At 36.0% G+C, this 72,089-nt stretch overlaps 1 pseudogene; it reads right to left on the reverse strand.

Annotated features, from left to right (window-relative positions):
* Positions 1-18,787: 18,787 nt before the first annotated feature.
* On the reverse strand, positions 18,788-59,120 carry LOC149142018 (GABA transporter 1-like; annotated as a pseudogene).
* Between the last annotated feature and the right edge of the window lie 12,969 nt (positions 59,121-72,089).

Genomic DNA, 72,089 nt, shown 5'->3' on the forward strand with positions numbered 1-72,089 from the left:
GGTCAATCATATGTTGATATCAATGTGACCTCATTGTGCCATGTGGCACACTCTGAGTGGTGCCATATGTATCTCAAATTTGGCCGAATTGGCCACCCAAAAATACTAACTAGGCATGCCACACCATTACTATTGTATTTCCATGGCATCCTCCACATCATTACTACCATACTTCCATGTCATCCTCCACGTCATTATATGTGCACCATTCAAATTCCACCACCTATTAAGCTACTATTGTTGTGTTGTCCACATCACACTTGGGATCCACATTTCAACATGCTAACATGTCAAGATGTCATTGGTTCCACTTGCTATGTCATTAATCCATGTGACCTGTTAACCTACCATTGTATATTCTATGTCGTCCACCTCATAGAGATGTCTCATGTTCTTATTGGGGGGGTGACCTCCAATAACTATCACGTGAGTTTTCACTCCATCCACCATGTATCAACGATAAACTATCCATAACCGTTGTATCCACCCATAGTTGTGTAGTGGTTAAAGTTGTTAAACAATGCATATGGTCATGCGCCAACAATCATTGATTTCTCATAGAAACTTAGATCCACCCTGGAGTTGCCCGATCTTTAACACATTTTGGGTTTGACCCCTTTTCACCAGTTTTCACTTTCAAACTTGCTTATATTCTCATTCTAAAGGAGTTTGGTCAAGCATAGTATACCATTGGAATGCTCTCAGAGAGGACTATCCAACTAGACCTTCTACATACTCATTTGATTGTCATAACTTCAGAAAGTTCTCAATGATATATAGGGTAGAATACCTCCTTTAACATCAATGAAATTATATTCATTGTCATTAATCAGAACACACTTTTCAATAGTCTTCCCATTTTTCATTGATGGCAATACCACCAGACATTGATGGTGATTTATGGAAATGAATCAAACTCCCCTTATCAATCTATAAGTCCAGAATTTTCTTCCTCTCTCATTAGTCAATTTCTACATTCTCTCCCTCTTTGACATAAATGGAAAACAGATCCATTGAAAATGGTTCCTCATCTAATTACTGCTTACTATTAGGCCAATACTACACAATTGTTCATGTATTTGCTTGTGGATCTACTCTCCTTGTGAATGGGTTCCTGCCTTGTGAGTAATCTCACCTCCTATAATCATTCCATGTCATGTTGCTAGAATAATAAAGTCCCTATAAATAGGTTGGAAGTTAGCCCTACACTCCTTAGCTGAGATTAGTGAGCCATTCATCCCCATGAATGTTGTGGCCAAATGTTCTTGCATGTCCAATTTCTATCGACATTGTTTGTGAGGATTTATCTTCCTATGCCTTGCCTTCCTTTAATCATATTTTCATTTTACAAACTATCACTTCTTCAAGTTTCATCTCATCTCAAACATGTACTTACTTGAAGAATCCTTTACCAACATATTAGACCTGAGCGTTCAAATCTATCTTTTGCTCTTCCTATTTCCTTCTCCGTACCTTGGTGATCTTCCTTGTATAAACTGAGAATAGTTCTTCCTTATATTTTTATAAAATATGTCCCATGTCAATTCTACAGTCACAAGCTATATGTCCAACATTTTTAGATTTGTAGCATTCTATGTTGAACTTGAATAATTGGAAAAATGGTTCATATTGTCTATAGCTATAAATTCTAATTTGATTTCCCATATATATGTTTCTAGAATTCTGATAATGGCTTATATTTATGATATAATTAGTCATGGAATAGATCAAGGAATCCATTTCTTCATGTCCAAATATTGTACATGAGAAACAATGACCAAAAATTATATTTTGATACCTCGCTGAGTGTAGTTGCCTTGATGAAGAATTTCTTCTGAAGTTGTTCCACCTTGGAAGAGATTAATCTCTGAGATGATGCTTGACTCCTATTCCATTGTTTCTTGTAGATCAATTGAGAGGATTAGAATTACCTCCTAATGTAGTAGTATTTTCAAAGTCATTTTAATTTCTTCCCTTGTTTTGGCTAGTTGTATCTTGATTATTCCTTCTTGAGTGTCACTTAAGTAGTTGAAATGAACATGCTTAGGTTGGTCCTTTACTTGACTAGTGTATTAAATTGAATTGTTGTTGGATCTTGTGAATGTATTGGCATATCTCTTTAGTTTTTGTCCATTTGGTGTCTTTGGGTGTGATTCATCTTTGAGTGTGATTCATCTTTGGATGTCTCATGATCTTACTTATAATCGGCATCTGTTTTAATGAGGGGAGATCTCTGCTAACTGAAGATGTGGTATAATGACTTTGAACCTTTAATGAGCTTCATTTTTTTATTAAGTTGATATGAGGTATTTTCTAATTATTTTCTTAAAAGAACAAATTTCGTGTTCCAATTTTTTATAATGTTCTTCCTTTTCTTTTAACTCCTTTCACAAAATAGCCTTTATCCTTTTGGCTTCTTCTAATTTTTAGAAGGATGACAACATCTACATCACAATCTTTAACATTATATTCTTGTAATTGTTGTTCTAGTTGATATGCCTTTTTTCTTAGAGGTTGTAGTTCTTCCAAGGAACTTGTGAATTTTACTTAAATGTCTACTTGTACTTCAATCTCTTCTTTATTATTTTGGTTGCTTATGGCTATGAACATTATATCTCCTCTTTTAACATCATTTATGATTTCATTGCTTTTGCAATCATTATCTTTTTTGGAATACAAGCTTCTTGGACATTTCGTCTTCTTTTATGATCATTAGATTTAAATTTTACTTCATAATCATAATCATTTAATTTTTCATAATGACATTTAGAAGTAGAGTGTCCTACTCTTCCACATTAAAAATATTTAAATGGAAACTTAATTTTGAACATTCCAGTTTCCCTTTGTAAGTTTCTTATAAATTTGTATGCCTCTTCACTTGATTCATGAACAGAGTCTTCTTGAATCTCATGATTGCTTTGAATGTAACTTCTTTGGATTATTTCTTCTCCTTTTTTGTCCTTAGTTCATATGCAGTAAGAGTCCTATGAAGGGTATCCATGTGTAAATTTTGAATGCCAGTTAACCCTTCCATGTATAAAACTTTAGGATTAAACCTTCAGGGAAGAGATCTTAATATTTTATGAACAATATCATATTCAAGTATTAGGGTGTTTACGCAGTGCATTATATTAGATATCATTTTTGGGATTCAAGTTTGTTAAGTAAGTCATTCACGTATGACCATTTCCATGAGAGGTAGTTGTAACTGACTAATTTGTCATGATTTTTGAATAGTTCACTTAGCACTCATTACATCGGGTGATGCTCACAGGGGTGAAGAAGTTCGATTGAAACTAGTGAAATGAATCACATTATGTCAATCATCACGTCCGGGGCTTGCACCCGGTAACCAGGACTTCCCGGGAGGCCACCCATCCCAGATCACCTCTGGCTCAAGCATGCTTAACTGTGGAGTTTTCCCACAATCAAGCCCACTTAGCTTGCTACCCCATTTGCAAAACCTTAGCAAGTATTGTGCCTCATGAATCATTCAAGTATATATCCCTTCACTCTTTTTGAATTTAAGTATTAGGGGGTTTACGCAATGCATTATATTAGATATCATTTTTGGGATTCAACTATGTTAAGTAAGTCATTCACGTATGGCCATTTCCATTTTCATGATCTTTGAGTAGTTCACTTAGCACTCATTGCATCGGGTGATGCTCACAGGGGTGAAGTGCGATTGAAACTAGTGAAATGAATCACACAGCATCAATCATCACTTCCAGGGCTTGCACCTAGTAACCAGGACTTCCTGGGAGGTCACCCATCCCAGATCACCTCTGAGTCAAGAACGCTTAACTGTGGAGTTTTCCCCACAATCAAGCCCACTTAGCTTGCTACCCCATTGGCAAAACCTAAGCAAGTATTGTGCCTCATGAACCATTCAAGTAGAGATCCCTGTGAGCATCACCTGATGCAATGAGTGCTAAGCGAACTATTCAAAAATCATGAGAAATTAGTTAGTTACGACTACCTCTCATGGAAATGGTCATACGTGAATGACTTACTTAACACAGTTGAATCCCAAAAATGATATCTAATATCATATTCCCTGATTGTTTCACAAAGACCTTTGATTTTGTTGAAAATTGCGTCTACTTGAAGGAAATAAGAGGAAATATTTTCATTTACTTTTGTTTTTAAACTTTTGCATTGACCTATATACATTTGTAGCTTGACTTCCTTTATTTTGTCATCCCCTTTATAACAACTTTTAAGTTTGTCCCACAGATCTTTGGCTGACTTTCAATGCACCACTTTGACAAAATACAGTATTTGATAAACTACTTATGATGAAATTTTATTCCATGGCATTAAATGTATAGAGAGATTCACCGACTGTATTAGTGGGAGGATTTGCAAGCACTTGGTAACCATTATCAATCTCCATCCATACATCAATACCTTAATGCATGATGTAGGTTTCCATTCTTATCTTCCATAAAGCATAGTTTGTTCCATCAAAATGAGAAGCCTCACCTAAAGGTTCCCTTAGATTGGCCATGTTCCTTGTGATCAACCTTTTGGTGATAAATTGTTCTTGAAGGAACCTTCTTTGATACAAAATGTTAGAATAATGATTACACTGAGAGGAAGGGGTGATCAATGTAATTACTAATAATCAATTTAAGCAAGTTCATAATATATCATGATTGCAAGCATAATAGTTCATAAATAAAATCAATGAACACCATATATATGTGGAAAACCTTGTGGGAGAAAACCATAAATATTCTTATCTTATTCAACCTTTGATTACATCAATTTGAAAGCACTAACCTGCTGGAGGCACCAACCCCAAAAATTAATTTATAGGTAGCAACTTGTTTGAGATACTAACCCGTAAAATTAATTTACAGGAACTAACTTGTTGGAGGAAACAACCCCCAAAAATATGCAAGCACCAACTTGTTGTAGGCTCCAACATGATTTAGGCTTCAACCTAATGAGGCACTAACCTCCATTATAGGATCCAACCTTTGTTGTAGGATTCAACCTGATTAGGCTTCAACTTGATGAGGCACCAACTTATGGAATCAATTTGGCGGAACCAACCTGTTGCAGAATACAAGTTGATTGAGGCACCCACCTTCTTCACCAAAACATAGTGGGCCACTTTTCACAATATTTCAAACTGGATCCACAAGCTCATAACACACTAAATTCCCCTTACAAATATGATCATATCAATGTAACCTCAACATATTTTTTAATATTTAATAGTAGCATCTTCTTTATTTATCGTTTTGATTTCCAAGACTAAACTTTTTCATAAGCCCCATAATATTTTGACAACAACAAAAGAAATATAGCCTCTTTCTCCCCAAAAATTGTCTTCATGACTTTTCATGTCCCCTTTTTAGATCACAAAAAACTCACACCATTTTCCCCTTTTCAAAAATCAATTTCGGCCTCAAAATGACCCAAAAATAATTATAAAAAATAACAGTTTGAAAATGACCCTAATGGGTCACCAGAATATACCTTTCTAATATGTGTTTAACATATTGTACTCCTCATTATGTGATCAACGTAATGCATGTTTTAGGTTCAGTAGAATGCACTTCATGGTTTGAAATAAATTACAAAACCCAAAAAAATATAATTTGCATGAGTTCAACAATACTCAAACTTGTGACCACCCATGGCACAACTAGACCCAATATTAACTTGGCTGCCATGCTCTTTGTTTATGCCACGTGTCTAAAAATTGTTTCAATATGAATCAATGCACATGCCAAAACGAGGCCACAACTTAAACCAAATGCCAACGATAAGCCATAAACAAAGACAAAGTGTCAGTGATAAGCCACAAATGAAACCAAATGCCAACAATATCAAACCAAGACTTGACTTTGTGACTTCAGAGTTGAAAACCTTTATTCTTAATCATTGTGACATAATGCTTATTATGTCTCCTACTGAATGCATGTCATTTGATTCCATTGCACCCACATGTGTGTGTGTGTGTGTGTGGATTCCACCAAACCATTATTAATTCAAATTGGGGGAAACCTGAATTAAAAATTTGGGTTGACATTCAAACCTCCATATGTCCGAATTTAGTGCTTAGGTAATGACTAGGGTAGCCCCTTGGGTTTTCCCTTTTCCTCCATATGATTATGCCATGTGACCTGGTCCTTAAGGGTCTTTGGTTAGCCATATCCTGACATTAGTATGACATTATTGTGCCACGGGACACTCTTTCAGTGGCACCACATGCCACTCTCTGAGTTGTGCTACATGTTACTCAAATTTGGCCCAATTGGCCACCCAAAAATGTTGAATAGGCATGCCACATGACACCTTGACATACTACCACATCATTACTACCATACAACCACATCATCCTCCACAACATTATATGTACACCATTCACATGCTGCCACCTTTGAATCTGTCATTACTACATCATCCATGTCACACTTGGCATCCACATGTCAACCTGCTTACATGTTAATCTGTCATTGGTTCTACTTTCTACATCATTAATCCACATGACCTGTTAACTTGTTATTGGAGGGTCCATGTCATCCACTTGCAAGCGATTTTTCATGTTCTTATTGCTTGGAGAGGTTCTATGTGGTAGAGGTTGGAAGGCATGATGAGGGGGGGCATGAACTCCGTTAACTATTGCATAGGTTTGCACTATGTTTACCTTGTATCAACCACAAACCATCCATAACCACCTAATTCACCCAAAGTTGTGTAATGGTTTAAGTCATTAAATAATTCACATGTTCACGTGCTAAGAACCATTTATTGCTCATAGAAACCTAGATCGACCTTGCAGTTGTGTCATGGTCAAAGCCATTAAATAGTGCATATGTTCATGTGCCAACAACTATTGATTTCTCATTGAAACTTAGATCCACCCTAGAGTTGCACAATCTTTAACAAATTTGGGGTTTAACCCCTTTTAACCAATGTGCACTTTCAAATTGGCTTATCTTCTCGTTCTAGAGAAGTTTTAGCAAGTGCAGTATATTGTTGGAAATCTCTCAGAGAGGACTATCGAACCAAACCTTCTACATACTCATTTATAGGTCATAACTTCAGAAAATGCTTAATTTCCAGGGCATTATACCTCCTTTGACATCAACGACATGGCATTGGTTGCCATAAATGAAAAAGAGCCCTATCACCATGATAAAATGATCCATAGGGTCACACACGCTCATAACCCATAGTATAATTAACTCCCATAAAACAAGGAAGGCATGGTTAACATTGATCTCCTTGAGTGTTCCTAAATCTCTAGATTTTCTACTTTAACCTATAGACAAGTGAACTATGTTGGTACAATAGTCAACTAGTTCAAATAACCAGTGAAATACCCAATTGATTACTTATTTGACTTCTCTAATTGACCTTTACTTATCAACATATTAGCTTTAGAAGATTCAAGGATGCGATGACTTGTATCAACACCCCCTTGTCATCACAACTCTCCATAGATTCATGGCATCGAATTATCTGTGTATATACACCCCTTGTAAGATCATCTCCAAAAATTCTAAGCATAGCTCAAAAAAATTAGCATATGTCAATGGTTTTGTAAAATACCAATGATTCAATCATCTATTAATAACTCAAATGAAGCTCCACATGCTTCATTATACTATTAGCAATAAGGCTTTTGACTACTTGTATTTCATTTTAGTTGTCACGATACATTATAAGAAGCTCAAATGAAATTATATACTCACCCATTAGGTTTTGAGTCCACACTACCTTTGTGGTAACATTAACTATACCTCTACATTCAGATTCTATTATTGTTAACAAGGAAATTTCCACCATTTTACAAGACCACATTATGGGTCTAGATCCATGATGAAGAACATATCCAAAAGTTAACTTAAGTCAATATAATTAACCTACTGGTTCTGATTCTTATTGCAATGCTATATACCAAGTTGATATGTAACCTTGCTATAGAAAACAATGTTCTTATAGTTTTTTGAAGTGGTTATGTTACTCATCAAATTCTTCTCTGAAGGCTTGAATGTAATGTTGTATAAAACCACAGGGAAAACGAAGTCTAAAGGCATGAAACCAAAGGCACCGATCACTTCGGCGATGTCCTCGAAAAATGGTAGCATTGTTGCAATCACAGTGGCCACGCTTACATATGTTGAGCGTGTTCGGCCGCCAAATTAACATCAATTTTCACTCCATTTTCACCTTTATCCTCATTTTGTCACCTCATTTCATCATATTATCATTACATAACCCTATATTTCCATTACCATATGAGTTTATATTTTCATTTTCCAAAGTTATTAATTTCATGTATTTAGAGTGAATTTATGATTAAAAGTTAGAGAAATAACATGTATTTGCTTATACCTAAAAGTGGCTTGAGTTTGATGACATGTGTAGATCATTTGGAAGTTTCCAAGGCACCCTTATGTGGCCTCCCAAGATCAAATTCGAATTTCAACTCAAGAGGTGGACCATATTCCAAGGAGAAAGATCATGGAGATTTTGATGTGTCATGGGATTTGTATCTAGTATTTAGGGATAAGTTGAGACAAGTATGGGTCTAGTAGATATTTAAGGGATCTACATTTATTGAGTAGATATCCCTAATTCATGTATAAATAAGAAGAGCATCCTTCAAAGGAAAGGAAGGAGGGAGAGAAAACAATTATCAGTTATTCATTAGCATTAGATTTATGTTCATTCAACATGAATAATACCACTTTATCCAAATCATGAGTTATGAGTGTTGTTTGATTCTTAAGGTGTGATAGTTGTTCATGTGTGCTCATTGAGGAATGGAAGGATCCCCATACTGAGATAAGTACACTTTGTTGTAAAGTAATGTTGTGAATATACTAATTTTAATTATGATGTTCATCTTATTTCTTTGTTGTAAATACTTGTAGATAATTTCAGTATGAATTCATGTTGTGGCCATGTTTTGTTGTGTGAAGGTTGATCTCCTTTCAGTAGCTAGTTTTGATGTGAGAAGGACAACCAAGAACTCCTAAGTTAGGATTCTCTTCTCCATGAGCTAGATTAAATTGAAATAAGATTTATTTTCTCATATGCTTTCCTAGATTACATTTATGTGAATATTGATTCCCTTTCAGTATATAGTTTTTATGTGAGAAGGGCAATCAAGTCCTCCTAAGTTAGGAGACTCTTCTCCATGAGCTAAGAATTGAATTGAAAACAATATTTACTTGCTTTCATTTATATGCTTTCTTTCTTGCTTTCTTAGGTGTTTGGTAATGTTATTATAGGAAGATTGTAGAAGGACAATCAGGACTCTTGAACAAGAGACTCTTCTCTATCTTCTAAAGTAAAATAATTCCATTGATCAAACATTTTTTTATGCTTTCATAAAATAGATCTGATAGTTTAGATTTGTAATATGCATTTCCATTCTAAACAAACTTCCTACACCTGTTTCATCTGAGGTCCCATATATTTTGGTTTTCTTCTAAGTTTACGATACCCTGGATTGATAAATTAAATGATAGGGATTTAGCAGACAACTAAATCACCCAACAGAGCGTAGGAACAGTCTTGGTATGAAATTATGGAGAGAAAACCTTCCATTGCTCGCATTTCCGGATTTCCCCTTGTTGTGGGGAAAAATACCTATGCAGGACGATCCTATCCACCTAAGGTGTGACAGTGCCTTAGCAACAAACAGAGACAGCTATTCTAGTATTCTTCCTTTATGAATTAAGAATGAAGAGAGATGGATGGACTAACCGGTGTCTTCCGTTTGTCCCTGGATCTGGTTTCTCTTCTCTTTGAGAGTTCCCAGCTACTTGTCTTCTCGCTCACCCAGTTTCAACAGGTTCCTGCAAGATCACAAGAAGAGAACACTACACAAAGACATAGATTCATATTCATAACTAGTTCAGGATTAGAAATAAACTAAACATACTAATGCAATCATACATCAAAGGCACATCAGCATATAGGAGAAACCAAGATAGCTTTATTGATGAATAACAAGGTTCAGGAAGAGATACAACCCAGAGGGCTCCAATCCAGCATCTCCTTCCCATCAAATGAAATTCCTATCTTCACCTTCCTTCAAAGCATTAATCACCCAATGATTCCAACCTCAAACCAACAACAATTCTTTGCAATAACAAAATTCCAGCCTCCAGATCTCATGGAGGAGAGATCCATATATAGATGTTTGGAGAGAGGATGAGTCAGCTTGAGATCTGACTAGTGTCCTCTCCCTCTGTCAGTTCTTGCTTCCACTTGGAGGTTCTTGCTTCCACTTCGAGATTGAGAACCTCTTACTCATCACTAGTCGAATTCACTGAGGCAAGTGTCATTGAGGAAGATTCTGGAAGCTTCCAGGGTCTTGACACCTTGTTGAATGAACTTGCCATTTGTCAATTCCCGCTCAGCGCACCCTGGTAGGGCTTCTACCTACGTTGCAGTGCAAGTAGCCAGTGCAGACTTTGCATTTCAGCGCAAACAGCTAGTGGAGCCTCTGAATTGATCCTGAATTGACTTGTTTTTGAGCAGTTTCTGGTGGAGAAATTCTGTGAATTGCTGTGGTTTGTTAGCCTTGTTCCTCTAGGGGTAGGAACAACATGTTTAGGGACTTTGGATCCCTTGGATTATGGACATTTCATGCTCAATGCTGTAAGGCACAAAAATGTATATAACAGTTGCCCCCTAAAGTATGAGGCCGTTTATCGGGTGAAATGCTTTATCAGGAGGATCCGAAGTTCATCCATTGCTGGGAGGAGACCTGTAATACAATAAAATACAATACATTATTTTTCATACTGCTTTCATGATCTAGCTGAGGCCGACATTCCCATGCTCAGCTTTGTAAATTCATTTTTCTGTACATAGAACAGACAATCGTCTGATGGTAGACTGATAATTTTGATGAAATTATCATCCTTTGGGTAGGATGATTATCTGCTGCAATGATGTACATGTCAATGTCTTTATCTTTCTTGAATATATATCGCAGCCCGGATGGATGAAACTAGATCCGGGGTCTTCAAACTCGTTCGATCTTCACTCTAAGTACAAGTCGATCCATGTGAGAAATGTTCTGAAGTCGAACATGGAAAGACATCGCTTGATTACCGGTCAATGAGGTAAACCGTTAACAAGCGCGAGAGGAATCACCGATAATGATAATGACCCTCAAGGTACTGCAGTACAATTCACGTGGTGTGAATAAAGGACTTGGCGTCGAACACCACGCAAAATCTTTCGGTCGAAGGTCATTGATGTATACATGTCGCCGGAAGTGAGAAACTTGCCATTGAGGCATGCAAGCTTCAAAGTATTGAAGGGGTTGTTCCTAGATCCACTTCTTGGATAATGAGTTGATGTCGACAAGAAGCGATCCGTCAAAGGAGGGCCTTAATGAATCCCACATCAATGACACGGAACGAAGCTAATGATTTTAATGGAGGTGAAAACGATCTGATGACATATGATTCAGGGTGGCGGTCATGAAAGGATGAAGGATAATGTACGGCAGTGGATGGGACATGGTTGACTTCTCTGAACGACTTCTCTTGAACATATGGTGACACTTATGCGATGGATCGGTAGCATTACCCCAAATATGGATGGTATGGCGAGACCATGGTGATGTGACCAGTGAATGAAACAACCCAACCCGATTGTGGTACGGAGGAAAAGTGTCATGTTCAAGAGCGACTTGCTACCATCAAAGTTTTCTTGAGTTTCTTCCAATTTTTCCCAGTCATTGCTGACCAGTACCTCTTTATTTTTGTCAAGCTTGAGGAGGATAACATATTCTTGTTCTATAACTTGCCCTTCGGGCAAGCCCATCGCTATGTTTTAACGAGCCTAGTGATAGTGAAACTCGTTCTCGTCTAAAGACAAGTTTGTCGCTATTTAATGATTTTAACGAGTCTAGCGACAAAGATAACTCGGTCCTTTTCATTTTTAGAGAGTCTGAAAAGGTACATAAAGTCAACTCCGAAAGTCCTTTTTCGTCATCTAATCCCTTAAGTCCGAAAAAGTATAAAACAATACAGAAGGGATGAGTTTTCGATAGTTTTAACGAGCCGAACAAAACAAGCGATCGATCTTTTTGTGCAATAATCCCTCAGGTCCAAAAAGATTAAAATCTAGAGGAGGGATAGCTCTTCCGGTCGCTTTAACGAGCTGGAAGGCCAAAACTCGGCAATCTTTTCATATTTTACGAGTCAGATGAAAAGAGCTTAAAGAAGACTCGTCTTTTGAGGAACGAGTGATGAAACGGGTTAGCAGCTGATTCCAGGTAAGGCTTGGAATTTTCCAATCACGGCAGTGTCACAAGGATGGCTAAATGAAATCACTCTTCGCAGCTGTTCCTCAAAATGGGTAAACAATCAAATGGAGGTGAATGATCGGCCAATGGAAAAGTGGAGGTGACGGTGCAAACACGACCAAGGCTTTAATGGCTGATAATTTACGTTCGCAGTGGTTATTTACCGGGTAGTTCATTTTTTAACGAGCTTAAATGCGGATTGAAACACTTGCTCGATCTTATGTTTATTTTTTAACGAGCATGAACTATACGATAAAACTGCTTGGATCTTGCGTTTATTTTTTAACGAGCATGAACTGTGTGCTAAAACTGCTCGATCTTATGTTTATTTTTGAACGAGCATGAACTATGTGCTAAAACTGCTCGATATAAGTTTGCATGCCCCCAGCATAATAACGCAAATCGAGGTGCATGCCCCCCAAGCTTCATTGCATTCAACTTGGTGGTTGGAATGAAGGTTTACCTTTGAGATTTGGAAAGGGGATTGTTTTCATTTTTTAATGAGGTTGACACAATAAGAACCGTCCTCAGAGCCCACTGTATTTATAGTATTTCTATTAGGGCGATGATCCACGCTGACAAAATGTTTAGGAATCTTCCGAATCCATTAGATATAGAAGATTTCATATTGTAGGTTTCCACTGTGGCCACTTCCGCCAGATTATTTGCAGGCGGTAGGGCAAAAGTACCCATTAAGGCAGGGTCTTTTAGGAGACCTACTCCAATATTTTGAAGCGAATGATTGATCATTGGAATGCTTCCCGTAACTTGTGAATTGTCGGGGAGGAAAGTTTGTTGGTCGACGACTGTAATTCCTCCCTGAAAGGGAAATGCAATCTTCCTGAAGTAGGTCGACACAACTGCAGCCATGGCATATATCCAGGGCCTTCCCAGTAGGATGTTGTAATCGAGGTTTCCATCAATTACTTCAAGATCAATTCCTATTGTTTTTCCCCCTAGTCCATCAAATGCTTTTAACGTCGTTGACGATCTCGACAAGGGTGGTGAGCCTAAATTCTTCCAGCAACTCATCGACATAATACACGTAGATGCCCCCTCATCAATAATTGTTCGATGAACAGTTTTGTTGAGGGCTTTCACTTGAATAAGGAAAGCTAGTTGAGCTGGTAACTGAGGGTCATATCCTTTATGATCAAAGGCCACAAGATTGGAATCCCTTGGGCCAATCCCACCTATTGCTGATAATAAAGCTTGCTCTTGGGAGAAACAATTTTGCGGTACCTCAAGCGTCGACATAGCGGACGACGATTGGGCCAGGTCCTCTATTATTTTATAATTCTGTGCTATTTTTGCACGAGGATTAAATGTCGACTTGTGTACTACTCCCTTTGGCGACTTTATCATTGGTTCAGGAATGATGGGTGGCACAACTTCGGTCAAAGTTGTTGTCGAACTACTAGGTTGTTCATTAGCCTTGTTATTCGACAGCTGTGGATTCCCGTAATCTTTATTCCTTGTCAAAGCATCATTTTGCTGCTTTGAGATAGACAACATAAGCACTTGGTATCGGGAAGCATTTTGATTAGCAACTAGTTTGGTTCCCGGGTTTGGAAACGGATCAGTCAATACTGCTGAGGTTTTTGAACTCTTAAAGAATATTTTAAGCTCAGCTTTGTATGGACATTCATTCGTCCAATGGTCCTCATCGCATATTTGACACCCGAAAAGGGGTTTCCTTTGCCCAGAAGGGTTTGCAGAATATTTTTCAGGAGATGACTCATCCTGCTTCTTTTTCCTCCCTTTCTTTTTCTTCTTGCCCCCTGGTTGCTTCAGTTTTTTGCCCTTGTCGGTCGACATGGCATTTACTTCCGAGGCAAGAAGTTCGTCTTTTGCATTTTGATCTGAAATCTTACGGGCTTTCTTGGACGTAGCCTTTGTCGATTTCACGTTTGTTGTGTCAATCACGCCATCGCCGGCGTGAGAGTCATTGTTTGATTTAGGAGGAGGAGGAATTGAGAATTCCGGTCTAGGGGCGTCAGGTATTTTGTCGTAGAGCGTGCTAGACTGAGTATAGACCAAGTCTAGATATTGCGCACGAGCGATAACTTGCTCTTCCGTTACGACTCCCCCCTTTGCCACATCTTCCGTTATGGCAGGAAGTAACGACTTGATAAACCATTCAGCTAATAGCTGATCGGGAACGTACGTTTTTACCATCCTACGACGACGTCGCCACTCATGTATATGATCAGATATGTGAGTGGCCGTTGTCTGTTTGAAATTGGTTAGGAGTTCCGTCCCCGTTTCATACCTTATCGGTAATTGAAAATGGGTTAAGAAAGTCGTGGCTAAGGTACTGAAATTGTCGAACGAAGCTCTAGGCAGTTCAATATACCATTTTGCCGCTGGACCCGTTAACGTCCTCTGAAAAAGGCAAAGTCTTATCGAATCATCATTCAGGGTGTTTGATGAACACCACAGATGAAATGTCATCACATGATTCGATGGATCTTCACCCGGATTTCCATTAAATTTAGGAATATCTGACGGAAGTTTATGCGGAATCGCTGGCCACCAAGGGGCATAAGCAATTGGATCATTCGTCAGCCGGTTTAGATCTGGTAATTCTAGAGTTGCTACAAAGGCAACTGTTGATTCAAGTTAGGTGATACCTAGGATAAGATGGAATCGCCTGAGCAATGGGTCTTTGCATACCACCATAATGTATTTGATGCTGGCAACTTTGACAAGGTTGATGGGCATAACCATTATAATATGGTTGTTGATAACCGCTTTGGAAATGCGATTGCCCATTACTTACAAAGACTTGTTGCTCAGGTCCTTGATATGATTGCTGGAATGGGGGTTGTTGAGTTTGAACCAGCTCTGGTTGTTGAACCATTTGCTGTTGACCAATACTGGATGTTTGACCAAGATGAGGAGTCACAGTACTTGTTTGATCCTGAGTCGCTCCAGATAAGGAGGCTCTAACTTGAGGTTGTGATTGAGTCGTTGAGACAAGAGGCTGTTGTATCGCAACCTGAGAAACTTGGGGTTGACATACAACAGGTAGCGCTTGTACTTGCGACGCAATCACCATACTAGGTATAGTGGGAACATTCGACACAGGGTGGACTGGTTGCATTGAATATGCAACCCTTGGTTGCTAAGGCAGTATTGGTACCCAACCGCTGGATGTAATTCCAGTTTGACCTAAACTTTGTTGTAAACTCCCATATGGTTGTTCTCCGGGAGGGAACAATGAAAAGGCATACTACCCTCCATATGGTGGCAATCCAGTACTTAAAGGGTAGATTGGCCTTTGAATACACATTGGATCAATTTGTTGAGTTTCAACATAAGAAATACCAGATGATAATCCGGATGAAGAAATAGGAACTAACCATGTCGTCGAAGCAGTCCCTGGTGGAACCCTAGCTTGTTGTTGATAACTTGCCGGGACAGATGGTATACCATCGAACATCGTTGGAGTAGCAGTAGGAGGCTGTGCCACTGCTGTGTCGGATGACACAGTCCTAGATGTCGACGGTTGTTCAGACATATCTAGTCTATCCAAAAGATTTCTTAGCGATTCTACAAGAACTTGTGATGAAGGGAGACTAACTTCGAAGATCAACGAGGAAAAGGTGATGATTATTCCGTTTAAAATAAATTTTAACGATGCTTGGACACAACTTGCTTTTTCAATTTTAAAGAGTCGAGAAAAAGCAAAAGATGACTCTAGTCTCCTTCGATGTTTTAACGAGCCCGAAGTGACAAATGCTCGGATGGACCTTTTCCGTTATAGAGTCTGAAAAAGGCCAAAAGGAACTGCTCTGGAGTTCTAGGTAGAGGGTGTGCCAAACTTTTCGCAAAACCGCAGAATACTTTTTAAGGTACGGGTGGTCGATCTTCCTGAATGCTGTGTTCAGTGCATTGCGATCAATAGGGCGGCCGACACGACTTCCTAAGGATAAAGGTTTTATGCCTATAGGGGTCTCCCAATATATACTCGACGGTACGTGGGAGCACAATCCGTACTGGTGCTATCGTCCCTCAGGAGGAATCACCCACCATCAATGAGATCGACAGTCACCAGGCTTTACGACGCCGGAACACGTCTCTAGCCTAGACCTCTATGTTGTGCGTTAAGTTACAAAGCGTTGTTAAGTTCATTCAATTTATTTTAGGTTGATCTTTTTAGAAGTTTTCCTTTTGAGGTTCACCACGAGACGTATGATACAATTCCTAAATGCAGTCTAAAGATGATAAGCAAGATTTTATATCTTTTCAACCATGAAAATCCTAGCTACAAAGGGAAAAGAAAGACACCATCTTTTCTCAAAGAGCAATCAACACACTCTAATGCACTTTCCCTAAATCAAACATGCAAACTATCAAGATGCAAATGCACAATGCAGGTGTTTGTTTTCCGCTTTCTTAATATTGATGCCTAAAAAGAAAGCTTTTTGTACAACTTTGAATTTGCTTTTAAATGACAAATACAAACAAGTTTACTTTTTCGAGATCAGAAAGGGTAGAAGAGATTACAACACTTAACGATTTTCGAAATGAACACTTGTTTCGACACTTAAAAGAGACAAACTCAAACCAAAAGCAAAAATGAATGTATAACCAACTGCAAACAGCCAATGAACTCTCTCCTAAGATCACAATCAACAGATCTGAATCAAGGGCTACGGATGACTATTTCACTCTTGCAAAGGAAAACTGTAAATGACGCCACAAACACATAAAAACACTCACAATCTTTTTGTACAAAAGGAGGCAGAATTTAAGCAGAGAAAAGGAGTTATCAGACAGGTACCTATGCTGGTTACAGGCTGCAAAAAACAGAGATCAAAACAAGGCAAAACAGAGCAGAGAACCCCAGCTGCACAAGGCCCAACTGGATCAACGCACCCTCAACACAGAGGTTTTGACATTTAGCGCAGGTAGCCTTCACGGGACCTGCGTTGAAATGCAGAACCTCTTCACAGGGTCTGCGCTGAAGGAGAAATGAGAGTTTCTCACTGGGTTCTGGGTCACAGTTTGCTGATTAATCTACGGTTTCAGGCCAAATAAAAGCAACAAGCAAGGTACAATCAAAGGGATGCTTTGAGGGAGGGCTAAGATCTATCACAAAGGATCATCAAATCATTTGTGAGTCCATTGTTCAGATCATAGACAAATCCAGTGATTGGATCAAAGTAGCAGCTGTCTACTTTGCATCTGAGAATAGCAGATGCAGTTCGATTGCTGCTCTTGAGTCTATGAAACAAACAATGATAGAGACACAAATAAAATGACTAAACAGCTCTTCCCAGTGGAGTCGCCAATTTGTTGTGGGGAAAAATACCTATGCAGGACGATCCTATCCACCTAAGGTGTGACAGTGCCTTAGCAACAAACAGAGACAGCTATTCTAGTATTCTTCCTTTATGAATTAAGAATGAAGAGATATGGATGGACTAACTGGTGTCTTCCGTTTTTCCCTGGATCCGGTTTCTCTTCTCTTTGAGAGTTCCCAGCTACTTGCCTTCTCGCTCACCCAGTTTCAACAGGTTCCTGCAAGATCACAAGAAGAGAAAACTACACAAAGACACAGATTCATATTCATAACTAGTTCAGGATTAGAAATAAACTAAACATACTAATGCAAGCATACATCAAAGACACATCAGCATATAGGAGAAACCAAGATAGCTTTATTGATGAATAACAAGGTTCAGGAAGAGATACAACCCAGAGGGCTCCAATCCAGCATCTCCTTCCTAGCAAATGAAATTCCTATCTTCACCTTCCTTCAAAGCATTAAGCACCCAATGATTCCAACCTCAAACCAACAACAATTCTTTGCAATAACAAAATTCCAGCCTCCAAATCTCATGGAGGAGAGATCCATATATAGATGTTTGTAGAGAGGATGAGTCAGCTTGAGATCTGACTAGTGTCCTCTCCCTCTGTCAGTTCTTGCTTCCACTTGGAGATTGAGAACCTCTTACTCATCACTAGTCGAATTCACTGAGGCAAGTGTCATTGAGGAAGATTCTGGAAGCTTCCAGGGTCTTGACACCTTGTTGAATGAACTTTCCATTTGTCAATTCCCGCTCAGCGCACCCTGGTAGTGCTTCTACCTGCGTTGCAGTGCAGGTAGCCAGTGCAGACTTTGCATTTCAGCGCAGACAGCTAGTGGAGCCTCTGAATTGATCCTGAATTGACTTGTTTTTGAGCAGTTTCTGGTGGAGAACTTCTGTGAATTGCTGTGGTTTGTTAGCCTTGTTCCTCTAGGGGTAGGAACAACATGTTTAGGGACTTTGGATCCCTTGGATTATGGACATTTCATGCTCAATGCTGTAAGGCACAAAAATGTCTATAACACCCCTCCAAAACCTCAAAAAACGGTTGTGAATATACCTAAAACACGGCTTCCCTTTACTATCAAAATGCCAAATATGGATGAACATATCCTTTTTCTGTCATTGAATTATGATTGAACATGTAGAGTAATGGATATAATGTTTATATACCAAGGCGAATGCGAATAATTGGAGTACACAAATGTTGGTTGTGAAGAAAGGGCTCTCCAGCCGGAGCAAAGCCGTTGAATATGTTTCGTGCTGCCTGGTTGCCGAATGCCCAGTAGCCCGATAATGCCACCGAGAAAAATGTCGATATAACCACTGTGTAGCATGTGCACAAGCCTTTGAACATTTTGCCAGAAACAAGAGGGGCTAGTGTTGTGTGCATAACATTATATGCCTATGGAATCAGTGCTAAGCATTGATAGTTATATACATAAAACAAGGTATCCCGTTACATAAACTGATTTCTAACATCATTTCTTAGGTTCTTGTGCAACCAAGGAGATGCATGTAATGCTTCGTTGTACCATGTATGAGAAAATGATACTGTAATGAGTCTGAGAGTGTGGAGAATCTTGAGTTGAGGATGACAGAACCCTGAGCTTATAATCAGCTCCATGCCCATTAAAAACATGGAATCTGCAATAAACATAAACATACCCGGAAGACTAAACAAGTATGTCAATTATATTTTATGGCTGTTCCGTTAAGCATGCCAGCAGGCTTAAACAAGTATGCAGTTATATTAAGGCTTTGTTAAAATAAAGGTCCTTTACCCTAACATTCAGAGTGATGAATGGATATAGCCCCAAAGTTTAGTTTAATTGATCCCATTTTTATTGGTAAAGCAATTTTTCTATTAAGATTTTATGGGTTTAATTCTTTTTATGCTTAAGTTTTGTAGTTATGTTATGGGTTTAATTCTTTTTACGCTTAAGTTGTAGTTGAACTAGTCCGAAGTGATCACTTCAGGTGAATTTACCTCGTACAAATATTCAATAACCATAATTGTTACTGATCTCTATAAAAGTAATGGTTACCTATGTTTGAGTTCTGTGAACCACAAAAAGAAATTAAAAGAGATAAAGGATAAAACTGAAATGTGAGCTCTATATTATTTGTAATTATTTATTATATTTATAATAAAGTGCAGAAATTTTCCATTGGTGGAGGAAAAAAATATTTTATCTAATATAGATTTGAGATGAATATTTTCACTCCACCCACACATTGTTACAAAGTCTTCCAAATTAAGCTGAACATACAATTTAGGAAAGGCAAATTCAGCTTGTTTTCCTGTCAACTAAACCTTTGATGTGTAGTCTGCTGATAGGGAAAAGGTTAGAAAATCAACATACGATTCAAAAAGGCAGATGCAACCTTCTTTCCAGAGGACTAGATGAATTGATATGCAATCTTCTCATAGGAAGAAAATGGAAATTTAATTAGAAATATTGTTTAAGTTCAAAGAAGTAAGACTTTGGGGTGCCTCGAACTGGAATGTGGAATTTGATCTAATTAAAAGTTGGATATTTGTTTTGAACATTTTCTCAATTTATAGGTAAACATTAATTACAAAACATTATAGGTTACTGGCATAGAATAGAAGGTGATAGGCTGTATTGTTAAGTCATTCTATGGTGTGAAGGTTACCAAGGGTAACAAATTTTGGGTGATTTTCTAAGTCTTTAAATATGCGTTTCTCAAGCCATAAGCCTGAAAAGCTTCGTGCTTAACCATTGTGCTACAATCCTCATGTATGTCGTAGTCTGAATGCATGCCATTCCATTTCACCACACACGCACATGCGTACACACACACATATCTATGTGTGCGTGTGTGTGGATGCCACTAAATTATTCTTGATACAAATTTGGGCTAACATTAATTCAAACTTGGGGCCAACTTTCAAACCTCCATAAGACTAGATTTAGGGCTCAAGTCATGACAATGCACACACACACATATCTATGTGTGGGTGTGTGGATGCCACAAAGTTATTCTTGATACAAATTTGGGCTAACATTAATTCAAATTTGGGCCCAACTTTCAAATCTCCATAAGACTAGATTTAGGGTTAAGTTGTGACCATGGTAGTGCCTTGAACTGGAATGTGGAATTTTATCTAATTAAAAGTTGGATATTTTTTTTCACATTTTCTCAATTTATAGGTAAACAGTAATTACAAAACATTATAGGTTACTGGCATAGAATAGAAGGTGATAGGCTGTATTGTTAAGTCACTCTATGGTGTGAAGGTTATTGAGGGAAAAAATTCTTGGGTGATTTTCTAAGTCTTTAAATAGATGTTTCTCAAGCCACAAGCCTGAAAAGGTTCATGCTTAACCATTGTGCCACAATCCTCATTTATGTCTTAGTCTGAATGCATGCCATTCCATTCCACCACACATGCAAGACACACACACACACACACACACACACACACACACACACACACACACACACACACACACACACACACACACATTTATGTATGTGTGTGGATGCCACAAAATTATTCTTGATACAAATTTGGGCTAACATTAGTTAGATATGGGACCAACTTTCAAACCTCGATAAGACCAAATTTAGGGCTTAAGCCATCACCATGGTAGCTCCTTAGGGTTGCCATTTTCTTGCATATCACTTAGACATGTAACCTAGTCCTTAGGGTCCATGGTCAATCATATGTTGATGTCAATGTGACATCATTGTGCCATGTGGAACACTCTGAGTGGTGCCATATGTCTCTCAAATTTTTCCCAATTGGCCACCCAAAAATGCTAACTAGGCATGCCACGTCATTACTACAGTGCTGACATGTCATCCTCCACATTACTACTACCATACTTCCACGTCATCCTCCACTTCATTATATGTGCACCATTCACATTACACCACTTGTTAACCTACTATTGTTGTGTCATCCACATCACACCACCTGCTAACCTACTATTGTTGTGTCATCCACATCACACTTGGAATCCACATGTCAATATGTCATTTGTTCCACACAATATGTCATTAATCCATGTGACGTGTTAACCTACCATTGGAGGGTCGATGTCGTCCACCTCATAGCAATGTATCATATTCTTAATGGTTGGATAGGTTCTACGTGGCAAAGGTTAGAAGCCTATGCGGGTGGGGTGACCTCCATTAACTACCATGTGAGTTTGCACTCCATCCACCATGTATCAACCACAAGTTGTCCATAACCATTGTATCCACCCATAGTTTTGTAGTGGTTAAAGCTTTAAAACAATGCACATGTTCACGTGCCAACAATCATTGATTTCTCATAGAAACTTAGATTCACCCTAGAGTTGCATGATCTTTAAAAAAAATGGGTTGGACCCCTTTTCACTAGTGTGCACTTTCAAACTTGCTTATATTCTCATTCTAAAGGAGTTTGGCCAAGCGTAGTATACCATTGGAATGCTCCCAGAGAGGACTAACCAACTAGACCTTTTACATACTCATTTGAATGTCATAGCTTCATCAAATTATCAATGGTCTCTAGGGTAGCATACCTACTTTGACATCAATGACATCATATGCGTTGTCATTAATGAGAACACACTTTCCAATAATATCCCCATTTCTCATTAATGGCAATACCACCAGATATTGATGGTCATTTATGTAAATTGAATGAACTCTCCTTATCAATTTGTTAGTCTAGAATCTTATTCCTCTCTCATTAGTCAATGTCTACATTCTCTCCCTCTTTGACATCAATGGAAACAGGACCCATTGAAGATGGTTTATCATCTAATGATTGCTTACTAATAGGCCAAGGCTCCACAATTGTTCTTATATCTTCTTATGGACCTTCTCTCCCTGCGAATGGGTTCCCCCCCTGTGAGTAAGCTATCCTCCTATAATTGTTTTATGTCATGTTTCTAGAATCGTAAAGCCCATGTAAGTAGGTTGGAAGTCAGCCCTATACTTCTTAGATGATATTAGTGAGCCATTCCTCCCCATGAATGTTGTGGGCAAATGTTCTTGTATGTCCAATTTCTATTGACATTGTTTTTGAGGATTTCTCTTCCTATTCTTTGGCTTACTTTAACCATATTTTCATTTTACACATTATCGCTTCTTCAAGTTTCATCTCATATCAAACATGCACTTACTTGAAGAATCCTTTACCAACATATTAGACCTGAGTGTTCAAATCTATCTTTGGCTCTTCCTGTTTCCTTCTCCATACCTTGGTGAACTTCCTTGCATAAACAAATAACCCTTCTTCCTTATATTTTTTAGAAAAAATGTCCCATGTCAATTCTACAGTCACAAGCTATATGTCCAACATTTTGACATTTGTAGCATTCTATTTTGAACTTGAATAATGGGAAAAATGGTTCATATTTTCTATTGTTATAACTTCTAATTTGATTTCCCATATATATGTTCCTCGAATTCTGATAATGGCCTATATTTCTGATATAATAATTCATGGAATAGATCAAGCAATCCCTTGCTTCATGTCCAAATCTTATACATGAGAAACAATGACCAAAAAATATATTTTGATACTTGGTTGAGTGGAGTTGTCTTGATGAAGAATTTCTTCTGATGTTGTTCCACCTTGGAAGAGATTAATCTCTTTGATGATTCTTGACTCCTATTCCATTGTTGCTTGTAGATCCCTTGAGATGATTAAAATGGCCTCCTATTTAGTAGTGTCTTCAAAGTCATTTTGGTTTCTTCCCTTGGTTTGGCTATTTTTATCTTGATTATTCCTTCTTGAGTGTCACTTAAGTAGTTGAAATGAACATGATTAGGTTGGTCCTTTACTTGACCAGTGTCTTCAATTGAATTATTGTTGGATCTTATGAATGTATTGGCATATCTCTTTAGTTGTTGTCCATTTGGTGTCTTTCAGTGTAATTCATCTTTGGATGTCTCACGATCTTCCTTATAACCAAGGCTTGTTTTAATGAGGGGAATTCTCTGCTAGTTGAATATGTGGTATAATGACTTTGAACGTTTAATGAGCTTCAATTTTTTATTAAGTTGATCTAAGGTATTTTCTAATTATTGTCTTAAAGGAACAAATTTCTTCTTCTAATTTTTCACAGTGTTCTTCCTTTTCTTTTAAATCCTTTCACAAAATAACCTTTATCCTTTTGGCTTATTCTCATTTTTAGAAAGATGAAAACATCTACATCACAATATTTATCCTTATATTCTTGTAATTGTTGTTCTAGTTGATCTACCTTTTTTCTTAGAGTTTGTAGTTCTTTCAAGGAACTCGTGAGTTTTCCTTAAACTTCTACTTCTACTTCAATTTCTTGTTTAGTATTTTGGTCGCTTATGGCTATGAACATTATATATCCTCTTTTATCAATGGGTATGCTTTCATTGATTTCACAATCAATATCATTTTTGGAGTACAAGCTTCTCTTTTGGACATTTCGTCTTCTTTTATGATAATTAGATTTGAATTTTACTTCATAATCATTATCATTTACTTTTTCATAATGACATTTAGAAGCATCATTTTCTACTCTTCCACATTCAAAACATGTAAATGTAACCTTACTTTTGAACTTTCCAGTTCCCCTCTGTAACTTTCTTACAAATTTGTATTCCTCTTTGCTTGATTCATGACTAGAATCTTCTTAAATCCCATGCTTGCTTTCTTCCTTGGTTGCTTTGAATGTGGCTTCTCTCGATCATGTCTTCTCATTTTTTTCCCCTAGTTCGTATGTAGTAAGAGTCCCATGAAGGGTATCCATGTGTAAATTTTGAATGTCAGATAGCCCTTCCATGTCTAAAACTTTAGGATTAAACCTTCAGGGAAGAGATTATAATATCATATGAACAATATCATCCTCCTTGATTGTTTCACAGAGAACTCTGATTGTGTTGAAAATTGTGTCTACTTGAAGGAAATAAGAGGAAATATTTTCATCTACTTCTATTTTTAAAATTTCAGGTTGACCTCCATACATTTGCATCTTGGCTTCCTTTATTTTTTCATCCCCTTTATAACAAATTTTATGCTTGTCCTGCAAATCTTTGGCTGACTTGCAATGCACCACTTTCACAAAATACAGTATTTGATAAACCACTTATGATGACAATTTTCTCCATGGCATTAAATGAATAGAGAGATTCATTGACTATATTAGTGGGAGGAGTTGGAAGAACTTGGTAACCATTCTTAATTGCCATCCATACATCAGTACCTAAACACATGATGTAGGTTTCCATTCTTCTCTTCCATAAATCATAGTTTGTCCCATCAAAATGAGAAGCCTCACCTAAAGATTCCCTAAGATTGGTCATGTTCCTTGTGATCAACCTTCTGGTGATTAATTGTTCCTGAAGGAACCTTATCTTATACAAAAGGTTAGAATAATGATTACACTGAGACAAAGGGGTGATTAGTGTAATGAGTAATAATCAATTTAAGGAATTTCATAATATATCACGACTGCAAGCATATTAGTTCATCAATAAAATGAATGAACACCAAATATATGTGGAAACAGAGAAAACCACAAATCTTCTTATCTTATTTAATCTTTGATTATATCAATTTGCAAGCACTAACCTCCTAGATGCAACAACCCCAAAAATCAATTTGTAGGTAGCAACTTTTTGAAGGCACCAACCCCCAAAATTAATTTACAGACACTAACTTGCTGGAGCCACCAACCCCTAAAAATATGCAAGCACCAACTTTTTGTAGACTCCAACCTGATTTAGGCTTCAACCTGATCAGGCACTAACCTCTCTTGTAGGCTCCAACCTTTGTTGTAGGCTTCAACCCGATGAGACACCAACTTATGGAATCAATTTGGAGGAACCAACCTATTGTAGGATACAAGTTGATTGAGGCACCCACCTCCTTCACCAAAGCATAGTGGGCCACTTTTCACAATATTTCAAACTGGATCCACAAGCTCATAACACAATAAATGCTCTTACAAATCTGACCATATCAATGTAACCTCAACATATTCTTTAATATTTAAAACTAGCATATTATTTATTTCTTTTTTCAAATCACCAAGAATAAACCTTTTCATAAGCCCCATAATTTTTCGACAACAACAAAAGAAATATAACCTCTTACCCCACAAAAATTGTCTTCATGACTTTTCATGTCCCGTTTTTAGATCACAAAAAAACTCTCACCATTTTCCCCTTTTCAAGATTCAATTTGGGTCTCAAAATGACCCACAAATCATTATAAAAATTATCAGTTTGAAAAAATGACCTAACAGTCACCAAAATATACCTTTCTAATCCATGGTTAACATAATGCACTTCTCATTGTGTGATCAGCGTAATGCATTTTTTAGTTTTGATAGAATGCACTCCATGGTTCTAAATAAATTCCAAAACCCAAAAAAATATAAATTCCATGAGCTCAACAAGACTCAAACTTGTGACCCCATGACACAACTAGGCCCAATTCCAACTTGATTGTCATGTTCATTTTTTATGGCATGTGTCTGAAAATTGTTTTAATATGAATCAATACACAGGCGAAAACCAATCCACAAATTAAACCAAATTGCAACGATAAGCCATAACCAAAGACAAAGTGTTAATGATAACCCAAAACTGAAACCAAATGCCAGCAATATCAAATCAAGACTCGACCTCGTGACTTCAAAGTTGAAAATGTTGGAAATAATACTGAGAGGGGGGGTGAATCAGTATTATCAAATTCTTTTAATAAATCTTCCTTATTTGTTCTTTGAATTATTTTTGCATGTCAGTACCATAAAATGATGAGCATGAACAAAGAAAACAGATAGTCACACCAAAGAACACAAGATGTAAGGTGGAAACCCAATGTGGGTGAAAACCACCTGCTGCAATATGTCTCTATCTTCTTTCAAATTAGAAACTCCTTTTACAATGGTTTTGTACTGGTGCAGTCCTTTATCAGTACGCAGGCTGCAACCTGCAGAGAGCTACAGCTCTCTCTCGTTTTCCAGTCTCTCCTGGAAGGGAGCTACAACCCCCTACTTCTTTTCTTACAAGGACCACTTTTCATAAATTTTCAAACTGGATCCATAAGCATCAAATGATCATCAAGTATAAGAAAATCACCCAGTCAACTGTAGTAACAGATCAGCAATAATAGAACCAAACCTAGAACACCTTATCAACAGAAAAATACAGCCAAACAAAATGTCTTAAGACAGATACGCAATTTTTCCTTTCTCTGATCTGCGTGCGTACGCACTTCTCCTTTTGCTTCCCTGCGTATACCCGCAGAGACCCTTCTGCCGCACTGCGTGTCCACGCACTGTTTCTTCAACCGCGCTGCTTACTGTTACTGCAGGTACGCACCCAGAGACACTATTGCGCCGCATACTATTGCTGCAGGTACGCGCCCAGAGATACTATCGCGCCGCGTACAGTTACTGTGCGTACGCACCTGAACCTTCGTCGCTCTGCGTACCCACGCAGTTCTCTTGTTTCTGCTCTGCGTACCCACGTAGATCTCCTGTTTTGGCTCTGCGTACCCACGCAGGTCTCCTGTTTCGGCTCTGCGTACCCACGCAGATCTTCTGTTTTTGCTCTGCGTACCCACGCTGCTCTCCTGTTAAACACCTGCGTACTTCTGATTAGGGCCGAATAGGCAGTCCACCAGAGTGGCACAGATGCTCAGATGCCCAGATCTGATCATGCGCTCGAGAGATCACCCTTCACAGATTCGCTTTCAACTTCATATAGATCAAGCTTTTAAGACCATAACCCAATATTTCAGATCTTAAGATATTCAATTGCCAAAGATACTTAGCCAAGTGATCTCCTTTGCTTTATATAGGCAAGCTCCTCCTAAAATCATGGATCAATACCACGAGCCAAAACCATAGTAACACAAATACCGTCGGCTAAATACCAAAGGTTAAACATAAGAAACCCCACGTGTGCTTTTCTTTGCCTTGAAATGTGTGCACTGGGGGTACGCACCTCCTGAACGGCTGACCTGCGTATCAGGTCGCGGTCCCTTCACGGTGTACCTGCGGGTACGCACTTTCTGAACTGATCTCCTGCGTACTTCTTAATTTTCAACATATTGAGAGCCTTGCCATGGGTGTTGCCATCAAGTACAACATCTGTAACATATAGTCATACCAGAAACATAATGCCAACAATCTCCCCCTTTGGACTTGATGGCAACCTCAAAAACTTCAGCTTCATTCTCCCCCTTTGACATCAATGGCAAAGGGTTATGCTACCCCTAAGAACATGCTCCCCCTGAATATGAACCAGATCTGCAACGAAGAACCATAATCCACCATGAAAGAGATAGAGACATATTGCAGCTACTTCCATGATCTCCTTCTGTACATCCTCCATAATGCCAACAATGCATTATATGCTCCCCCTGAACCTGTGCCATCAATCTTCAACCAATCAGCCACCCAGCACATGTACGCATATACCCTAGATGAACCATGCGTACAACCATCAAACAGAAGAGTTTCAACAATAAGATGATGCATCAACAACCCCCAGCTTTTTCCTGAGGTATTCAAAAGTCTCCTTGGGCAATGGTTTGGTGAGAATATCAGCAACTTGTTCCTTAGAAGGAACATACTCCAACTTGACTTTCTGTTCAAGCACTTGTTCCCGGAGAAAATGATACTTGATTGGTATGTGCTTGGTTTTTGAATGCATGACAGGATTCTTTGAGATGCTGATTGCACTTGTGTTATCACATAAGATGGGGATAGGTGGTGTACAAGTGATTTGAAAATCCTGCAAAGTCTGCATCATCCAAAGGAGTTGAGTGCAACAAGATGCAGCAGCAACATATTCCGCTTCAGCTGTAGACAAGGCAATCGAACTCTGTTTCTTGCTGAACCAAGATACCAGTCTAGAACCCATAAAGAAGGCACCACCACTTGTGCTTTTCCTGTCATCCACGCTTCCGGCCCAATCTGCATCTGTATAAGCATGAAGTGTAAGATCTGTATCTCTAGGATACCATAAGCCATAATTTTGAGTCCCTTGAAGATATTTAAAAATTCTCTTCACTGCCTGAAGATGAGTCTCCTTCGGATTTGCCTGACATCTTCCAACTATTCCAACTGCATGCATGATGTCCGGTCGGGTACCTGTCAAATAAAGTAAACTTCCAATCATAGATCTGTAGGTTGGTTGATGTACTGCTGCAGATTCATCATTTTCACTAAGGCTACATCCTGTGGCCATGGGTGTACATACTGGTTTTGCATCTTCCATGCCATATTTCTTCAAAATCTGTTTGAGATACTCAATTTGAGATAAAAAGATTCCTCCTTTCTTTTGTTGGATTTTCAAACCAAGGAAATATGTCAGTTCTCCCAGCAAGGACATTTCAAATTCCTTCTGCATGACCAAGGAAAAGCTTTGACTCATAGCTTCTTCATTGCTGCCAAAAATAATGTCATCTACATACACAACAAGTATTAGCAATTTGTCATTTTCAACTTTTATATAAAGATTGCTATCTGCTGATCCTTTTGAAAAACCTTGTTGATGAAGGTATTTGTCCAAACGGTAGTACCAAGCCCTTGGAGCTTGTTTGAGACCATAGAGATCCTTTTTCAATCTGCATACAAGATTTGGATCATTTCCAAGAATGAACCCATCTGGCTGCTCAATGTATATTTCTTCTTCCAAGTCTCCATTCAAGAAGGTTGATTTCACGTCCATTTGAAATACTTTGAAGTTTTGAAAACTTGAGAGAGCAAGGAACATTCGGATGGCTTCAAGTCTTGCAACAGGAGCAAATGTTTCTTCAAAGTCTATTCCTTCTTGCTGCGCATACCCTTTACAAACAAGTCTAGCCTTGTTTCTAATTACTTCTCCATTTTCATTCAATTTATTTTTGAAGACCCATTTTGTTCCGATAACATTCTTATCCTTTGGTCTAGGAACCAGCTCCCAAGTGTTGTTCTTTTCGATCTGCTCAAGTTCTTCATCCATTGCTTTCACCCAACATTCATCTTTGCATGCCTCTTTCACATTCTGTGGTTCAGTAGAGGAGAGTAATGCTAAATAGCTTGAGGCTTCTGCAACTGTTCTTCTTGTTTGTACACCTGCTTCTTTCTACCCCATAATCTCAGATTCTGGATGATTCTTCTGAACATATCTGGATGGAGTCTTTTCTTCTATTCTTGTCTGCTCCTCTCGTTCTTCTTGAGGTTCTTCCTGAGGTTCTTCATCATTCTGTCGTTGAGGGTAGCCTTCATCTTCTTCGATGTCTTCATGATGTACTTGCCTAGGAATGTATCCCTTCTCATCAACGAATACATCAATGCTGTCAACAATTCTGCCAAGTCTTTTATTGTAGCACTTGTATGCTTTGCTATGTGGAGAGTAACCAAGAAGAATACCTTCATCTGCTCTAGGTTCAAGTTTGCCAAGCTGCTCATCAGTATTCTTAATATAGCATTTGCTCCCAAAGATTTTGAAGTGCTTTACCGAAGGAGTCTTACCACTCCAGAGCTCATGAGGAGTTTGAGTGTTGTTCACCCGAACATTTGTCTTGTTGAGAATAACAATCGCAGCATGTGCAGCTTCACCCTAGAAGGTTGCGGGAGTTCCTGACTCATCAAGCATAGCACGAGCCATTTGTTGGACTGTTCTGTTCATTCTTTCCACAACTCCATTTTGCTGAGGAGTTCTAGCTGTAGAGAATTCTCTTCTTATCCCATGTTCTTCACAGAAATCGAAAAATTCATTTGAGGTAAACTCCCCACCTCTATCGGATCTGAGGCACTTAATTTTGTGACCTGATTCATTTTCAACCAAGGCTTTGAATGATTTGAATTTTTCGAATGCTTCATCTTTGTGCTTCATAAGTCCTAACCAAACAAACCTGGAGAAATATCAATGAATAATATCAAGTATTCTTCTCCTCGAGGTGTTCTTTTCCTGAATGGACCACATGTATCTGTATGTACTAGCTCAAGAGGCATGCTAGCTGATCCTTCCTTCTCTGGAAAGTTAGTTCTGGTTTGTTTTCCAAACTGACATGATTTTCATATGGTGTTGTCAGGAATTTTGATATCTGGAAGATAGCGAACTACCTGATATTTGCATGCTTTCCTTATTTGTGAAAAGCTTAGATGCCCCAACCTCCGATGCCATAACCAGTGCTCATCATCCTTGCTCAGATAACATTGTTGTTGTCCTTCTTCAAATATGTACAGATTATTTGGAGTTCTTTTGCCTTTGATCACTGTTTTACATGTATCAAGGTCACGAACAAGACATCCATTTGATCTGAATATCACCTCGGTTCTTTGATCACACATCTGGCTGACACTTAGAAGATTATGCTTCAGTCCATCAACATACAAAACATTTCCAGCCTTGACCTTTTCTTTTAACTGGGCAATTTCTTTTCCTTTTATAGTTGCAGGAGTATCATTTCCAAAAGAAACTTTCTTTCCCTTTTCTAGAGCAGAATACGACTCAAGTTTTTCTTTATCACCTGTCATATGCTTCGAACATCCACTGTCAATGTACCATAGATTTTCCTGTCCCTCTGCATAAAATGTTATCCCACATCTTTCTGTTTGTGGTTCCTTTATTCTCCATGTTTTGGTGCTTGAGGCTTGTTCCTTTTTCTGCTGAAACCTGCTCCTGCATTCAGAATCTTCATGACCAAAGTTATTGCAAATAGAACATTCTACTTCATTTTCAAGAGCCGAAAAGTTGTTATAGGTCCTTTTTGTAATCCCGGTCATACTTCTTTGTTTTTGAGCTTCTCTAGTCATGATTGTTTTATATGCAACACATTGAGCTGCTTTGTGACCAAAGTTATGACAAGAGAAACATTGTCCATTGAAGAAACTTCTGCGGTTATCAAATCTACCGGCCAAGTGATTGTAATCTCTATTGTCATTCATTCTTGAACCAAATTGAGAAGCTTTTACCTGTGGCTGGTTGTAGCTTTTGTTCACTCTTAAGACGAATTGCCCCTGATACTCTTTGTTTGCAATTCGTCCCTACTTTACCTGATAGTCTCCATTGTGCTTTTGCTCATTCCTTTTTGTTGCATCAAGATAACTTTTTGAAGTGGATGCTTGAGAATTTTCTCCATTATAGCCCAGACCTATCTTGTTTAGAGGAGAACGCTGCACATTGATAATCTCATCCAGAGTTTCAGATCCTTTGACAAACTTAAGATTAATGGCTTTTGTTTTCTCAATCTCTTTTCTAAGAGCAACAATTTCACCTTCTAATTTTTCAAGATGTTTTTCTTTTTCATCAATTTGAAATTGTAGAGCATCAATGATCATATTCTTTTCTTCTATACATCTCTTGAGTCTAGTAATTTCTTCAAAAAGGTTATCCACATCTATAGCATCCATATAATCATCATCTTCAAATGCCATTAACAGTTTATATTCATTACCTTGTTCATCTTCATCACTATTTGATAGACCATCATTATCTTCATGAGTGTAGTAGCTTTTCTTATTTGTACCATGTTTCTTGTTCCATCTAGCAGGTTCCTTTCCTTTATCCTTATAAGGACATTTTGCAGCATAATGACCTACTCTTCCACAAGCAAAGCATTTAAAAGGTAACTTACCTCTTAACCTTCCAGAACCCCTTTGAAGATTTCTGACAAAATTTGATTCTTCTTCTTCTTCTTCTGGTACGTGACTTGCTTCATAATAATCTCCTTTGCCTGACGCCTTGAAAGCAGCTTCTCTTCTGTCTGATGGACCTCCCTTTCTCATTTCATAAGCGGTTAGAATTCCATGTAGCTGAGACATAGTAAGAATTCGTAGATTTTCCTTTTCTTCTATTGCAGATACTTTAGATTCAAATTTGGGGGACAATGATCTTAGAACCTTTTCAACCACAATAGCCTCTTTTATTTCTTCACCCAAATTTTTCATGCAATTAACAATCTCATCAACTCGAAGAAAATAGTTAGCCACACTTTCATCATTATACATCCTGAGATTCTCATACTGAATCCTGAGAGTTTGAAGTTTAGCACACTTTACCTGTTCATCTCCTTCGTAGCTCAAGACAATCTTGTCCCATATTTCTTTTGCGGATTTATATTGCATAACCTTTACGAATTCTGTTTGAGATAAGCATCCCAACAATGTATTGACTACTTTAGCATTTGTTTCATATTTCTTCTTTTCGGCCGCATCTGTAGGTGTAGCTGAAGGAAAAGCATAGCCTGTATCTATGATATCCCAAACTTCTGTACCAAGAGATTGAAGATAGGCAGTAACTCTTACCTTCCAATAATTGAAGTTTGTCCCATCAAAAATTGGTGGCCTGATTGATGCTTCCCTCTCGTAGTTGCTCATGATGAATGATCTTCCTTCAAGCGATCAAGCTTCTCCGAAGGACCTGCTCCGATACCAATTGTTGGAAATAATACTGAGAGGGGGGGTGAATCAGTATTATCAAATTCTTTTAATAAATCTTCCTTATTTGTTCTTTCAATTATTTTTGCATGTCAGTACCATAAAATAATGAGCATGAACAAAGAAAACAGATAGTCACACCAAAGAACACGAGATGTAAGGTGGAAACCCAATGTGGGTGAAAACCACCTGCTGCAATATGTCTCTATCTTCTTTCAAATTAGAAACTCCTTTTACAATGGTTTTGTACTAGTGCAGTCCTTTACCAGTACGCAGGCTGCAACCTGCAGAGAGCTACAACTCTCTCTCATTTTCCAGTCTCTCCTGGAAGGGAGCTACAACCCCCTAATTCTTTTCTTACAAGGACCACTTTTCATAAATTTTCAAACTGGATCCATAAGCATCAAATGGTCATCAAGTATAAGAAAATCACCGAGTCAACTATAGTAACCAGATCAGTAATAATAGAACCAAACCCAGAACACCTTATCAACAGAAAAATACAGCCAAACAAAATGTCTTAAGACAGATACGCAGTTTTTCCTTTCTCTGGTTTGCGTGCGTACGCACTTCTCCTTCTGCTTCCCTGCGTATACCCGCAGAGACCCTTCTGCCGCACTGCGTGTCCACGCACTGTTTCTTCAACCGCGTTGCTTACTGTTATTGCAGGTACGCACCCAGAGACACTATTTCACCGCGTACTATTGCTGCAGGTACGCGCCCAGAGATACTATCGCGCCGCGTACAGTTACTTTGCGTACGCACCTGAACTTCGTCGCTCTGCGTACCCACGCAATTCTCCTGTTTCTGCTTTGCGTACCCATGCAGATCTCCTGTTTCGGCTCTGCGTACCCACGCAGATCTCCTGTTTCGGCTCTGCGTACCCACGCAGATCTCCTGTTTCGGCTCTACGTACCCACGCAGATCTTCTGTTTCTGCTCTGCGTACCCACGCTGCTCTCCTGTTAAACACCTGCGTACTTCTGATTAGGGCTGAATAGGCAGTCCACCAGAGTGGCACAGATGCTCAGATGCCCAGATCTGATCATGCGCTCGAGAGATCACCCTTCACAGATTCGCTTTCAACTTCATATAGATCAAGCTTTTAAGACCATAACCCAATATTTCAGATCTTAAGATATTCAATTGCCAAAGATTCTTAGCCAAGTGATCTCCTTTGCTTTATATAGGCAAGCTCCTCCTAAAATCATGGATCAATACCACGAGCCAAAACCATAGTAACACAAATACCGTCGGCTAAATACTAAAGGTTAAACATAAGAAACCCCACGTGTGCTTTTCTTTGCCTTGAAATGTGTGCACTGGGGGTACGCACCTCCTGAATGGCTGACCTGCGTATCAGGTCGCGGTCCCTTCACGGTGTACCTGCGGGTACGCACTTTCTGAACTGATCTCCTGCGTACTTCTTAATTTTCAACATATTGAGAGCCTTGCCATGGGTGTTTCCATCAAGTACAACATCTGTAACATATAGCCATACCAGAAACATAATGCCAACAGAAAACCTTTGTTATTAATCACTGCGGCACAATGCTCATTATGTCTCAAACTGAATGCATGTATTTCAATTCCACTGCACCCACATATATGTGTGTGTGTGTGGATTCCACCAAACCATTATTGATTCAAATTGGGGGGAACCTTAATTCAAATTTTGGGTTGACATTCAAACCTCCATATGACAAAATTTAGTGCTTATGCTATAACTAGGGTAGCCCCTTGGGTTTGCCCTTTTCCTCCATATGATTTTGCCATGTGACTTGGTCCTTAAGGGTACGTGGTCAGCCATATGGTGACATTAATGTGATGTTATTGTTCCACGTCGCACTCTCTTAGTGGTGGCACATGGCATTCTCTGAGTTGTGCCATATGTTACTCAAATTTGGCTCAATTGGCCAGCCAAAAATGTTGACTAGGCATGCCAAATGGCACCTTGCCATACTGCCACATCATTACTACCATACCACCACATCATTAGATGTGCACCAATCACATGTTTCCACCTTTGAGCCTACTATTTCTACATCATCCATGTCACACTTGGCATCCACATGTCAACTTGCTTACATGTCAATCTATCACTAGTTCTACTTTTTACATCATTAATACACATGACATGTTAACTTGTTTTTGGAGGGTCCATGTCCTCCACTTGGAAGCGATGTGTCATGTTCTTATTGGTTGGAGATATTCTATGCAGTGGAGGTTGGAAGGCATGATGAGGGGGGTCACGACCTCCATTAACTATTGCATAAGTTTTCATTGCATCCACCTTCTTTCAACCACAAACCATCCATAACCATCGGATTGGACCAAATTTGCGTAATGGTTAAAGCCATTAAACAATGCACATGCTCATGTGCTAACAACCATTTATTTCTCATAGAAACCTAGATCGACCTTGGAGTTGTGTGATGGTCAAAGTCATTAAACAATGCACATGTTCATGTGACAACAACTATTAATTGCTCATAGAAACTTAGATCCACCCTAGAGTTGCATGCTCTTTAACAAATTTGGGGTTTGACCCCTTTTCAGCAATGTGCACTTTCAAATTGGCTTATCTTCTTGTTCTAGAGGAGTTTGACCAAGTGTAGTATATTGTTGGAAAGCTCTCAGAGATGACTATCCAACCAAACCTTCTACATACTCATTTAAAGGTCATAACTTCATAAAATTCTCAAATGCTCAATTTCCAGGGTATCATACTTCCTTTGACATCAATGACATGGCATTGGTTGTCATTAATGAAAAAGAGCTTTATCACCATGATAAATTGATCCATAGGATCACACACGCTCACAACCCGTAGTATAATTAGATCCCATAAAACAAGAAAGGAATGGTTAACATTGATCTCCATGAGTGTGCCTAAATCTCTAGATTTTCTATCTTAACTACAAACAAGTGAAATATGTTGGTACAATAGTCGATTAGTTCAAATTACCAATGAAATTACCAATTTATTACTTATTTGACTTCTAGTTTACCTTTACTTGTCAACATATTAGCTTTAGAAGGTTCAGAGATGTGATGAACTTGTATCAACACCCCCTTGTCATCGCAACTCTCCATTGAATCAAGAGATAGAATTATCTTTGTGCATATAAACCCCTTGTAAGATCATCTCCCAAAATTCGAAGCATAGCTAAAAAAAAAGGCATATGTCAATGCTTTTGTAAATTAACAATGATTCGATCATTTATTGATAACTCAAATGAAGCTCCACATGCTTCATTTTACTATTAGCAATAATACTTTTAACTAGTTGTATTTCATTGTAGTTTTCACAATACATTATAATAAGCATGAATGGAATTATATACTCACCCATTAGGTTTTAGGTCCACACTACCTTTGTGGTAGCATTAACTATACCTCTACATTCAAATTCTATGATTGTTAACAAGGAAATTGCCGCCATTTTACAATACCACACTATGGATCTAGATCCAAGATAAATAACATATACAAATGTTAACTTCCTACCATCTCATCTCTAGTCCAATTTAATTTAATATAACAAAACTACTAATTCACATTCTTATTGCAATGTTACATACCAAGTTGATATGTAACCTTGATATAGAATCAATATTTTTTATAGTTTTTTGAAGTGGTTATGTTTCTCATCTTACATGAATTTGGAGAACACCATAACATAAAAAGATATACTAGGTCAACCTTGAGTCAAATAAATAATGCTACCGAAACATTATTTATAAAGTGTAGCATCAACTTTTGAATAATCATGCTCCTTAGTTATCTTCACTTCTTAATAATATGATATAATACAAAGCTTATAGTTGTCCATCTTCAAATACCAACCATTTTAAATGTATTTGTTAAGTATTTTTTCGAACCCAAAATTAAATTAACATTACCACAATTAACCTATAATACAACCATTAAAATAACATACACATTCACATATACAACATAATGATGTGTTTATATTCACAATATTTAAATCAAAATCAAGAATAATTTGTTAATTTTCTTTTGCTAAATACTTGAAAACTATTTATATATATATTCACCGCCATTGTGGCTCCTCGTCTCCATTAATTATTTAAAAAAAACTTCATATAAAACAAAATATACCCATTTTCATAAACTTAAAAACCACAAAGTATTCTCCCAAATCACAAACAACATATATATATATATATATATATATATATATATATATATATATATATATATATATATATATATATATATATATATAAGGGGAGAAGAAATATTAAAAAAAAGAGGTAGCCATATTGTCCAATGATATTTGAGTTGTGAAGCTTAATATAATTCTATGGCTTGTGCTTGAGGTGTTACCAGCCTAGATCCATCTTAACATCAGATCTCTCAAGCACCCAGAGGGATCAAATCTCTCGAGGTGCAAACCTATTTTTGAGTGCAAAACTTGAGGAAAAGTTTACACCTCGAGAGATTTGATCCCTCTCGGCGCTTGATAGATCTAATGTTAAGATGGATCTAGTCTCGTTTCAGTCGTGTGTGGTCATACAAAATTTGTTGAACATCTAATTATTTTGATAATTTTAAATATGCTAAATATGTCTAAGATTAATTTGGTTAATTTAATTTAAAATTTGCTTAGTTACCTCAGTTTGTCGAGATGAGAGGGATTGTTAGTAACTTGAATGATAAAAAATGATGAAATAAAATGTTTGAGTGGAAGGTGTCAATGTAACAATATCTACAATGAAACCAATGCATCATGTGCAAGCAATTAAATAGGTGTAGAAATCAACATCGACACTAAGATCAATGCATCTAGTGTAAGGTATTAAATAGGATTATAAATTGACATCTACACTGAAATAAATGCATATAGTGCATGTGATCAAATAGGTTTAGAAATCAACAACTACATTGAAATCAATACATCTATTTTAGTGGAAATCCAAAATATTCATGAATGTCTATATCTATCTTCTTTGTATTTGTCTCTATGTGTATCTTGCTTCTTCCCTCTCTCTCCACCTTCCATTCTGTGTCTATCTCCCTCCCCCTCTCCTTCTCTCTCTTTCCCTCCCTCTCCTCTCTCTTCCCCTCCCTCTCTCCCTCTCTCTCTTTATCTACTTCTCTCTCCCTTTCTCTATCTTTCTCTTCTTCCCTCTCTCCCCCTGCCATCTATATCTATACCTACCTCCATCTCTCCTTGTTTGTCTCTCTATCTTAGCCCCGTAAATGCATGCCATGATCTCTCTCCCCCCATATCTATCTATATAGCTATCTATCCATCTCTCCCTCTTCCCTTCCCTCTCTATCTCTTCCCCTTATCTCTCTCTTCCCCCTCCATCTATATCTCTATCTCCCATCTATCTCTCTTCCTCCCTCCATCTCTTTGTTTCTCTCTTCTACCCTCTCCCCTACCCCATCTATATCTATATATCCCCTTGTCTCTCCTTCTCATCCCAAAACTCACACACACACTCTCCATATCTATCTATCTCTCTCTCTCCGTCCCTATTCCTTTCCCCTCTCTCTCTCTCTCTCTCTCTCTCTCTCTCTCTCTCACTAGCTCTCCATCTCTTCCTTGCTACTCCCTCTCCACCTTTCTCTCTCTATGTATTTCTTCCCCTTCCAACTCCATCTCTCTCTCTCCCCCTCTCTCTCAAGTCCTCTCTCATTTTCCTTCTTCTCTCTCCCCTTCTCTCCCACCCCCCTCCATCTCTCCCCCCATCATACTCTCTCTCTCTCCACCCTCCAAACCTGTCACTATCTCCCTCCCTCCCTCCTTCTCTCTCCCCTTCTCTACCCCCTCCATATCTATGTCTCCCTGTCTCTCTCTTCCCCTTCTTTACCTATCTTTATCCTCTCCTTTTCTCTCTCTTCCCTCATCTCCTCTCTCCCTCACTCGATCTCCATGTCTCCCTTGCCACTCCCTCTCTCTCTATACCTCTATCTCTCAAGGTCTATGTTCTTCGCTCCCTCTCTTTCCCCCTCCAAATCCATCTCTCTCCCTCCCTTCTCCCCCTCCTTTCTCTCTTCCTTTCTCTCTCTCAGTGTCTCTCCCACCTCGATGTCTCCCTCTCCCATTTTATTCCCCCTTCCATCTCACTCTCTTTCTTAAATATGATCCATTTGTATTGTATTTAAGAAAGTATCTAAATAAAAATATAAAGGCATAATTGATTGTAAATGATTAAACTTATATTTTGGAACAATCATGTTAAATAAAATACAATAATAAAAAACTTAAAAGAATCATGCACTATCCTTCCTCTATCATTTTTAATCACTTTTCTTTTCTCACTTAGGATTGGATCCTATGTTAAGATGCATCTAGCCTCATTCTTTATAATATTATTTATATTATACAAATTTCACATATGTATATATAAAAAATATTCTCATTTTTTAACTTATTAAAACCTCCATTTAATCTCTATGGTAATATTATTAGTAGTCATGAGGATGAAGGGCTTAGATATACCTCAAAAGTAATTATAACTTTTTTTCTCTTAGATTTAATTAAAAAAAGTTATAAAATTAAATTAAAATAAAGTATTTGTAAAATATTTTGATTTTGAAATAAGTTATGGTTTTTGGACATGTGGTATTGATAAGCCATTTTATTGGCCCATGATATTGTAACAGAGTAATTAAAAACCTAGATCCATAACATAATAATCAAAAGTATAGATGCCCCATGGTATTGATAAACCATGGTAGCAACCTATGCACAAAAAGTGAATCAGGTGAGGGGAAATATTACATAAAATATAATATTACAACATTATATGTTACCCAATATTTATAACCACTCCAACCTAATAAATAGTGACCAATATTGCATAAAATGTGATATTACAATATTATATGTTACCCAATATTTATAACCACCTCAACCTAATAAATAGTGGCAGGGGTGGGGGGAAATACTAATTAAAATGTAATATTAATAAATTTTACCTAATATTTTGCATCACAACCCACCCTAAATATTACATTCTACTCAATATTTCCCCTCACTCCTATTAATTTTATAGTTGAGTTTGTTTACTTTTAAATTACAAATATAAATAAAATTACAATAAGAAGTGGAGAGGGAAATATTGGTTAAAATGTAATATTATAGTATTATATTATATCCAATATAACTTAGTAAAAAGTGGATGTAGGCAAAGATATTAGATAAAATGTAATAATTACATTTTGCCCAATATTTCTCCACCTCTAGAGACAACTAATTATGTATCTAAATATAACATCAAACTGACATGAATCTATGCTACTTTAGTCCCACCTTAAATAAACTATATGCCAAACCATGAGTCATTTTTATTTTTTTAATTATTTAATTTTTATATGGTTATTTTGTTTTTTTATGTTATTTTAATTTTATTTTCACCAAGTTACAATGTTTACAGTACATTAAGTTACACATCTCTACCACACTTTAATTTTATTGGACCTAGTCAAAATGTTAACATTATATTACTTTACTTTATACATGTATAGCATACTATAGACATTAGATCTGGGCTCAATGAAGAAATTACATTTATCCCTCATACTAAAAGGTAATTTTTTTTAATTAATTTATGTCATTATATAAAGTTTGATGTAAAATAAAAGTGAAAATTCAACTATTTAAAAATGGCTGACATTAATTTTTAAAGTAACATTACCCACAACATCTCTTGCATATACATATATTAACCGACACATATATTTTTTTTTTAATGTAATGTTACGTGACAACATCTCCCTCATGTACTGGGTTGTAGAGTGCCTCTCGATGCAATTATTTGTGATTAAGGAGTAAGGAAATTAATTATTGAAACTGTGAAAAATTAGTACCTTTGTGGTTGATACTTCAGGATTCATAAGCTTATTGACAATGGCTAATGTATTGGAAGAATATACAATATATGGATGATTATGTCTGGAGCTAAAGTTAATGTAGTGTCTGGAGAAATTCAAGATTGGGAGCGATGGGAAAACAAAGCAAAGGTGCTTTTGCGGATGTCCGTTAAGGACAATATTATTCCACACATTAGAGAGTGAAAAACATCCAAGGAGACATAGGACACTCTAAAAAATTTGTATGAGATGAAGACTACAAATCGACTATTTTATTTAAAGAGTGAGCTTCTTTCAATTAAGATGGAATAAAATGAAAGTTTCAGGAATTTTATTTCTAGAACTAAGGATTTAAAGGATGAATTAGGTGACACTGGTGAAACAATATCTAGTACATACTTGGTTACTGTGACATTAAATGGAATGATTGATGAATATTAAATGTTTATCATTGGTCTTTCAGCTAGAGAGAGGGCTCCTATGTTTAATGAGTTGGAAAGTATACTTATGCAGAAAGAAGAGCGGAGAAGAAGTCTTAGACATAAATCTCCCAATTCAGATTTAGCAATGATGGCTAAAGGGAAGCAATTCTTCAAAGGAAAACAATGGGAGAAAAATAATGGCAAAAATCCACAGGTAAAATCATTTCAAGATACACAATCACCGAGGACAAATGCCAAATCAAGTAGAGACGATGTGTGTTATTACTGTGGAAAACCTGGTCACTTTGCTAGGAATTGCATGAAAAGAAGTTCTGATCAATTTAAACAAATAAGGCATTCAGGGAATTATGTTGATAGAGACGAAGCAATTAGTCATGACTTTAGAAATCTTAAATTGTTTGTGTCCAATGTTGCTCTATCAATGAAAACTGATGATGATGATGCTTGGTTTATAGATTCTGGTGCATCAATCCACTGTCATGCAAAAGAGATTTGTTTGATACTTATCATGATGTTAATAATGGCACACGTGTCTATTTAGGAGATAATAGATCACATGAAATTAAAGGATATGGTGATATAAGTGTTACGATGCCTAATGGACAAGAAAACAAATTCAAAATGTGGTGTATGTTCCAGGATCAAAGAAGAAATTAATTTCAGTCTCTATTATTATAGATCAACATTTAAAAGTTGAATTTGTGAAATCACAGTGTTTGGTAAAGGATGTGCAGGACAACTACAAGGTTGTTGCAAAAGGAATGATAGTTGGAGGATTATACAAGTTGTAATGAAGAATGAGCATCAAGATTTGACATCAACAAACATGTCAAATATAGAGCTTTGGCATCAAAGTTATGGACACTTAAATCATAATGACCTTATGTTACTACAAAATGAATTGATGGTAGAAGGCCTTCCAAATATTAAGGGTGAACACTTTTAATGTGATGGTCGTGCACTAGGAAAACAACATAGGAAAGAATTTCCTGTGCATGAAAATAAAAGATGATGTGAAATACTTGAACTAGTGCATACGTATGTATGTGTTCCAATGAAAACTAAGTCACTTGGTGGAGCATATTACTTTCTTATATTTATTGATGATAGCACTAGATACACTTGGGTGTACTTTATAAGAAATAAAAGTGATGTGTTTGAATACTTTAAAGAATTCAAGAGTACAGTTGAAAAGAAAACACTAAAGAGCACTAAAATTCTTCGATCAGATAAAGGTGGTGAGTACACTTTAGGAGATTTTGTCAAATACTACAAGAAAAATGGAATTTTGCAACAATTTACAATACCATATACAGCTCAGAAAAACAGAGTAGTTGAGAGGAATAATAGAACATTAGTTGAATGTGGTTGTTGTATGTTAAAAAGTAAAGGAGTTTCTAATAATTTTTGGGCGATAGCAATTAATACAACTGTATATCTCAAAAATAGAATCCCTACAAAGTATATTCAGCATAAAACACCATTTGAAGCAATTTATGGTTTTAAACCTAAAGTTAGTCATTTAAGGATATTTGGATGCAAGACCTTTGCTCATATTCCTAAAGAGGATAGGAGAAAAATATATGCTAAAGCTAGCAAATGCATTTTTATTGGATATTGTACTGGTAAAAAATCATATAAAATGTATGATCCAAGTATGCACAAGGTCTTTGCAAGTAGAGATGTTATATTTCGTGAGCATGCAAATAAACAAATAAAAGAAGATGAACATAATGTATGGAAACCTCCTTATGACAGCTTTACGAAAGAAGAAGAAGTTGTGGAATCATCTCAAGCTCAAGAAATCATGGACATTCCAGAAGACATTTCAAGAAGTCAAAGTCCACAAAGAATTGATGAAGGCACTCCATAGAGAATAAGAAGAGGAGAAGGTACTCCACAGTGTAATGAACCTCTAATAAGGTCAACACATCAAACTCAAATCCGTATCAAGTATAAAGATTATGCTTTAATGTCTCAAGTAATGGTTTTATTTTAGCCTTTAAATTATGAAAAAGCTAAAAATCATAAAGAATGGATGGAAGCTATGAAAGAAGAATATGACTCCATAATGAAAAATGAAACTTGGGAATTAACATAATTACCTGAAAATAAAGTCCCTATAGGATCAAAATGGTTGTACAAGAAAAAATTTAATGCAAATGGTAGCATAGACAAGTATAAGGCAAGATTGGTTGCAAAAGATTATTCACAAAAGGAAGGTATAGATTATGAAGATACCTTTGCTCTGGTTGAAAAAATGAACACAATCAGAATAATGATAGCATTGACCACTAAATATGATTGGAAGTTACATCAATTAGATGTGAAGTCAAATTTTCTAAATGACAACTTAAAAGAGGAGATTTATCTTGCTCAAACTGAATGATTTGTAAAGAAGTGACAAGAACATCTTGTATGCAAGTTAAAAAGGGCCTTATATAGACTAAAATAGACACCTAGATCTTGGTATGAGAAAATACATAAATTCTTCTTCTAGCAGGGATTTAACAAAAGAAAAAATGATCCTAATTTGTATGTCAAGATAGATAAAAATGATAATATAATATTAATCTCTATATATGTTGATGATCGAATAATTACAGGGACTGTTGATAAATTGATTAAAGATATAAAAAGGAAGTTATCACAACAATTTGAAATTAAGGATCTTGGACAGATGCATTATTGTCTAGGTCTTGAAGTATGGAGAGATAATGTAACCACTTTAATCACACAAAGAAAATATACAAATGAAGTACTAAAGAGATTTCATATGAAAGGATGTAAAGCAGTGGGTACTCCATTGGAACAAAATATCAAAATGAGAAATGATGATGGAACAAAAGAGGTGAATGGAACATTGTATCGAAAACTAGTGAGAAGCTTGAACTATTTCACTACCACTAGACCAGACATTGCTCATGTAGTTAGCATACTAAACCTCATGAAAGCCATTGGATGGCTACAAAAAGGATCCTTCAATATTTAAAGGGAACTATCAATTTTGGTATTGAATATACTAATGAATGTAATGTTGAGTTGACAGGTCATTCTGATTATGACTAGGCTAGAAATCCAAATGATAGGAAATCCACCACTGAATATGTGTTCAATATAGGACCACGAACTATATCATGGAGCAGTAAGAAACAATAAACAATTTCCTTGTCATCAACTGAAGCAGAGTATAAGGCATTATGTAGTGCACCTATGAAACTATATGGCTCACACAAATACTTAAAGATGTTGGTGAAGGTCAATAGGAACCTATAGTATTCAGATTTGATAATCAAAGCACCATCAAATTGGTGAACAATCCTGTATGTCATGCAAGATCAAAACATATAGACACATAATATCATTTTGTAAGAGAAAAGGTCTAATAAAAACAAATTGACTTAAAATATTGTAATAAAAATGAGAATGTGGCTGAGATATTCACTAAGCCTCTTGGGAAGGCTAAATTTGAGTTTTGTTGAAGTAAGTTATGTGTTGTAGAAAATCCAGAATATGTTGTAAGCCTAGTTGAGACTTAGACCAGCTGTCATGTCAATTAAGAGTATGTTTGTGTCTATGTATTGTGCTATAGTGTATTTTGTGTGTTTTCCATATGGTTGGAATTAAGGGGGAGTGTTGGATAAATAGTAATTCCAACCAATCACATTAAATGCACCAAGAAAGTTGTCTCAAAGTTTCTCGATATTTCCTTAGCTTCTTAAAGAAGCTATCTCCACTGATAGTTTAGGCGATCCAGACACTTTTTCTATTTGTATAAATACCCTTATTTGGTAATCAAATGATCAAATTATTGTTCAATGTGCATTCTCTGATTATTAAATAGACTAAAGAGGATAAAATTAACTAATTTGTGATAATTTTTTATAATAATGATAACAATTTCTTTTTAAAGTTATAATTAAAATAGATATTAAATTAATATATGAAACTTTTTTTATCTAAAAAATAAGGATCCCCACATTCATTTAGTTAATAGTGCACATTCCTTATCCACCTTTTGAAAAGTAACATATAATTTCAACTATTAAAATTTATAATAACAGTTAAAATTTATACATCTTGAGTGGGCCTAATGGTTAAGAGCATGTGTTTCCTCCTAAGAGGTCACAGGTTCAAAACCAAAGGGGGGTAGAGTATGTATGCCTTTGTAGACTTAGTAGTCAAATCGCTGCGCGGAGGTGGGTCCCTTGTACCACAAACAAGGGGGTCTCATACACCAATTTGGTGTCTGGCATGGCTGTGACCTTAAAAATGGATATTATTATTATTATTTATTATTATAGAACAAAAATATGGTAAAATATTAACCATTCGACATTTATGACAACAAACATTTAGATAATATATGCTTAAACTAAAGGGAGATAGAAAAGGGAATGAAAATTATAAAACCATCGATGACATACAAATTCACAAGTTTGCGAATAGTTTGTAACTGTTAGCATCAACATAAGTTTGTGGCACCACTGCAATGCAACCCAACACTCCCAAAATCGAAAATATGACAACTATGAGGGTGTTCATCCAGAATATCAAACTCCTCTTTGAAGGCTTGAATGTCATGTTGTATAAAAATATAAAACTACAGGGAAAACGAAGTCTAAAGGCATGAAACCAAAGGCACCAATCACTCTGTTATGGCCTAAATCTACCTCAGGTTGAGAAACGCAGGTCTAGGGTAACATCAAACCACGCTTAACCTGGTAGCTAGCCCTACCAGGTCGGGAGAGGGCTCTCTCCTTATCAATCTCAGGAAAATATGGAAAATAATGTAAGAGATAACTGATGTAAATACTAATTTTATGCTAGTTATATGCTCAGAGGAGTTTGATTGAGTTTAAAGTTGGTTTGTTGGATCAAATGAGGAAGGCAGTTTTGGGTCCGGGGAATGAACTCAGATTTGCAGAGGTTTCTGTGGGGCGAGGTAGGAAAGTGTTTTAGCACTTTAAATTAGGTGTAATGGTGAGTCTAAAGACTGGTGAGGAGTTGGAGAGGGCATGCAAATATCATAATTCCTCTACAAACAGTAGAATACATGTAAAACTTGATAAACCCTAAGGCAAAGCATTAAAACCTCAATGAATTCCACCTTTACACTTGATTCATTTAGTTATGCAGAAAAAGAGAGAGATAATGGCACACATAAACATATGATAACTTGAATCACAAAAGAAAAAACAATACTAATTCACCTTTCCGCAAGAATCCCACAAAATGCTGCAAAACCCTGGTTTATTTCCTTGCCAAACTGTAGAAGTGATGTACAATAGTGCTCAAAGCATCCACAAGAGTCCAACCTTGACAAATGACTAAGAAAGTACAAGATATAGGCATCAAACCACCTATGCTAACCATCAGGGATCAAATCCATGAATCAAGGAGCCGTTTCAACAAGATCTAAACTAGAAACTGAAAAATAGGTAGTGGAACAACTTGCCTCTAAAACTATGGAAACTGATTCATTCATCCTCCAACCAATTCTAACTGATGTATCTACCACCTCAAGTAATTTTTAATCATATTTACATAATAGTACATCATATCACATCATATTACATCATTAATTTACCAAAGAGAGAAGAAAAAGTCAATTGATAACTAAACTGGGTGAAATTCTGAACAAACAGGCAAAATTGGCAAAATTTCTCTTATGTGTAGCGCCATTTTTCTGTGCATAACGCTTTTTCCAAGCCACTTTTGGAAGGCTTCCCGAAGTCCAAATCAAGTGCAGGATAGCTCATTGGAAAGCTTGGTGAGTGTAAGTTCTGAGAAAAATTGAAGTTTTTGATTTGGAGTCCATTTGCCCCTCCAAAAATGCAATCTCCAAAGACTTCTTCCTGTGTGGCCAAAAAGTGGCAGAGAGGGCATTTTTTAGGTGGTTTTGGCCCTTTTGGATACCCAAAACTTGTAAAAACTTCACAACCATTTCTGAGAAAGCATATTTTTTCATGTTGATTCCAAATATGTAAGCCATTTTGCAAATGGAGGCCTCCATCAAAAGCATAGTGCCGGTGGCGCTATGCACCTGCCGAAAAAACCTGTTTTTTGCCTGAAAAATTCAAAAATACCAAAAATTTCACCAAATTTCTTGAAATTTGGCATGAGTGATCTGTGTTAGGTGTTATGTTGGGCCAATGAAGCTTTAGCCAAGATCTTGAGTTTATTTTTTTCTTTCTTGCTCCTCGAAGCTCTCTTTAACTTGACTTTTAGGTTTCTTATCCTTGTCTTACAAATTTTGTTCTGGGCCAAATAGTGATAAGCCATGTGGCGCAAAATTTTCTTCTCCTTGTTAGATTTCTCAGGAAGCTTATCCAAGTGCATATTCACCTTTTCTAACAAATATTCCTGGTCATTGTCCTTTTGTTCAATAGATGTCAACTTGCCCTTTACCCTCTTGGACTTTTGTCGGTTTTCTTTGATGATCTGCAGCTCCAAGAGTTCTTGTTTGTCAGTAAGTTGCTTGTTTTCTTGCTCAAGGAAGTTGATAATCCACTTAGCCCTCTCAAGGTCAAGTGATAAGGCATGGATGTCAGCTTCTTTCTCTTTGACGACCTCCTTGAGTCTTGAGCTTTGGGAACCCAAATCAATGTCCTCTTCCCGAATCAAAACAAAATCTCTCTCTTAACCTTAAGAAGGCCCTTCATCATGCAAAGGTTGCTTTCCTTTATCCTATACCTGTATTGCTAAAGAAGAAGGAAAAGACCCTCTCACCCCAGGTGAAGATAGCATTTGTCTGTGGTCTGGTGAACGAAACGAGACCCCTAGTGGAGATAATACTCATTTGTCCACTGCAAATAGTCTCCTTGTGCCTTTCTCATAAGTGACAAACATTGGCATACCTGTTATTTCAGTCTCATGACCCTCTGGCTGATTTGAAGGCCCTCCTTCCTCTCGAATAACTGATGGAGTCACCTGAGGGCTTTTGAAAACCTCATGTGAAATGAATGTATCCCATGAAATATTCAGCAAGCTTAGCTGATGCAAAACAACAATATTAATCAATGAAAAATGGTAAATTCTACTGAACTGCTGAGGAAGAGTTTTCCTTTCCACATATGTAGCCATCTTCTCAATATTTATGCATATGCAATAGGGGAGGTTCATCATCCTCACTCTAGTGAAATGCATCAGCAATCTAACATAGTAAGTATACAAACGAGAAAACCTCCCTTCACAAGTGAAATACTTGATAATGAGTTTCATAAGTGGAGCATAAGTGTCTTGTAGGTATCTCAAAGGAAAGACCCTACTGATTTGCCTTTGATAGTTAGCCTTGATGTAAGGCTCACAATGCTCTCTCATTAATGGAGGCAATTTCTTTCTACAAACGATACCCCCTTAGCTCATGCATAGTAGGGCCATTGAAGCCTTTTCCAACAACATGTATGGCATCAAACATAGGCTCATAATATGGTGAACGAGAAGCATTGAAGGGGATATCAGCATCATAACACCATCTAGCTATGCAATCACAAGCAATCTCCCTCAATTTTTTCTTCCAATGGTCATCTAAAGTGGGTTGCATTTGAATTTTACTAGCTTGAGGACCATGTGCATCTGATGGAGAGGAGGGAGTGAAATAAATTTTGATAGTCATATCACCCTTTTTCATTCTACCCTTTCCCTTATCTTGAACAGAACCAAAAGAGGGAGGAACATATCGGAAAGGGTTGGATGCATCAGTATGAGGGATAGAGGAAGAACCCTCAAAATCATAATGGGGATTGGTAGCCATCATTTTTTGTATCTCCCTCTTCCTCCCAATTTTAGTCTCTAACTCTTTTTGCCTAGCCTTATCTTCTTTAAACTTCTCAAAGCTGGCTAACAATTCCTTCCTAATCTCCCCAATTTCTGGTGAGGTACATGGAGTAATTTGGTCTCTAATCCTCGCCAAGTGTTGTTTTAGCCTATTAATGCCCCCAGGACCTTCCTTAATTTTCTTTTGGCAAAATTTGCAATGCATTTGACTATCAACCATTTCAACATATGCCCAAGTAGGATCTCTCACTCTAGGTGCCATTTTTTGACTAGAAAATGAAAGCAAACAATCTGAAAATGAAAAAAAAGAATCATTGATTCAATGTTCATTTCTTTCACAAAAAACACTCTCTAGACCTTCTAGATGTGCACCTAAAATTTAATAAGCAAAAGCAAATTTGTACAAGTGAAAAAAAATACCTCCAGGCACAAAATGCCTCCTCAAGCTTGCTCCAAGAAATCAACTCCTCAATGCTGCTCCAAATCGCTGCCCAAGAAGCTCCTCACTCCAGCTACAATGCTTGCCCAAGACTCCTCACTGCTGCTCCAAAAACAAACTCAAGAACTGCTCACTAACTCTCACTGAAGTTCTCAAATGCATGAGATGGCTGTGAGAGAATGAGAGCATTTGAGTGGGTTAAATAGGGTTTGGGAGAGGGGAATGGACCCCAAATATCACTTAACCAATTTATAAAACACCTTGGAGTCCCAACACTCAGCTAAATGTTAAAAATATGAAAAATTGTTGTTTTTTATGGGTTAGAGGCCGCATTGGTTGACTCGGCCAAGTAGATGCAGATCTAGCCGAGTCGACTGAGTTATGATTGACTCGGCCGAGTCAGTCATGACTTGGCCTCTCCCGAACCGGTTAATCTGTCGGTTTGCAAAAAAAAAATTCCAGCTCGGACCAACTCGGTCGAGTCAGATCCGAGCCAACGAGATCTTAAAACCATGAATTAAATTAACGTGAAATGATCCTACAAATATTCAGTGACCACTATCTCCACAGAAATATAAATAAGTCTCTGGATTCTGTGAACAAAAGTTGTCACTGATCTCCATAGAAATATAAATAAGTCTCTCGATTTGTGAACACAAGAAAAAAAAAAAGATTTAAAAGAAACTAGGGATAAAACTGAAATATGGGCTCTATCTTATTTGTAATTATTTATTATTTATAATGAAGTGCAGTCATTTTCGATTAGTGGAGGAAAAAAATATTTTATCTAATATACACGTGAGATTATTTTTTTCACTCCACCCACACATTGTTACAGAGTCTTCCAAAATTAATATGAACATACAATTTAGGAAAGGCAAATTCAGCTTTCTTTCCTATCAACTAAACCATTGATGTGCAATCTGCGAATAGTGAAGAGGGGAAATTTAACTAGAAAATCAAACTGGATCTCTGGAATAATAGCATTGCCATATGTGGTTGCAATAATTGCCACAGAATTGAAGGCTCCAAAGACCTTGCTGGCACTTCTTCCAGTGAAAGCATGATCCTTTTCTACGTTTAGCTTTGAATGCCCTGTGGATAAAGGAAATGACCAATTCATATAGGAGTATTTCATCATAAACAACGTATTTAACATATGACTCATAGTTGCAATTTTAACTACAAATGAGTCATTGACAGCAAACCTGTGTGAATCGATCCGCTACCCATGCATACGCTGTATACCAAGCACAAGATCAAGGAAAGAAGGTTTATATGGCGAAGAGAATGGAAAGATGGCATCTGGGACAAAATAACATTACAATCCCAAATATGATGATGAATTCATACAGCTTGATGGGTCCATTTGGATGATAAATCAAGTAGATGAACTGCACACATTCACAAAATATGCAAAACAGTTAGCAGTAAGTCCATTAATGTTGCAACTTCATTTGGTTCTGATTCAAAAAACTCTCTTTTTATCTGGTTATCGATTTGAAATCCCTCAAATTTGTGGAAATCCACCAAAACTACCACATAAGCACGGGACTTTGTATCTTATCATGCTTCTTCTAGAAAATGGGGAAAAGTAGCCACAATTACAATCTTTACAATCTTCAAGGCAGGATCAAGAGAAAACCTTCAAGCTCTATCCCCCAACCAGAATGGAGAAAATTACAGATCCCAAACAAACTGTGAATTGGATCGGCCCCACTGTCAAGCCAACCCATCCGGGTCCTATGCCAAAGAAGAAACACATGGTCTATTTAATATATGAAAATTCCATTCGATGATTCTAGCAAATTAAAAAACGACCATGATGGTCAATAAAGGAGTGGTTTACAGGGCCCTGAATTGTTTGTACAGTTAAAAGTGGTTGGAATTTCGTAAAAAAAATTAAAAAATCTTGCAGATGTAGTTGTTGAATTTTTTTACACAGAGACTCAGAGTTGTGACTTTCACGAAGCAGATTTTGCCCAGCTCAATTTCTCGCAACTAAATTTCGTGCAGTGACACAGACTTAAAAACATAGTATTCACTCACCCCAAAAAAAGGCGAATTAGAACAGAATAAGTTTGGAGCAACACAATAATAATTTAAGTTGAATTCTAAAACATGAAAATACGTTCACATGGTCTCAGTCACCAAGTAAAAACAAGGATTATAAATATTTTCACTTCACGCTGAATAACACACAATAAAACATAGTAACTATTGTTTTCACGTGCCCACCAAAATTTGTTCCACGATTTTCTCCTCAGAGACTCTCATTCTCTTTTTCTCTTATTTTCTTACATGCAAAATGACTTTTATCTACTTCTTTATCTCAACATACAATTTTACATTATTGCATAACAGAGAAAATAATTAATATGTTGTTGTTGTTGAGTGTGATTAGAATGACGCAAGTGTTTGTGGAGTGTGGGCTATAGTGGCAGAATGAATGCTTGCCCATATCTATTTACCAAAATACATTAAATGCCTTAAATTCTTTGTTGTCTTTCAGAATGGTTCGAGTGACACTTCTGTTCTGGATTCAGTCCTTCCATATTCAAACAAACACGCACCCTGCAAAAATACCTCTGACAAGTATGGCGGTTGTCAGGGTGTTTAAGGGGGTGGTTGGGATTAATATTTCCAAAAATAGTGTTTGAATCATGCTTTTGATAGTGGAAATAGATTCAACACCATCAAAAACTTGGGCACCTAAAATTATGAAATTTCACAGCTTTTACTTGGATTTAGATTTTTTCAAAATATTACCCAAATTTCTAGAACTTCTTATGAGGGTGGAAATAGATTCAGCACCATCAAAAACTTATTGGGTACCTAGAATTATGAAATTTGACAGCTTTTACTTGAATTTAAAAAATGCTCGCCTGAATTTTTCAAAATAAGACCGAAATTTCCATAACTTTCAGGGCAAAAAAATAGTCTCGACAAACCACTGCTTCAATAAATAATATACTTAGAATGTCTCTGACCCTTTCTCTGAATCTAAATTGTTAAGCTCCATTGATTTTACACAAAAGCTACCTTGATTTATGGAATTGCAGCTTTTCTTAACTTATGGAAACCAACTGCAGTAGTTTCCTTAAGTTAAGAAAATCAACTGCAATTACTAAATTTATAATTGGGAGCTACTGAAGTGGTCCATCACTTTGATCTGATCTTTACCTTGATTTGTGGTTTTTCTAACACATAGCTTTTAGAAGCTTGATGGAAGCTTAGCTATATGCTCATCTGTTTGGTCCCCAAGCTCATATCTCAACCCCCTTCAGTTTTACACCATCTAGTTGAGATAGCAGAGCTTGGAAGTGCCTTCAGAATTCTTGTGTTCTTTTTCTTTTGCTTGGATTGAAGCTGGAGTGCAGAAGAAGTAGCAGGAAAGTGGACTGTGGCCTTCATCAAAACATCACCAATGGTTGGAGGTAACTCGTATCCCTGGGTATTAAGTTTCAGTGATTCTTTTCAGTTCTTTCCACATGCAGAATGGCTGTTTAAGTTTATTAGTTTTCTAACAGTTGGTATTGGAGCCCTTTTACCTCTGCCTTACTGTGTGTTGGCCAAGAAACAAATTTCGATCTACCGTTTCGTTCCATAATTTATTTCCTTTTGCGCAAACCGTGGGTCGTATACATGACCTGTGTATTATGTGCATTGGCCAATATCCTCGTTCTATGCAACTATCACCATTTTGTTGTTGGAAGTCAGAGTCGATCGCGCGCAAGTGTATGCAAAACAAAAGGTTGAATTTTCTTTGAATTTTCGTTCAATTTCCTTTATAAATTTTCTGATAGATGTTGTATTGGGACGATTATTGGCTACAAATGATCCTTTTATCAGAAATTTAGAGGAAATTTTGTTTGCAGAAAATATATTTTATCTGCAGATTTGTCCCGGGCGATTTACATTGTCAAAACCTTAAAAACAAGGGAATTTTGAATCCGCCTGTTATCTCAAGGCTCATATATTGCCAGCGCGCATTAATGACACAGTTTATGAAATAGCTCAAATCTTAGGGTAATTTGTGGGCAAGAGTTCAATTCTTACGGAGGAGTTTTGTCTTCCCGCGAATCCGATCCATACAAAACTTCAATTATTATTGCTGTGTATGGGGGACTAGATGGCTCGGCCTAATTGAGGGCAATCCATAAAGTTTTTCCATGTTCTTATCTTTCGTCTCTGAAAATGATGACAATTCATAAATTAGGGGCAAGGTATACAGTAACATTTTGTGTTTTTTTTATGGCTCCTTCCTCGTTTTATAGTTTCCGTGAAACTCAGCTGTTGTTGTATTTTTCTATGAGTTGTTGAACTTATTTTTGTTAGAGTAAGCACCAAGGTTAGTCCCAAAATTTAGCGTTCCATGGTTCAAATTTGGAGTATGAATTCGATCCAGTGAATCCGTAAGATTCATTGCAGTGATTCGCATGGTGGCAAAAGGTTATTAAAATTGCCATCAATGCAAACGTATTTATATTACTATTCTTTATTTGGTTTTCGAATCGATGCAAGTTAGTCATAACTGATTGATTCTGCTAATCAACAATGACAGTTGAATCGGTAACATAATAATCGTTATCATATATATTTAATCCATTATTCAGTGCTTTATGCGAGCCTTGTTTCTGATCTCTTGATATTTTGCAAAGTGTTTTCCAATAGTGGTTCACGTAGGGGAATGCTCTTTTCTAGTGTTTTCTAGTGGGAGCTATGAACCCCAAGGCGCTTTAATATGGTGCATGAAACAATTTTTTTATTTATGTTTATTCAGCACATCACAAATGATCTGGCGCACTGTTCTTGAAATTTAACACTGCCTGATTTTAATTATGATCATTTTATTCGGCAGAAATTACCAGATATGAATCTTTTGATATAATTCTATCAAATTTGGCAAAGCGTTTGCTTAAGGGTTTAGTTTCAAACATAATAATTTCTGCATGTAAAATGTTTGTTACAGTAATATAATCCATGGGGATTTTATTAGTCATAAAATATATATATCCATGTTGGTTAATGCGTCTATATGGACATGCATCCGAAGGATATTTATAATTTTGGCTTGAATGGCATAAGCACTTGGGCATGTATGGGCCGTCTAGAGGCCAAAAGGCCCACAAGGTGTGTTCTCGATAGGTCTCCAAGCTACAAATAGTGCCACAATGATGTATATGCTAAAACAACTTTGAATATTACTCATCTTTTTGGGCCTAGATGATATGATCCATGTGGGTTTGCATGACATTATCGTGGTGGTCATGTAGATCTTATGCCATAGAAATGGGTCCTATATGCCCATGAGATAAGGATTAACACGATAATGGACAAACAAACTTACACAAGTGATATGCAATATTGATTATTTGGTAAGAGTCCATATTAGTGTGTGTATATGTGTGGGTTTGTATATACAATGCAATATAAATGTAGCTATATATATTTTACTCTTTTTGAATCTAAATGCAATCATTAAATTCCACATTTTGAATTACTTGTTCTCATTTTACTTTTATATGTCTTTATATAGCAAGGCTTCTGGCTGACACATCTAGTGGTGCAGTTAGCAGCCTTAAAGACTTGCACAATTTGTGTGTTAGCATGTGCCATGCTATTCAATATATGTTTATATGATGGTTCTTGAATTCGTTAGCTGCATCTCCTGATCCCATCATTATCGAATAATGGCACTCTGTAAATTTTATAATTGATTACATATTTATTGTAAAATTTACATTGAACTTACATTTATGAACATTTGTAATTAAAGAGAAATAAGAAATGGTTTATTTCTCATTTGGGCATTCAGTTTTGATCCTATGTTTATTTCGCATGAAGTTCAGATTTAGCGTTGTTGAAAATTAAGTTTTTGTGAGCAAAATAGCTTGTTTGCTGGTCAATTTTTGTTGCTTTATAAACTTAAGGATGGAGCCTGAAGTCAAGCCAGCTAGCCTTCGAACTGCATTTGCTATGCAAGTGCAAAGTAGATCAACGCTGCTTCAGTCAATCTCGGGTTAAGTTTATAAATTGAACAATCAATTTGTAGTCATTTTCGGTAATGCTGACTGCTTTTGATTTTGCTGGAGAATTATTACAGTTTTATGGAGTTTATTAAAATGTCATTTTGACTTACTCCTTTCAGTAAACATTATTTTTCTCTCTGGTTAAGTTTTGTTTATGCAACAAAATAATGTCTAGTGATCCATATGATTTTAATTAATTAGAGAATAGCCACATCATCTTTAATTAAATAAAATTATATATTGATTGGCAAGATCACATAAAGATTATTTAGACAATAAATTGTTAATTAATTACACTGAATATAATAATTTTTTATCCACAGGAATTTTTATTATATTTATGGGATTAATTAGGATAAAATTTCATAACCTACCCACAGGAGTTATGAATTAATAAGTTTTATCATAAAGTTTTATTGAATCTATTTGAATTGAAAATTTAGCCCACAGGCAATTTTCATTTCATTTGATTCAATTCTTTTTAGCATGTTTTACATTGGTAAAACGTGAAAGTTCATAAAGTTTTATTGAATCTGTTTGAATTGAAAATTTAGCCCACAGGCAATTTTCATGTCATTTGATTCAATTCTTTTTAGCATGTTTTACATTGGTAAAACATGAAAGTTTATTAAGCCTCAATTTTAACATAAGCATGTGATTTTTTAATGCAGTAGTACAACCTGCAAATTTTTCTGAAATTCGTTCTGACATTCCCGAACTTGAGGAAGTAATCTCCTTTGTCTGTTATGAATCTAATATGGTTAATGTTAATATTAACACATGGTGGATTGATTCTGGATCAACAATTCACATTTTGAATTCCTTGCAATGTTTGCAAAACCTAAGGAAGCCAGTGGGAAGTGAGCAAAGCATCTTATCAGGAAACAAGATGGGCTCGCATGTGGAAGCTATAAGAACATGTTATTTAACTTTAAGTAGTGGCTTTGTTTTGGAGTTAGAAAAGACCTTTTATGTTCCAAGCTTTTCTAGAAACTTGATTTCAGTTTCAAGGTTTGTACCTTTTGGATATTCCTTAAACTTTTCAGAAAAATCCTTCAGTCTATTCTATAAATCTGATTATGTTGGGAATGGTATTTTGTCTAATGGTCTTTACTGCATTAATTTACAAAACAAAGTCACATATGATTCAATGCATGTTCACACTAGCACTAAAAGATGTGGCACCGGAGACTAGGTAATATCTCCATAGATAGAATTAAAAGATTGGTAAATGAAGGAATACTTAATACTCTAGATTTTACTGATTTTGAGACTTATGTGGACTGCATAAAGGGAAAGCAGACCAACAAGTCAAAGAAAGGTGCAATAGGAGTTCAGACATATTAGAAATCATACATACTTACAGATTTTATTGTCCATCTCACAGCACTAGGATGGGAATCAAGAAATGCAAAGTTTCTTGAAAATGATTGATCAGTGGGAGCGATCAAACAAAAAACATAGTTTTCTGAGAAAGATCATTCAGAATCTTAACCTTCCACTTCAGTGAAAGATTGGTTATTGTTCATAGCACCCCTCAAGTACAACTGGTGTTGAATAACCAATTGTTGAAGTTCCACAAGCTGCTGACAATATTCCAGTAGATCAAGGAGTTCAAGAGTTGCCAAGAACTTTTGAACAACAAGTTGAACCACATACTTCTCAGGAAGATGATGGTACAACATTAAGAAGATCTACTAAGAGATCGGCAATTCCTAATGTATGCTCAATTCTGCACAAGACCTGACATTGCATTTGTTGTGGGAATGTTGGGACGATATCAGAGTGATCCAGGTTTAGACCACTGGAGAGCTGCAAAGAAAGTAATGAGGTACCTTCAAGGGACCAAAGACTACATGCTTATGTATAGACGGACGGACAACTTGGAAGTAACTGGCTACTCAGATTCTGACTTTGCTGAATGTGTTGATTCACGCAAATCAACATCAGGATACATTTGCCAAGCAGACCTTGATTGCCACTTCCACTATGGAAGCCGAGTTCGTCTCCTGTTTTGAGGCGACTTTACATGGTGTATGGCTTAAGAATTTCATGTCTGGGCTTAGAATTATGGATTCTATATCTAAGCCATTGAGAATATATTGTGATAATTCAGCTGCTGGTTTTATGGCTAAAAAAGTGGGAGTCGAAATAAACACATCGACATTAAGTATTTAGCTATAAGGGAACGTGTTAAAGAAAAGAAAGTGGTCATTGAGCACGTCAGCACTGAGTTAATGATCGCTGATCCTTTGACTAAGGGCATGCCACCGTTTAAATTCAAGGATCATGTATTGAATATGGGACTTGCTTCCATTATGTAGGGTTTCATTGTATGGACAATGTTAATGAAATTCTTAATTATTGTGATGTTTTTTCTCATATTTATGTGCACCTTAAGTTGATTTGGGAAAATTCATTTAAGAAGGACCAAGAATAAACATAAGGTTTATTCATTAAGAAATTGTTGCTACATAAATTATAATAAGAATAAATGCATAGTAATACATGGAAGATAATACTCGTCATAAGAGGACTTATCGCCATGATTCATGTATCTATTACTTAATACAGATTATCAATGGTTTTTAAGTTGAGACATTAAGTTTGGAAGTATGGACCAAGTGGGAGAATGTTAAGCTCCATTGATTTTACACAAAAGCTACCTTGATTTATGGAATTGCAGCTTTTCTTAACTTATGGAAACCAACTGCAGTAGTTTCCTTAAGTTAAGAAAATCAACTGCAATTACTAAATTTATAATTGGGAGCTACTGAAGTGGTCCATCACTTTGATCTGATCTTTACCTTGATTTGTGGTTTTTCTAACACATAGCTTTTAGAAGCTTGATGGAAGCTTAGCTATATGTTCATCTGTTTGGTCCCCAAGCTCATATCTCAACCCCCTTCAATTTTACACCATCTAGCTGAGATAGCAGAGCTTGGAAGTGCCTTCAGAATTCTTGTGTTCTTTTTCTTTTGCTTGGATTGAAGCTGGAGTGTAGAAGAAGTAGCAGGCAAGTGGACTGTGGCCTTCATCAAAACATCACCAATGGCTGGAGGTAACTCGTATCCCTGGGTATTAAGTTTCAGTGATTCTTTTCAGTTCTTTCTGCATGCAGAATTGCTGTTTAAGTTTATTAGTTTTCTAACATAAATAACTTTCAAGGCAAAAAAAATAAAAATAGTCTCATTAGATTAATGCGTCAATAAATAAAGAATATACCTAGAATGTCTCTCCATTTCTCTGAATCGGAAGTGGTGATTGCCTTCCAATTCCAAGCGCTCCAACACCAAGGGTATGAGATTGTATGAATAAAATGTGTGTGAGACATAAAATTCCGGCAAACCATCCCAACGCTGCGAATGCTAATGCAAATGGCAGGGTCAGCAAGGGCGTTGCTGCTATGGATGTAGTCAAATGGTAACTGGCATGTAACCAGTTCCCTGCAGAGCAAACATAAACATAAACATAAATTGTTAGAGTGTGTTTTGAGCTGAATGAAAAAACATACCAGAAAGGAGACCTTTGGATTCCAAGACAAATACAAATCCTGCATTCCATATCATTATTGCCGTTTTTCAATCCCCTCGATTCTGCATCGGTTGCCATCTTCATTATTTGATCACGATCAATTCTTGATCACTTCCCACTCCATGGTACCCCAGGTTTTGTAGGCACGAATCTGTACATTCCAGACATTAAATTATATTATCAAATTCATGATACGCGAAAGCGGAGGTCTTTATCGTTTACGAGTAAGGGAGATGAGGACGTGCAACAAAAAGATGCATTCATTTTCAATCACTTTTTTACGAGTGATTGCTTTATCAGATTTGCTGACTTTTCGCTTCATTTTCAGACATGGGAGGACGCTCTCCGTTTTCTCCACAACCTCTCGTGCCTTTTCACATTTATGGTCATGGATCCTTTTAAGTAAGCAAATAACCAACTAATTTTCTTTATTTTTATTTCTTTTATATTTTATATATTCTTTTTCCTTTTCAATAAAAACAAATTATTATTTGTTTTGTTTTTTATATTATTATTATCGATTTTATGTGCAATAATTTTGATATATTATTTTCAACAGTTTGTCCTGGGCGTTTTTGGACCCGGACGGCACATCAAAGTAGTAACTTTTGTTACCCGTAATCTCCCATTTGACATTAAAATATTTACGAAACATCATTTGAAATGTTTACAAAATGTTTAACCAATTATTTTTAAAAAATCAAATAAATCTCTTTTGAAAATATCTTATTTATAAAATATATTATTACTTAAAAATTGGGTATAAATTTATTATTTTAAAAATTTAATAACACTCATTAAAATATATTATTTATAAAAAAATCACTTTTATAAATATTTTGTTGAATTTTGTTAAATGTATATTCTATTTATTATACCAAGTATCTATCGGGCTCAAATTTCTTCTTTAAAAGAAATTTAGGCTTTAAAAAATTTGATCTCACTTGAGGCTTAGTAAATCAAGAATTAAAATAAATGTTAAACTAATTCTATAAATGATCAATAATTCAAATTAAATAAATATTCAAATTAACTTTGTATGTTTCTACTATTTTCATGTTTGTTGCTTGGTATTTCTTACTCATGCAATTGCAGCATACTAAAAATATGAGGGAACTATATCTTACCGTGTGTAAACAAAACATCTAAAACATGTCACACAACCCTACAAAATAATTTTTATCCAAATAGGCAAAGCACACTCTGTTTCAGTTACTATCATGCCATTGAATTGAAGGAAAAAAATAGGAAAAAGTGAATAAGAGAAATGTTGAAAACCCCTCAATATACCTAGGGAAAATAGGGTCATGCACTAAAACTTTTACCTCTATAAAACAAAAAAAAAATGCACAAGCTATTTTCTAAGAAATGGATATTCCTATATCTCAACACAATAGAGAACAGAGACACAATAGACAATTTACATTACTTTGTGTCATTGTGTTCTATATATTAAATTTTATTATCCTTTTAATGTTTAATAATTGTAACACCCCTCTCTTGTGTACTACATTATTGTAAACCTAACCTAAGTTAAAGCTAGATATGATATCCTTCAAGGATAATTTTAGGGGCGAATGTTCGTCCTTTGGCGAAATTAAGGGGTTTTAAATTTTTAGTGGGCGAATATTTAGTATCATAGTACATTTTTACAAATCACCTCAAATAGCCCACCTTATTTTAAGGGAGATGGTAAAAAAGATAAATTTAGCCCTTGAAATTAGGACTTACAACCTTCCATTCGCCCATTTTCAAGAATAGGTTTTATTTAAGTGAATCCATTCGCCCATTTTCAAGAATAGGTTTTATTTAAGTGAATCCTATGGGCCAAATACCATATTTATAAAAGAGGTATGGTAAATTAATAAAAATATAGTACATTTTTACAAATCACCTCAAATAGCCCACTTTATTTTAAGGGAGAGGGTAAAAAAGGTAAATTTAGCCCTTGAAATTAGGACTTACAACCTTCCATTCGCCCATTTTCAAGAATAGGTTTTATTTAAGTGAATCCATTCGCCCATTTTCAAGAATAGGTTTTATTTAAGTGAATCCTATGGGCCAAATACCATATTTATAAAAGAGGTATGGTAAATTAATAAAAATATAAATAAATGAGAGGTATGGTAAATAAATAAAACATTTTTTATATTTACTCCATAAGTCATCTTATATACATGTAAGGGTGTAAACAAATAAAAATATAAGTAAAGTGGAGGTATGGTAAATAAATAAAACGTCTTTTTATACTTACTCAAAAGGTATGGTAAATAAATAAAAATATAAATAAACTAGACGTATCGTAAATAAATAAAACCTCTTTTTATATTTAGTCCATAACCCTCCTTCTATTTATGAAAGCTCAAGAAAGAGGTTTTATTTAAGTGAATCCTATGGGCCAAATACCATATTTGTAAAAGAGGTATGGTAAATTAATAAAAATATAAATAAACTAGAGGTATGGTAAACAAATAAAACATTTTTTTTTATATTTACTCCATCACCTGGAATGTAGCCTATTTAAATGGGGGAATTAAACCAGCATGTAGCCTATGCTATTTAAATGGGGGAATTAAACCACCATGTAGCCTATGCTAAGATTCACTAGGACTTTACAAAGTTTTATTATTTAGTGAAAGACTCGCCAAGATCTTACAAGATTTTATAATTGAGTAAAATATTCTAATAAAAATAAAAATGGCACATGGTATTGACCCATGGTATTCACCAAAATGGCACATGGTATTGACCCATGGTATTCACCAAAATGGCACATGGTATTCGCTTGGAACGTAGCCTATTTAAATGGGGGAATTAAACCAGCATGTAGCCTATGCTAAGATTCACTAGGACTTTACAAAGTTTTATTATTTAGTGAAAGACTCGCCAAGATCTTACAAGATTTTATAATGGAGTAAAATATTCGCCATGCCTGGTGAGAGATTCGCCAAAAAATTATATATACATATTATATTATTGATAAAATCGCCTTCCATTTTTCCTATATACCATGGAGATTCGCCCATTTATTATATTTATAAATTTAGGGGGGGTTCTTAAAATTTTCCTTGATATCCTCCCTTGTGTGTTAAAGGTTGTAGACCTAAGTTGAGGAAAGCTAGGCTTGATACTCTCCTATGTGGGTTAAACTATTCTACACCTAAGCTGATGAAAGCTAGGTTTGATACCCTCCTTTGTGGTTTAACTGTTCTACACCTAAGTTGATGAAAGCTAGGTGATATGTAATATGAAAAGAAAATGTATTATTAAATAAATTAATAAAATAAATCACTTGGAGGGTGGAGCACCAAGAGAGAGGAGATGATTGCCAAATCCCATGAGGAATGGGATAGAGATGAATCTTTCATTATAAGCTTCTAGATAAGCTTGGAGGGATTGGATATCCATCGGATGGATGGGAGATAAAGATCCATCGAACATAAAAGCTTTGCGGGAGATAAAGGCAAGCTTTTATGTGGAAAAGCATCATGGAGATAAAGACGAGCTTTTCTGGATAAGACCTAGGCAAATGGAAAAATTCATAAAGCAGGACGCCGCTAATGGTAACTAAATCATGAAAGAGGGTATTAAATACCTAGTGCATCGATCAATTGAGGAAAATTGATCCTTGGCAAGATCTTCGGCTCGGGGGGAATCAGAGGTGATTCATGGTTGGGTGGTGGTGCTCCTCCCTCCAAGTGAGGTTTTAGTTGGTGTCAGATGCGTGGGAATTTGTATGATGATTCTTACTCTATCTCTGTTATACATTTAGTTGTTTATGAGAAGAGTTCTTACATTTCTTCTTCATGAGAATGTTCGATGAATAATGTATGCTTATGATGTTTCTCTCTTATATGATGAGATTCAATTGCATGGTTAAAATCATTTAGCAAAGATATAAGGATGGTTAAATTTATCTCTACTATGGATATGATGGCTTTCTTATGCATGTTGTATTCTAGTGTGAACTTAACTGTAGAAACACATTCAGTGGATAATAGTTCTAGGACCAATTCCTTGTAGAATTCGCATATGACAAATATTCATAACTAAATTGCTGATGTCAATGCTTTCATATGTAATGATTGTAGCTACTATGGACTTGAGGTGCATGTCAGTAATCCTTTGACCATACTTAAGGAATCGAAAAATGATAACTAGTGTGTGATGTTAATAATTTTCGTAATGTCTCCTTGAAGATATTATTCTGAAATGTTCATAAATAGGGTTAAGATAGTTGTAACATTTAACATCAAGTGGTAACTCTAGTGCACGTGGGACACTTAAAGGATCATGCTTCTAATTATATAAGTAGAGGAATGGCTTCAAATAAGAATAGTTTAATTAGTTAGTTATGCATGTTGAATCAAGGGTTGGTTAGATTACCTTGATGATGCTTAATTATATTAGTGATTCATGGTCAATGTCAACCATAGTAAACGTAAGAGAATACTCCATTAATTCCGGTGTGTATTAAACATAAGATTATATAGATTGCATGCTATGCTTCTTCCTTCATACTCAATGATGATTCTACTATATATAAGTTGTTTATATGAATCTAAGGGTTCCCATTATGGATCCGATAAAGCATAAAAGAATGATGCGATATTATGAGATTGTTTAATATATTAATAAATGTGTATAGTAACAGGAATAATACTTGTTCCTGCCACGATAAATATGTTGCGTAAGACAATAGTTAAATCTTACCTGTAAAAAAAAATAAAATCTTTGAATTGGGAGCCTAATAAGCTATTATTCTGAGATAGGCCAAAGGGGTACATTACAAATGGTATCAGAGCATAGGTTCAAACACTAGAACCTATGAACCAATCTACTTCCATAGCGTTTTGTGTTGATAGATTTTGATTATAAAACTCTACTAGAGAATCCTGATATAAATGTAAAATCTGGACTCTATAAGATTGAACCTAAATATTAAAGTTATGTAGATAAAAGAATGGGGAAACACATATGCATAGTTCTTGTTGCATGAAGTATTTATGTCTGTCATAAAATGAAATCGTTCAGAAAAGACAACATAAATACATAGTTTAAACTGCTAAAGGGTTTGATTTTAAAAAAGAAGAAGAATAGAGCCCTTATATGACAAAGGTTTTGATTGCATTAAGGCATGGGATTGTAAAGAAGGAGGCTCAAATTATGTACTAACACGGGTTAATTATAAAAATAAAAAATAATAATAATACAACCCAAAATGTAAAAGAAATTAATTTTTTTGGGAGTTGGGTTAAATTGTAAGTGGCATATTGATTAATTAATTATAATGGGTTTGACATTCATTTTGGGAACAACCGGTGTTGGTACAGCCTACACAACACACCAAGAGATAGCAGAGGGTGTACGCATAGAACCACATATCATGCGTGGTCTGTAAAAAAATGGAGAATCTACTAACAAATAATGACTTCCTGCTGATCTCATCATAGTTAAATTACGAATCTGGTTGGCAATTGACCAGACATGTGCTTCACGATTCTCGCCTTGCTATCATGGGTGGGGTCTTTGCTATGCCCCACGAGATGAATTACTAGGTAAAATATGCTTCATAGAGCTAACTCTTCGACCATAAATCTGAATTCAAGAATTAGGTTAAAACTCACGACAAGGAACTCAATGAAAGAAACACAAGGTGGCTTCTCCCCTCTAGCTGGGCACTGGATACGGGGATGTGAGGTGTGTGCCAGTCTAGGGAAGTCATTCGATAGACTATGTACACCGGCTAGGGTTGGCTGAAGACCCATGTATTATGGTTGGTGCTTAAGTAACACCGCATCAAAAGCAACAATTCCAGCCAAATAGAAGATTGCAGAAGATATGCTAGTTGGGATTTTTCTTATGTTAAAACAATAGTGCGTGTAAATTAAGGGGAAAGGGAATCATGATTGCGGTTCCCTCTTTAAGAAAAAAAAGGCAGCCTACATACGAGTTAGCATAAATTTAGATGATGCTACAAACCTTTAGGTGAGATTCAGATAATGATCAATAGTTGATTTAAGAAATGTTTTAAAAGTAGAAGGATAAGATTATCCGACGAAAAGGATAAAAACTGATTTTCTCCTTGCTCAAGAATATAGTAACATTATCCATTTAAACCAATGGAAAATAGTAGCAGTATTGGATAAGATTGATGTTCTTTCCATTTAGAATGTTCCCTTATGAATGGTTATCACAAGTTTAAAAGAATAAAGAAGCATTTAATTTTTTTATACGGCTGAAACTAGAGGGTTTCCTAAATAATGTGTTTCCAACCCATCAGATCTGCGATATTGGTATGATTGGGACCCAATAAATTTTATCATAATTTTTCTATAAAGAAACAATCATGCTAATGATTGTTACCTGTACCTAGGAGCCATTCTACCAATGCAATTCATGGTGAACTGTGTAGGCCATGGAAAAGATCCACTCAGAAAGCTACTCTTTTGTAAATTTTTGTTAGAGATAGGTGGGTAGGCAGAGAATGCCACTGCCAGAGATGAACATGCCTCATTCCAACTTTTCATGGTCACAAGAATTCTTTTCCCTGGCTCAAAAACAATGATTATGCTTGGTTGTCAATGTTCCTCTCAGGGAACTTGTAGTAGAGAAGGCTGTATAGAACTAGATCCAAAAGCAGACAAAGGAGGAGCCACTGTTATCATGAACATAAGTGACTACAAAACAAAAATGATAGACCATCTAAACAATAGTGGCTGCTACAGGAAACTAAATAAAAACCCATTAAACAAGATCTCCAAAAACGTTAGCGACTTAATTAAATCAAGTAATATACAGGACCATAGAAATCTAATAGTAAACAATCCTTACACACCTAGAATCTATGGAGCTCCAAAAATTCACAAAGAAGAATCCCCCTCAGACCTATAGTAAACACAATTAATGGTCCTACATACCACTTAGCAAAACACCTCGCCAAAAAACTAAAACCTCTGGTGGGAAACACAGACTCCTTTGTCAAAGACTCAACACAATTCATTGAAGAAATTAAGAACATCAAGCTGGACCAAAATGACATTTTAGTTAGTTTCGATGTCACCTCACTATACACCAATATACCTATCAATGATGCTATGGAGGTCGTCTCTAAACTAATAGATCATGACACCACAAATCTCATAGAAATCTGCCTAAGGTCCACCTTTTTTAGTTTCATGGAGGAGGTTTATGAACAAACATGCGGAGTAGCGATGGGATCACCATTGTCTCCCATTATTGCTAACTTATTCATGGAAGACTTTGAAAACAAAGCCCTCATGACCTCACCCCTGAAACCCAAATTGTGGAAAAGATATGTAGATGACACTTTCATCATATGGCCTCATGGAAGAAAAGCCCTAGAAACCTTCAAAGATCATCTAAATAGCCTATCCCCTTCCATAAAATTCACTATGGAAGTCGAGGTCAACAAGAGCCTCCCCTTCCTTGATATCCTTATCACTAGGAAGGATGATGGCTCCATATGGCACCAAGTATATAGAAAAAAGACTCACACAGAACAATATTTACATGCTTCCTCGCATCATCACCCAACCCACAAACTGGGAGTTCTCAACACGTTAGCAACAAGAGCCTTCAGAATCTCTGACAAAGAACACCTCATCAATGTTTTCCAAAAAAATGGATACAACAAACATCAAGCCATCAAAGCCATAAATAAAGCAAACACTCAACAGAAGAAGAATAAAGATTTTAATAACAGTATAGGAAAAGTTAACCTACCTTACATTCTGGGAACCACGGACAAAATCTCCCGCATCCTGAAAAAGAATGGAATTCTAACCACTTTCAAACCTTTAAACACCATCCGTAACTGCCTTAAACCAATTAAAGACAAGATCGATCCAAAATATCATAAGGGCGTCTACTTAATTCCTTGCTCATGTGGCAAGACCTATGTAGGCGAAACTGGGAGATCCTTTAACACAAGAATCCAGGAACACGCATCTGACATTAAACACAATCGATCCAAATCATCTGCTTTAGCTGAACATTCAAATAAAACTAAACACCAAATTTGTATAGAGGATACACGCATTCTGGCCAGAAGTGATCACTACTTTACAAGGAAATTTAGAGAAGCCATAGAAATCAACAAACACCCCAATAACCTTAACAGAGACGATGGATGGACCATAAGCAAAAATTGGATTCCAATCCTTTCAGCGAATCTTAACCCTCCCTTACCTCACTAACCACCATCCTCTTCTAAATTATCCATATGAGGTATCTATACCATTAATTATAATCTTAAAATGTGGAAATTAACAACATTTTAAAATCAACAATATAAGAGCTTGAAGACATCTCAACTTATGAAACTTAAATCATATAATCCTCAAACTATGAAACTATCAAAACTAACATTTGAAATTAAACTTAATCAAGCCAAACAATTAGAGTAAGATATAAATTAGAATAATAAAAACAAATTTTATTAATCACATAAATCCAAAAATCTAAAGTAAAAATTAACAAAAATTTAAAATCAACATCATAAAAGCTTAAAAAACCTCAACTTAAGAAACTTTAATCTTACAATACTATGAGATAATCTAAACAAATAATTAAAATAAAACCTAACTAATATAACTAAATTTATTACAAAACAATTGAAATATATAACAAAACAATTAAATAATAATAAACATAATAGAATGAATACAACCCTCTTAAATCACAATTCAATTAAAATAAATAAATAAATAAATAATGAATTGGTTAACTCTTTACTAATCATATAAATTTCAAAATAATAATAAAATAATAATAATAATAATAATAATAATAAATATTTTAATCATAAAATATCAAGTTTAAACAACTCTAAGATCTGTGGGCAATACATTTCTTGCATCTCCTACATATATTTATTAAATTGAATAATAAGATCAGTATTCACAAATTCCCCTGATGATAAACCACCATTGATGGTTCTAAACTTTGAGCAACAATAATTTAATGAAATGAATCCGAAAGATGATCTACACAACTAGATCCAATCTGAAGGTGACGGATTTCTTGTGATAATGTCCATTTAATGGTTCTGAAATAAGGTAATTATTTTCTCGCTCTTTGGTGTGCTATGCTAGCATCAAGTTTCGGGTGAAACCTATATAAATGAACTAAAAGGATGATATCAACTTTTGACACAATTTTTTTGAATATTGACATTGTGATTAATGGATGCAGCTCACCAGGAAGGATCCACAAACTACGAACCGCGCAAGCGGTGTGTTGTCACCAATCAGTGGATGGCTTCAATCGTTAGCCTTATCTTTGACTGATTGAATTATTTCTTTATAGGTTCCCTCAACCAACAACGGTTTTGCAAATAGCATAGCACTACTGATTTATAATGACTGTGGGTTCACAAACTGTCAAACCAAAATGGAAAGAAGAAAATAAATAGAACATCAAATGGCTGGAGGATCTATAATTAAATAGACTAAAATAATCCATAGAAAAAAATAAAAATAAAAATAATCTTTAATAATATTAAAGATTAAACGGTTCATCTCAAATATTCAGGAAAATAATATAAATCGTTCTACGAGATAAGATATCCATACTCGTATGTCTTACGACGTTGTTTTATATTCCTATGAAATGAAATATGAATTGTGTTTTTTTTCTAAGCGTGAGAATTAAAATTCCCTTGTTCTATACAAATTTAAAAGTTAAAATTACGCAGCTATGGGATTTGTAATTATCAAGCAGGAAAAGCTATTGGTCAACAAATGGAAGTTTGTGCGAGTGGTTATTTCTGTCTTCTCATGAATTTACATGTAGGTGGGATCATTATGTCCTTACCATAAAACACAATTGCATTCTTAATACAGAGATGGCCCCAAAATTTCATGCATAGGTTGCATACCATTATCATAGCATGGTTAGATGGGCAAAGAATAGTATTAAAAAAAATTAGTCAACAGGCTCAATATATGGAGTTGAACAATCTTTACTTCCCTGCTTTCATCCCGAAGACTAGGGAAGCTATCAAACGGGTTATCCAAAGAATTAATTTCAAGGATGGGCTCCAATGAAGGGTCATTTTTCAAAGCATTCGCTACTAATTGGAATTTGACGCTGACTAAGTTTTGATTTATCTCACATTGGTTGAGAGGTCACTTATGTTCGAACATATCCTTTATGCCAATAGCTTAGCCTCCTCTCTTTTCCTCCTGCATGGATGGTGTTGTGACAGACCTGGGAAGGCGTCATTAGTTGTGGAATTAAAATACGTGATTAGGGCAACAGGGCATCCACAAATGTAGTGGTCATCATATTAGCATAATGATATAATGGTTAATTAGTTTTGGGATGCATGTATGCGCTTCCTCAGTCACTCTACTTCCACTTCTCTGCCCCTCTCGCTATCCTATGTGGAACGTGTTGCCTGGGATCTCGGTAATAAACAGGTAGCCACAACAGGGAATAATAAATAGTTAGATATGGCCTTCCGGAGTAGTTTTTATTATTTTAAAACTTCATATCCTCTCCTGTCATCTTTGAGGAAGGATGTACTATAAACCAGGTAGTCCTCAAAGAACACTGAGAGTAAACATTTACATAAACAAACACTGAAGGATGCTAGTCAACCTTGTGAACCTCAATTTAAATCTACTTTAGAGATAACCCTCTAGAATGTCTGAATCGATGTCAACCTTTGGATTGTAAATGTAGTATTTGGATAATATTTTCCATATGCTTTGGTACTAGGATGGAGTGGGAGGATTACAATCTTATTAGCAAGAGAGTCGATGTTTTTTATAATCTTATTGAAGTCACCTAAACTATTCTTGTCCTTGTGGAGAATTAAAGTCCAGAATGAGATAAATTATTCTAGAAGGTGGATAGCATGGATGAATTCACAACTATAATGCAAGCAAATTGACACCCCTACAAATGCTATAAAGGGAATTAACAAAAAAGATAATTGTATAAAAGAAGAAATGTCAAACCCTAGTAAAATGTTATGTAATGAAACAGGTTTTCATGAACAATGATAAGAATATAAAGAGCATGTGTCTCTATTGCATCAAATAGTAGAGTTAGTGGAAGTGGCATAGTGGGTAATTCTTATCACACTCATTAGAGCTATCCTATTCATGATAACATTTGCATGGACAATGATATGTAGGCAAAAATACTTCTATTTTAAACGTATATGAATGATGAAGATAAATTAGAATGTTTTTGCCTAAAAAAACCTCTAACACAAACCATAACATGTATTGGTTAAGAAACCGTGTGGAAAACTATATTAGATAAGAAATTTAAATAAGTATTGGTGAATAAAAACAAATGTCACCTAATACCTAAAAGGAAAATTATATAATAGAGGAAGTCCATGGTTGTAACTAGGTTAATTGTTGTATATACATATACCTATGCTTTGTCATGGATAGTTTACATGTTGTTACCATAATTGGTTACATGTTGTTACCATAATTGGTTAAGTAGTCATTAAGATGAACATGTTGGAGAGGAACATGCTTAATATCCATGTATGTTAATGAGTTACATAAATTTTCCATGCAAGCACATCTCTTTTATATTTGGTTATAGAGCACCTCTCAACCCAATAACCAACTAGATCTGTCTTAACTCCGATCTACCAAGGGCAAAAAAGGGATCAAATCTCTTTTCACTCTAAAAGAGGTTTGCATCTCAAGATTTGATTCCTCTTGGAAATTGCTACCATTCAAAGTTAACATGGATTTAATTTCCTCTTTAAATAGACTATATTCCACATGAATACCATGGGTTGTCATAAACATGGAGCTAAAAACCACGGGTAACTTGACCAAGTCAATTTTACCTTAACTAACTAAAAAAAATAAAAAAAAATAATAATAACGTCAAATTTATTTTATTTTTATATTTTAATTTGAAGTTATTTTTATTTTGACATAGTCAAAATGTTTATAAGACATTTCATTACAACATCTCTACCATAATGGAGAGTACATTTTGGCATAATATATATATATATATATATATATATATATATATATATATATATAATACAAATATTAAACCCTTTTATTTTTATTTTTTATTGGTCACATTTCACTACAAGTGTCATGGTTCAATATATTAACCTAATTGGTTTATTAAACATTAATCCATTAATCTACTTAGCTCTTAATTCATTGACTTATCTTTTTCTATAACTATGTAAACCATATTCAATGTGAATACATCTAATGGTTAAAAACACAAGCTTCCTTCTAAGAGGTCACAGGTTCAAAGGGTAGAACATGTACATCTTTGTAGACATTAGAAGCTAGGGTTCCTAGTCCCACGAATAGGTTGTTGGTCAAGTTTTACACTTTTCTAAATGTGGCGATTTTCAAGTTTTTCCTCTTTTCGAATTGAAGCCTTCAAAATTCATATAAGCACTATGAATTTTGATTCGGAGTAAAAAGGTAAATTGTGGAGAATTATGTTGTTGTTCTAATGATAAATTTTGCAAAAATATTTAGTGTCATATAATATATCAAATTTCCATTAAATGAAATTCTTATCCTTGCAAATTTTCACACATCTTAAGAGGTATGCGTGTTTATATAGCATAAGTTAGTCTAAAATATGATATATATATAAACATGATCTACACGGAGAAAGACAAGTTTTTCATATTATTTTTTTATTTTTATTTTTTTATGCAAAGATGTTTTTTTTTTTAATTTTTATTTTTCAATGCTGGCAAAGTAATATTTCAATTGCATTTTGCAGACACATGTGTTCATGTAAGGCATTTTTCAACTATTTAAATAAATTAAAAAACCAAGGGTACCATTTTGAAGAGGACTTGCAAATGAAGATAGTGGTATTTTTTGAAATTTTTTAGTTGTGTATTTTTTATGATATTGATATTTTATTCAACCTCTTTAAAATAATTCAAAAAATTTCGAGCATTATGTTTAAAAGAAATTAGATGAAAAATATCATATGAATTTGAAAATGTCAAA

Source organism: Pinus tabuliformis, chromosome X, assembly GCF_031772625.1.
Source record: "Pinus tabuliformis cultivar Carrire ecotype Pingquan chromosome X, CPIR1, whole genome shotgun sequence".
Lineage (NCBI taxonomy): Eukaryota > Viridiplantae > Streptophyta > Pinopsida > Pinales > Pinaceae > Pinus > Pinus tabuliformis.